Genomic DNA, 72,089 nt, shown 5'->3' with positions numbered 1-72,089 from the left:
CCTGTTTTCTCAGAGGCAACGCGATGACATGGCCCAGATAGCATCCTGTTTATAATATCAAACCCAGCTCAGGTCTGACCACACAGCATCTTAATGCACCTGTAAAATGTTTATTATGGTGCAAAGGTCATTTCACGATTGGCGGCTAGTGTGTCTCTTCAGTGATGCCGCAATAAAACACAGACAATACACTCACAATGTGCCTTTCCCAAAGACTGACCATTGTTTTATTGTTTTATTTTTTTATTTAACCTTTATTTATACAGGTGAATCACCTTGAGACCTGGACTTCATTTTCAAGTGCGACCTGTTCAAGCAGCATCCACATTGTTGGCGTGTGCGTGCGTGGAAGAGTATAATATGTTCTTCAATGTTTGGTTCACACATGACTTCACCTCGACTTTTGCCTACAAAACAGCAGTGTTGGGCAAGTTACTTTCAAAATGTAATATACTACATATTACTAGTTACTTTCATTTGAAAGTAATAAGTTACTTTACAATATTACTGTCTGTGTAGAGTAACTCATTACTTATTATACTACTTTTGCATTACTTTCACCAAAAACAACAGCAGCAGCAGAATGACATCGCCGCCCCGGAACCATCCCGAAAAATAATGTCAACCGCCTTGAAGTCAGTGTAAAGTCTAAATGCTATTCTTTTCTTTTGTTGTTGTCATCTATAGTGGTTATTTGCATAAAAACAGACCGTTTGATTAGGAAATAATTGTATCTTTATTTAAATATGTGCTTTGATTTGAAAAAATGTAACTCAATTTGTAACTTGAGTTACTTGACAAAGTAACTGGTATAATATTACTGAAATCCTATAAGTAATACGTTATATTACTGAGTTACTGCTGAAAGTAATGTATTACATGTAATATGTTACTTTTGTAATGAGTCACCCCCAACACTGCAAAACAGCCACCTCACCTGATGGGCCGACAGCAGCTGCACAAAGCCATGAGAGGTTTGGTAACTGTCATGGGGGAGGAAAACACGGCGTTCGTCTCCATGGAAGATCGTTTCTAAATCCTGTGATGTCAACATAATCCTGTTGCCGTGGCAACAGCATCCCTGGTTGTTGGGCAGCTGGGGCAGAGGCGTCTCCAGCTGAGGGGTCCTGCCAGGTGCTGATGCGAGACACATGCGTCATCGCACTATAAATAACCCAACCGCCATGTGGCAGCTGTGTGCGTCCGGCGAGCAAAACCGCCGTTTACCTGAATGTGAAACATTTGGGAAATGAGAGAACAATAAAAGGGAGATAAATGCCAGCCCCTCTTGAAGTCGGGTTTCCATCCACCTGTTTTGATGCGAAATTTCAATTTGCGCATAAAAAAAAAAAGAGTGGAAACGCTGCCTAATTCGCAAAAACCTCCAAATATCGCAAAAAAGGTTTTCACGCTTGAGGGAGGCGGAAAAGTCGGGTGTATCGATAAAAGGGAAATGCGAAACGTGCGGTGGAAACGGATGAAGCGATATTCCGTTGTCTCTCCGTTAAAAAACAACACAGTTTGCCTTGATCACTACAATACCCGCTGTGGTAAACAGAAGAGGACTGGGATATTAACTTTAAGGCGACTCACTAGAATTGAATGAAATTGTATTCATTTACTATCTGCTCCGTGGATTATAACGTTATGCTTGCCGAGTCGCACCTGGTAATCCAGAAATGGCGTTATGGTACCTTTGTCTACTTGTAGATCATCAAGAAACTTTAAATGAATAACGTTAGATGTGTTTAACAGAGCTGTATATCGGGTCTAGCAGCTGATCAGCAGCTCAGACAGCCTCAAACACCAGGTGATTGACAGCTCTATATAATTCGCAAAATAGCAGTGGATGGAAACGCGCATTGTTTCGCATTTTATTTTGCCGACTTTCTGAAAATTCGGTTAAAAGTTGCGATACATTTGGATGGAAACCCAGGTTCCCTCAAATCCCTGATGCTTGTGGGTCAGAGGATCAGATGAGTCTAGGGATGTCCGATATTATCGGCCTACCGATATTATCGGCCGATATTAGCATAAAAAATTGATATCGGAAAATATCGGTATCGGTTTTCATGACGATATTTTTTATTATTATTTTTTTTTTAATACACGGGGAGTCTCACTGAGAGCAATGCTCTCTTTTTCAGGAGCGCCCTGTTCACATTCACGCACACATTCATACCTGGAAGCTGACCAGTACAACCACAGTCTGATCTGTTGGCCACTGAGCAGCTCCACTGGAGCGGTTGGGGTTAATGGCCTTGCTCAAGGGCACCTCAATGGTGGTAATGAGGGAGGGGGCAAGCGCTGCCTTTTCACTTTCCCCACCCAGATTTATCCTGCCGGTCCCGGGGATTGAACCGCCGACCTTCTGGTCACAAGCTCGCTTCTCTAACCGTTGGGCCACCACTGCCCCAGTAACACTTACAACTTTAACACAACATGCATATTATATATTAAACTCTTCAGCTACATTAAAGGAACACTCCGCCCATTTTCAACCAGCTTTGTATCATTAGAACATCAGTAGTATATCAGAAAACTGTAAATTGTAAACTGTAAACTCTCAATAACTGTCAAACTAGATGAATGACTTCAAAACCATCATCTAGTTTGACAGTTATTGAGAGTTGATTTGAGTTAATGAGTTATTAATTTGAGTTAGTGTGGACCAGTGATGTCACTGGTCCACACTTTAACACTCAATAACTGTCAAATTAAATGACAGACTTCAAAACAGTTTACAGTTTTCTGATATACTACTGATGTTCTAATGATACAAAGCTGGTTGAAAATGGGCAGAGTGTTCCTTTAAGCTACATTATGTAACTTGTCACCTGAAAATTTGGTGGGAAAAAAAGCTCGCTTATATCGGCATCGGTTGATATCGGTATCGGAAATTAAGAGTTGGACATCATCGGATATCGGTAAAAAAGCCAATATCGAACATCCTTAGATGAGTCTATTCTCCAGACAATCAGTGGAAACAAGATAGAAAAGGCCCTGCTGAAATGCACGTATAGTATGAATACAGTAGCATCTTATATCATCTTGTATTACCTTCTCTTGTCTGATTAAGTCAACACTGTTCACCCTAAAGTCTACATCCTGCTGGAACCATGACAAATAACACACTGAAGAAGAGGCTTGTGAGTCTAGTAGGCGGGGTGAGATGGCCTTAAATCAATGATGTGTAAGACGCCTCTGCTCCTGCTCTATCCATGATCAAACACACACACAAAACTCAAAAGAAACTTAAGCTGTGTTCACACCGAGATATTTATTTTTCGCTCTGTCGCTCGATTCACCCCTTTGGAATCGCTCTGTCGCTGTGTTTAAATCGCTCGTCAACAGGCACACCAATTGACGGACATCTGGGGGCTATAACGTTACGCGATGTCATGATGTTTGTCCACTATGAGCCACCGTAGTTGTTTACAAGCTAAGCCTATCAGCGTGCTCCTAACGCGCTATACCGGTAGTATAGACTTCACTTCATGTCAGCTGTCAGCCTGTCAATCAGCTGTCAATGCGGTTTGTTGCCACACAATAATCCAGCGGTTTGTTCCAAGCCAGTGTGATCCTTGACTCGCTCTCACACGGCAGCCAATCACAGCGTTGAACAGCGAGCGACTGATGCCAGCGTAATTTCGCTCGAGTTGGGATATTTCATCTCGGGCGACGAGCGTATTTCCTCCCTATCGCTCCGTCTCTGTCGCTCGGACGCCCAGCGATTTTTCTCCCGGGCGAATATACGCTCAATCGCTCGTTTGCATTGACTTTGTATGTAAACTCGATGCCAGCGAAAAACTTTAATAGGTCGGTGTGAACGCAGCTTTAAAAGGCTGTGTAAAAAGGAATCATTCATATGAGGCCGCACTATGCAATCTGTTGTGATTTTATGCTCCAGTGTTACGGCAGAGGCAATAATTATTTTGGATATAATATCTGTCTACGTGCCTTTGCCTTATCAACAGCCAGAAGAAAAGGGAGCAAACCAGTGGAATAGCCTTTTTTCAAGGAGAGGGACGTCACATGTTACACACTGCCATGTGACATCACATGTGTCATACATGTTACACACTGTCATGTGACATCACATGTGACACACTGTCATGTGACATCGCTGGACGTCACATGTTATAAAAGCCTGCTGAAAATCAATGTTACTCAACAGTGAGCTGCCACCATACGTAATTAACCTCTTCCCCCCTAGCGGGCCCGCCGGCGGGCTGAGCCCTTGTCATCTCTCACAAATGACGCTCTACAGCAGCCTAGGAAGGACTCAGTGAGACATACAGCACACCAAAATGTCGGGAAGAAACGTGGCTACAAGACTCTGACAAGCATTTGTATTCAAACGAAAAATAATTCCAACCCCAAGCAACAATATCACCATGTAGTAAAAACAAGAAAACCGTGCATGCCTGCGTTTACGTGGTGATTTGTTTTTGCGAGTGAATCTTTTCTCTCCAAACGAGGCGGCTTTCGAAAGCTAACACTCTGCTCTTTCTAAAGAGGTATAGCTCGTCTCTGAGAGATGAAAACTCACTCAGTAGGCTGTCAAAGAACAGCAAAAAACTGTTTCACGTTTTACAGATAAAACTACAAGTTATGTCTTCCTTTGCTGTTTTCAAATCAAAAGTTGTGTTTGACTTCATAAAAACGCTACTAATTGCTACTCCTAATGCCTCTTCATCATCTTAAAGCATTGTTTTTTACAGTCATCGTGTTTACAAAGCCATATGGAGGATTTTACATGGAGTGGTCATCTTCACAGAATAGACGAGCTTTGGGTTCAGTCGACAGCATTTCCTGAAAAAACTGCCTGACGTAAATTATTTCAGTCCACGTCGATTCTATTGGCTCTGACGCTTCCAAAGAGGTGTCAATCATCGAAATCGGCCAATGGGGTCCCGAGATAGCCCTCTGCGTATCGCCCCAGGCTTTGCAGGCAAATTGAAGAAGCCCTTTTGATGCATTTCACAGAGTAAAAATACAGATATAAGGCTTGAGGGTTATCCAAACCATAACGCATATTAACTGAGTACCTATAGTGATATGTAAATAGGAGAAAAAAAAGGTATTTCAGTGTTCTACCATAGAAAAGTCAAATGGCACTCATGATACCCAAAATGTGCCCAGATCAGGTCCGCCTGGGCCTACATGTAGTAAATCATCTGTCAAATTGCTCTGGTTCACTTTCTAAGGATTTGCTTTGATACAAGCACTCATAAGACATTAGTCTACTGCTCCATAGAATAATTTGGCTACCAACCCATGATTTTCAGGTGCTTTTCATCCAAAATAGTGTTGTTTTTTTTGGGCGGAGCTTGAATTTTAATTTTTTTGCCATGTTCTAACTGATTTTACTCTGATACAGTACATTTGTAATTGATTCTGACACTTCTACAGCAATCTCACAGGTGTTGGCTAGCTTTTGAAAAAAATAATTTTCAGAAAATACCCTGTAGTTGTGGAGATATACTCAATTCAGTTCAGGCATGTCATTTTCGGCAGGTGAGCTGAAAAATAGGCTTAGGGGTTAACAGGTTAAGAGTCAGATAACGCATGCTCACCGTCACACTGGATGAGCTGTGAAACCCGTTTTAGTAGATTCTGCTGCCACGTTAAAGATCTATTTGGGCTCATATCGCACAGAATTATTTCCTCAAAGGACTTCCCTTGTTCGTCACTTAGGTCTATATTACACCATGCACAGTGTAATATAGACCATGAAGTGCATTTCCCTGCACTTACACTAGTTGGTAACTCTCTAAATAAGCCTCCCAGAGCTGTGAAACTGCAGGAAAATGCTTTTCAGGCCATTAGGAGCTAAAGTAATGTGGTCGTCTATGTGATTTTTGAATTGAAATCGACTTTCTTCTTTGTCATGATCTCAGCCAAAATGAGTGCAGCCTGGAATCAGCCCCGTCTTATCAGATGCTTGTTTGTGGGAGTAAAAGGTTTGGGACTACCATGGCAACTATCTGGCGGCTGGTAGTATTACCTGGCTTAAGCTGAGCAGTCGGGCCTAGACAGCGGGGGCGGGGCCTATATACCTGCGACAGAGAGAAAATGTGTGATAAGAGCTGCATTGACCTTCCTGGATTGCTGCAGACAACATATCTTATGGGAAAACAGGGTGACGCAAGCAGCAGCTGCTGACGTCAGTTTCCTCTCACTGGCCACTTGATTGATTACAGGCATGCTCTGCAGGACACATTTGTGTGCTGCTACTGCTGCTAAAAGTCAACATGCCAAAACACTGTTCAAAACCCTCTCATCTGTAGTATAGACGGTTTTCACCAGCTGCAACCCCACAGCATTTCCTTTTTCTCAGCTTCTTCTGTGTTTTATGGCGGTTGGCATCCTTAATATAAATGTTGCATTACCGCCACCTGAATTGTATCAGCTTCACAGTGCTAACTATTGACAGTGTCCACTTTCTCAGCTGTTCAGGGGAAAACACTGACATAGCCTACTTCTATTTCTATTTGTTATTCTTGCTATACGTTTAAATGTAAATATAGACCTATGCGTTCAATAATGCAGAGGTTCTCAAATGTTTTTCAGTCAAGGACCCCTTACAAGATAGAAAATATACCAGGGACCCCCCTCATTCTGATTTGTGATTTTGGGCTAAGCTTAATTGTTTCCACGGTAACGTGCTTGACTTTTAAATGGATAGGATTGTTAGAGTAGAATGTAATCCATGAACCATTTTAGATTTAAAGCATAACATATTTTCGTTGAACTCTGAAGCTTTTGCACACAAAAAAAGTTTTTATTTTTATTTTCCTGAAAACGTTTCGCGGACCCCCTTGCAAAATGCCACGGACCCCTGGGGGTCCCCGGACCCCCATTTGAGAACCACTGCAATAACGTACTGATAGTCAGCTTACTCTGTAACATGTAGCTTTTATTAGCCTCTCAGGCTAGCTCCGGACCAGACAATTCCTACTACCCAGCGTGTGCACGTCTTTCCGACAGGGGTGGTTGTTATGGCAACTATCAACAACAACTAGACTACTAACTACTACAAGACATAAAGACCGAAATAGGCTACCTTGTTAATGTGTCTGTCGGAGACACGGCCTAACGTTAACATTTAATATGAGCCGAATATCAGCCTGCGCTCAGCGATGTATACAGGAAGTAAACCGGATATCCAGGTGGGTTGTGACGGTTGTTATTGTTGTCAAGTTAAAACCGTCTATAGTGAGCTGGAGCTCACACACAAGAGCCTAAAGCATTATTGTTTGCACTTAATATCAGAGCATAATTGGTCATACTATTGCTACATTGAAATTAAAAACCGTAACGATCCTTTCTATTAAGCCTGAATGTATGTGCCTACTTTGTAATGATATGTTATGATGAGATGAAATGACTTTAAAGGTGTGATCAGATCAATATGTCGCCAATAAATAAATCCATTCCCGGGTTGATCTGAGCTGAGAGCCGAGGGAGCGATGCTGAGAAGTCATGCACAAGCATATTGTATGTGGACCTGGACATTAGCCAATCAGTGAAAGCTCTGGTGTCTGCGGTCCCTTATAGCCAGACTCCCAGCTAAGCACATGCATGCCTCAGCATGACATCCTGCTTAAAGGGGGGAGCTCATGGAGAAGAGAGGAATGCATGGCCCCTGGTAATAAAACACCCCTCCTCCTATGTCTGGTGGGACGTCCCAACATGGGCAGCCACCTTCATTGGAGCCTAACTCAGGTTATGCAATTTCTCAACACTCAATGGGACAGGAGAAGAAGACTATATAGCTAGGGATTATTGACCAAATGGGCCTTATTTTTTTAATATTGTTTTCCAGATTTTTTATCCCATTTTTATCACCCAGTAGTGCTAATTTAATTTATTTATCCTGGTTGCTACTCCACCCTCTGCCGATCTGGGGAGAGCCGAAACTGGCTCCATGCTTCCTCCCGAGACATGGGCAGTTAGCCAGCCGCTTCTTTTCACCTGACAGAGGAAGCTTCACCGGTAGGACATAGCACGTGGGAGGATCACGCTATTCCAACCAGTTCCCCCTCCTCCGAACAGGCGCCCCTATGACCAGAGGAGGAACCACATTAGCAACCAGGATATTGCATGTTTTGGTGATGGGTTCCTATATGAAGGAAACTCCCAGGGGGCATTGGGGTGAACATGCAAACTCCACACAGAAGGGCCCTTTTGACGACCCCACCCGGGGCGGTGGGCACTCGAGGACATGCGGACGGACACGCATTCCTTCAGCGCTCACAGCGTCCCAGGTGGGAATCGAACCCAGGACCTTCAAGCTGTGAGGCGACAGCTCTACCACTGAGCCACCATGCCCCCCCCCCAATAAGCCTTCTTGTCAAAGACTACAAAAAAAGAGAAGACAGGGGGTTAGTAATAATAGTGTTTTTTTGTTGTTTTCTCGAAAACTGTTGGCTCACTGCGATTCCCAATACTGCTGTTAAGTAGATGTTCCATGCATGACTCTTCACTGTGGTTTCCATCCTGGTATCATTCTCCACGGACCACAGGAAAACAACCGAAGCGAGTTGTCGAGGAGGTCTGCCTGTGCTGCGCAGATCCAGGTCCACATGAAAGTCTTAAAGAATACCGCTTCTGTCAGCAAATACAGCCATTGAAAGTCTTTTCAAATAAATACTCTGTAATTTTCTCATGTCACCTCATAACATGCGAATAACACATGTGCGTCTAGTGTGGCGATGGCATATTAAAAGCTACCAGGGGAGGAAGCGGCCCCTTCCATTCTCTGGATCATTTACCAGAAGTGAGGGGGGACCTACTTATTTAGCAGTAAGGTCCCATTTCAATTCCCAGAAATCACCCCTCGTCCCCGGGCGCAGTAGCCCAGAGAGAAAGTTCTCTTCGTCCTGGGGTAATAAAAGAGTCACCGCAGCACATTGGAAAACAATTGTGATGATAATCCACCAGAAGCTTCCTGGCAAGAGTATTACTGTGTTATTGGTGGGTGTGTGTGCCTGGTCTGATGTGTATTCTGTACATTCATAGACATATATGTATAAAAGTTATTATATGTGTAATGAAATATAGTGTTGTATGGTGTATGTTGTAATCAGTGTTGGGCAAATTACTTTCAAAATGTAATATACTACATATTACTAGTTACATTCCTTTGAAAGTAATAAGTTACATTACAATATTACTGTCTGTGTAGAGTAACTTGTTACTTATTACACTACTTTTGCATTACTTTCACAAAAACAACAGCAGCAGCAGAATGACATCCCCTCCCCGGAACCATCCCGAAAAATAATTTCAACCGCCTTGAAGTCAGTGTAAACCATCCAAAATTCAACATTTTATTCTTTTCCTTTGTTATTGTCATCAATAGTGGTTATTTGCATAAAACACACAGTTTGATTAGGAAATGATTGTATCTTTATTTAAATGCTTTGATTAAAAAAAAAGTAACTCAATTTGTAACTTGAGTTACTTGACAAAGTAACTGGTATAATATTACTGAAATCCTATAAGTAATAAGTTATATTACTGAGTTACTGCTAAAAGTAATATATTACATGTAATATGTTACTTTTGTAATGAGTTACCTCCAACACTGGTTGTAACATACATTATGTACATTATATAGTGTATAATATATGGTGTGCATGATGTATATTGTAATATACATTATGTATAGAATTGTTGTGTACATTGTATATATTCTTATATGCATTGGTACAACACAAGTTAATATCAAAGCATTGGGTTATGGGGGTAATATTGGAATGTATTATTAGGAATAAGTATTGATAGGGATATGTGGGTGGATTTATGATATTGTGTGTGTATGGGTAAGTTTGTATATGTATGTGTATATATACATATATATGTATGTATGTATGTATGTGTATACATGAGCGTTTGTGGAGGAGCGTGAGAGTTGGTATATGCATATATATGGATGTATGAATTTGTTTATGAATGATTTGGGGGCAGGACTCGTTAAGCCTAGGCTTCTTCCGGCCCCTTTTCAAACAGTTCGCCTTTTCTTTATGTTGGAGTTTATGTATTTTCCTTTTGCTGAAGTCTATTGGACTGTTATGTTTACTGGTTTTTTCACTTTATGTATTGTTTTAACTGTTTGAAATAAATCGTTTCAATCAATCAATCAATCAATCAATCAATCAATCAATCAAGCTTGTGAGACTCCGCACAGCAGAGATATGAAACAGGCTATGATCCATCCACAGCATCCATATCCGCGGTGGTTTGTAGCAGTTTGACCGTTATATTCTTTAGGGATGCCAGTCAGAGTCAAGTAGGAGAAAAATATTCTGAATATACAGGGTCAACCGGTGTTATAGTCTCGTGACATGACTTGGACTTGAGCACTGATAACTCAAAAGACTTGAAAGTTGGACTCGGACGGACTCGGACTTGTCAATTGATAAAGACTGCCCCCCCCCCCTTTTTTTGTAATAGGCCTTAATAATTTGGCATAAGATATTGATACTAATACATGACATTATTCAATTTCATGCCAGGGCAGGCACATGGGAGACTCAATTCGACTTGGACTCGAGATATAGCAGAGATGCTCACAAGTCATTTTGTGCAAGTCCAAGTCAAGTCTCATGTCTTTGGTCACAAGTCCATGGCAAGTCTCAAGTCTCGTCTGGATGAGCGTTCTATCATCTCGATTAAAACAAGAAAAAAAAAATTCAGAGGGAAGCCCGTCTTTATTGTCACACGAACACTACAACACATGCATGCGGCCACAAACACACACTCATGCTGACGGTGGCCGGTGAAATATGTCCTCTGCATTTGACCCATCCAGGCTTGTCCTTTCCTCCAGGGGGCAGGCCAGGAGCAGTGGTCGCTTTTTCTTTCCAGCGCCCGGGGACCAACTTCAGATGTTGTCGTCACTGGTCGGATGACGATCTTCTGCATGTTTTTAGTGGGGGGTTATGTACGGAGAAACCCCCTGGGGTTCCCCTGGGGGGGGCATCTGCTATGCCATCCGGTCTGCTTAGAACACTGCATAGCTAAAACGAAGGAATTCAAAGCATGTACTGTATTATCCTCACTCCTTTATCTATTAGCATACATTATCAGCATTGATTGGATGACATCAGTATAGATTTGTCAGTATAGAATTAGATTTATAGATGTTAATGCACCAAAAAAAAAAAAATTGTTCACAAAGTCCCAAAACTCAAGTCCAAGTCAAATCTCAAGTCTTTGAGGATGAGTCTCAAGTCAAGTCTCAAGTCACTGTGAGTGAGACTTAAAGGAACACTGCCCATTTTCAACCAGCTTTGTATCATTAGAACATCAGTAGTATATCAGAAAACTGTAAACTGTTTTGAAGTCTGTCATTTAATTTGACAGTTATTGAGTGTTAAAGACTCAAACTCAAATTAATAACTCATTAATTAATAACTCATTAACTCAAATCGACTCTCAATAACTGTCAAACTAGATGACGGTTTTGAAGTCATTCATCTAGTTTGACAGTTATTGAGAGTTGATTTGAGTTGATGAGTTATTAATTTGAGTTAGTGACAAATTAGTGATGTCACTGTTCCACACTTACTTTAACACTCAATAACTGTCAAATTAAATGACAGACTTCAAAACCGTTTACAGTTTTCTGATATACTACTGATGTTCTAATGATACAAAGCTGGTTGAAAATGGGCGGAGTGTTCCTTTAAGTGCGACTCAAGTCCAAGTCCCCATCTCTGAGATATAGTGACTCAACTGCAACATGGGGTCAACATGCCCGATGAGGTCTAGCACAGTTCAACACATGCAACCGATATACCGCACGTTTGATAGCAGGTGGGCTGCTTTTACCCCCTCGACCCTCAATCAAATTTAACCATCGTCTGAAAGCGATACTCAACAGATACTTGAACAAAAATGTGTCAGCTGCACGTTTCAAAATCCTTGAGGAGTGGATGTGCCTGTCCCATGATGTGCCTTCCCAGCATGCCGAGGGGCCAGATGGAAGAGGAAACACGCCTTGATGTTGCTCCAAGAGCGACATCAAAAGGAACGAGGTGCGCTTAGGAAACTAATTTACGGTCGATGATTGGCAATCGTTTCCAAATTCATTGCAGGTGCGACTTTGCCGTTTGTTAATAACGATAAGAAGTCTTTCGAGCAAAAACAAGCGTGGCTGTTTTTTGCCGTAGTTAAAAGGATTCATATGTGTGAGCGTTATGATTTATGCAGCACTATAACTGGAAGCAGGCTGGAGGCAGACGTTGCTGCACACATGGCTAAAGGCTGTTCAGAGTTTAGGCCTACATACTGTACAGCCGCTAGCAGCAGCTTGGCTGAGATGTTACTCCTTAACTGCAGACCAGTAGCTTGTTTTTGGTTGGTCATTCATGTAAATCAGATGCCCTCCTCTCTCACCACAAGAAGAGAGGCATCTTACCACAGAGTCATTACGCCAAAGAACTAGTTGCCATGCTGCCATGCCATTTCGTGCCATAGATCAGTGATACTCAACTTGCGGCCCGCGGGCGCCCCCTGTGTGGCCCGCGATGGAATTGCAAAAAAAAAAAAAAAAAAAATACAGTACACCTGAACGCAAAATGCAAGATACCCGCTGAACAATGATTTTGTATTTAAGTTGACAAAATCACAACCCAGTGTTGTTAGTGTCAACTTAAATAATATCAATGGCACAGACAAAATTAAACACTCTTCCTTGCGGGAACCTTCTACCACTGTCGCAACCACTGTTTCTCCAGCTAGCTCCCCCTGCAGGCGACCGTGCAGTAACTCAGGACTAGCCTAGGTAAACCCAGCCACCACGTGACCTGCTCTCTCAGTTCCCAGTCACTAGCGTCTAGACTCCGGGCCATTCAGATCGATTTCTGGGGCGATTGAAAGACCCGCGCAGACCCGCAGCCACCCCGCAGCCAATGAGTGACGGCGTGACTGCCAACATCAGTCCTGCCGTGATCGGCCAATCAGAGAGTGCGTCTTTGTCAATGACGTGTAACAGCTGCAGCGGCTTAGCACTACCTAGCCGTTAGCATTTGGCCTCTCTAAAGCATAGCTCCCGAGCTAGCTACTAGCTGGCTAGCTATATGGCTATGCAACTACGTGAGGAAATTCAAGTGAAAACAGCTGTTGAGGTTGAGGTCTGTTGATCAAAATAACACCTAGCGTTATCGAAATCGGATTTTAGCGGACCATACAAGCCAGGGCTTCAGAGCTGATCACCTGGACACATTTTATGGCGAAATTATCTGATAAACTTGTCTGTGCTGCTCTGTGGTGATCAGCTAATGTCTTCATAGCATTGTGATTATGATTTAATGCATTATGGAAGATAAACGCTGGTTTAACATAATTAAAATAATTCCCTACCAAACATGTAAAGTGACGCTTCTGGGCAGTAGACCATTTGGGCATAACATTATGTAATGTGACATGAGATCACCACATTTCAATAAATATAACGTTTTTGCACATTTGAATGCTGCTGGTCGTTTGTTTAATGCTGTATATATTGGATATTTAAAGCTGATACACTTTACACAATCAAATCTAACTTATTCACAGCAATACACAGTCCAGTAGTACAGTGGGCTAATTGTTTGAATTATATCGAAATATATTTGCATGGTGTAGCATGTAATGCAGATAATGTAGCTAGATACTCTGACACAGAAAGGCAGACAAGCTAGCAGCAGGGATCTTGTCACACTGATTCCAGATAAACTCCTCTGTCTAGCCAGCTATACAATATTGATCAAAATAACACCTATATCGAAATCGGATTTTAGCGGACCATACAAGCCGGGGCTTCAGAGCTGATCACCTGGACACATTTTACGGCGAAATTATCTGATAAACTTGTCTGTGCAGCTCTGTGGTGATCAGCTAATGTCTTCGCATTGTGATTATGATTTAATGCATTATGGAAGATAAACGCTGGAAGGCTGGGTAGCATTAGCTGACGTCATCCAGGCTACAGTAACATTAGGCTTTATAAGCATTCATTGATTGAAGCAGAGTGCTGGTCGGTTAAGTTTCTCTGTAGTCATGTCCTCCTCTGCTCCAATCTTCGTTCGTAGTTTCTTCTGTCTCTCGCAGCAGCTGCAGATGTCATCATTATCCACGTTATTGATTATTATTTATAAAAAAAATCTCGTGTAAATATTTTGTGAACGCACCAATAGTTAGAGAAGGAAACCTCTCTTTGCATTTTATTTTTTAATAAAAGTAGGCTACTTGTGATATCTCACGTGGTCGATCATCATTGCAAATTTATGTGGACAGCTAGGTTTAATGACAAATATGGAATATCACCCAAGGAAATACCACGGTTTAATGCCAACAGATAAACCATACAGATTTGTTGTAATTGTGAACACATAAGGGAGCAAAGACATGGTTTTCAAGCATAACACAATGTACAACTTTTATTCAAAGACAGGATTGAAAAATATAGGTCACTTGTATTCACTTCAGTAATGTCAGGTCTCAGTCGCATTCACGCTAACCTCTTAACTTCTAGCTAGGTCAAACACACCTTAACGTTATGAGTGTGGCCGTTTTGGATTAACATTAAGTCCACGATCAAGTCTAGCATTTCGGTATATTCCTACCTCTTAACATCTAGCTAGCTAGGTTGGATCTGGAATATGATATCGGCTTGATACATTTGATTGTAGCTACTCATACAGCCGTGTGGAGCTTATCTAGCTAGGTTGCATCTGGAATATGATATCAAGCCAGTAATGTAGCTAGCTAGCGTTAAATAGGTTTATCTGTAACCACGCTGAAATGTGAGGGCATTAACGTTAATATTTCTAGCTAGGTCAAACACACCTTAACGTTATGAGTGTGGCCGTTTTTGATTAACGTTAAGTCCACGATCAAGTCTAGCATTTCGGTATATTCCTACCTCTTAACATCTAGCTAGCTAGGTTGGATCTGGAATATGATATCAAGGCTTGATACATTTGATTGTAGCTACTCATACAGCAGTGTGGCGCTTATCTAGCTAGGTTGCATCTGGAATATGATATCAAGCCAGTAATGTCAGGTCTCAGTCGCATTCACGCTAACCTCTTAACGTCTAGCTATAGCTAGGTTACATCTGGATTATGTATAATATACAGTATAATACTACGCTCACTACGTCATGACATTCACATTAACGCCTCCAAAAATCTACTGTAGCTAGCTAGCGTTAAATAGGTTTATCTGTAACCACGCTGAAATGTGAGGGCATTAACGTTAATATTTCAATTAGGTCAAACACACCTTACCGTTATGACTGCGGCCGTTTTGGATTAACATTAGCGTTAAGTCCATGATCAAATCTAGCATTTCGGTATATTCAGTGTGTGTGTGTGAAAAGGATGTTAGCATGCTAGCATTATTAGCACAGAATGTATACAGTCCATGGTACAACGTTAGGCCTTCAAGTCCTGAGGCGAACAGCACTGGAGGATGAAGTCTGCAGACTGGCATTCAGTGTCCAGCATAACAAGCACGCCTGTTTCCTCATCAGGTTGGCAGCAGCTGTATAGATGATGACTGTTCTTCACAGCCACAAATATCTCTCCAGATCTGCGGCCGGGATCGAGGTTTGGGTCCGTGTAGACTAGGGCTGCCAACATTCCATCCCAGCAATACGGGACGGTCGGACCAACGGGGTGGGGGGGGGAGTTGTCCTGTTCCTCTTTCATTCCCTGACCACCGTCACGCGATGTTCTCTCTTCTTGTAGCTGGTTGTAACCATTTGCGTGCTAGCAGTACTGAAATGAAAAGTGTTAGCTCATGCGCTAACAACAAAGGTCGCAGAGTGATGACGCCATCTGCTGCACTGCGCATGTGCTCTGTGCACTAAACTGGTTGGATGATGGTTGCGTAATGGAGTGGTCTATCGGGGGGGGGGGGCAACAACCGCAGGAAATCGTTTAACAATGGTGGGAATCCAGACCATAGTGACTGAGAACAGGTCTGAGAGCAGGTCACGTGGGGGATGGGTTTACCCAGGCTAACTCAGGACCTCCACTAACAGAGAGGATAAATCCTAAAATAAATCCAGCAATTAAAAAAAAACGAAAGTGGAACTTTTTCCAAACTGTCAACCACTCCAAAGTAATCTGGTGCTCTCAAGCTAAACCAAAGGGACTCCTAGGTGGACATTTAAATATTCGCAGCATCAAATCCAAAGTTGATCAAATTCATCACCTTCTTAGAGACTCGAATTTGGATTTTCTATGTCTGACTGAAACTTGGCTTCACCAAAACTCGCCACCAGCAGCACTAATTATACCAGGCTACAAGTTCTTTAGAAGAGATAGGCTGAAAACAAAAGGAGGCGGGGTCCTGATCCACATTAAAGAGTCTATTCAATGCAACGAAATCAAATGGCCCGATGACAATGACTTGGAATGTATTGGTCTGAATGTAACACTATCACCAGAAATGTCCTTTGTGCTTATTGTACTATATCGCCCACCATCATCAAAAAATGATTTTTATGAGAAGTTTTGTGATATGTTAAAATTGTGCAATTTCAAGAAAGAGATTATTCTTATGGGAGATTTTAATATCAACTGGGAGGATAAACTGACGAGGAAAAACCTCAAACAGATCACAGACAGATTTGACCTGTCACAGCTAATCGAGGGTCCTACCAGAATCACAAACTCTACCAAAACCCAGATAGATTTGGTTTTCAGTAGCAGACCAGAACGAATAATGAAATCATTTAACATGATAACCGGACTATCCGATCACAATCTAACACTGGTAACCAGAAAACTAACTAGTAAACGTTTCAAGTCTCATGCTGCCAGAAGGCCTGTATCCAGTAAAATCCCCCAAAATGAGCTTCAAAACTTCAAAGATGCCATACTGGCATTAAAATGGAATGATCTGCTCTCAGGGGTAAACCTAGAAGAAGACAGTCAGGCTCTACTAGGCATAATTCAAAACACAATAAAACAACATACTAGAGACATCCAACATAAAGGAAGGGAGAAAAGTAGCCTACCATGGCTCAATGTGAACATACTAAAACTGATGAAAGAGCGAGATCTTGCCCTGAAATCAGCTCTCAAAACGAAACTACAAAATGACAAACTCAGATTTACTATGTTAAGGAACAAAGTAATACAGGGGCTAAGAAAGGCCAAAGCCAACTTTTTTATAAACATAATTAGTGAAGCAAGAGGTAATAGTAAACTAATATGGGAGCAAATCAAGAAACTGACAGGTCAACATCACAAAGTAGAAAGACAAATGGAACTTGAAATCAATGGTAACCTCTCAAAGGACCCAGTCGCAATTGCAAAGGTTTTTAACCACTATTTTATTGACTCAGTGGCCACTATCGCACAGAGCTTTGTAACTCAAACAAACACTAGGCCTGCTCCATTGCAGCCACTATCCCTCCCACTAGATGTCGCTGAGCCACTTTTTCACATAAGAAATATTCTTGAGACAGACGTGCTAAGAATAATCAACAAGCTTAAAACATCAAAAGCTAAGGACGTGCATGAGATGGACACTGCCATGCTTAAAGATCTAAGCACATCATTAGTCTTTCCACTCACAAACATACTAAACTTGTCCTTCTCTCAGGGAGTCTTCCCAAGTGCTTGGAAAACAGCCATTGTAACACCAATTTTTAAATCTGGCAATCCTCTCACCACCTGCAACTACAGGCCTATCAGTATCCTACCAGCAGTATCAAAGATAGCAGAGAAATGGGTTGCAGAGCAATTAACTTTCCATCTGAATAACAGCAAATTTTCTCTACATCCAATGCAATTTGGATTCAGAGCCAAACACTCTACAGAGACAGCAAACTGCTTCTTTATAGAAAAGGTCAAATCAATGTTGGATAAGGGAGGGGTTGTTGGGGCTGTGTTCTTAGATCTTAGGAAAGCTTTTGACACTGTAAACCACGCTGTCCTGCTCTCCAAGTTAGCCACCTTTAATTTCTCTCCAGACACCCTTAAGTGGGTAGACTCTTATCTTTCTGATCGATCCCAAACTGTCAGAATCTACAACCACCAGTCTACTGCTCTCAGTTCCTCCACTGGCGTCCCACAGGGATCCATATTGGGCCCTATTTTCTTTGGTCTATACATAAACGATCTGCCATCAGTATGCCATGGGATAGAAATCCAAATGTACGCTGATGACACTGTCATATTTGTTCACAGCAAAACAAAAGACCTAGCTGCCTCCATCTTATCTAATGCAATGACCCATGTCACTGAATGGTTAAACCACTGCTGTCTAAAATTAAATGTTTCAAAGACCACTAGCATGTACTTCACAAAGAAAACTAGCAATACCGTTGAGCCACACATACTTGTACTTGGACAAAAACTAGAAGTTGTAAAAGAATTTAAATATCTCGGGATTGTGATAGACTCCAATCTCTCCTTTAAAACTCAGGTCAAGAAGGTATGCAACAGAGTCAAGTACAGCCTAGCAAACTTTCGTTTCATAAGGAACTGCATGTCAACTGAGGCTGCTAGACTGTACATGAATGCCATGATCATATCGCACATAACCTACTGTCTAACAAGCTGGTCACAGGTAAGTAGTTCTACCTTGAGACCTGTAGAAACACTATACAAACAAACCATGAAAACCCTTGACAAGAAACCAACCCGCTTTCATCACTGCAGCATATTAGAGAAACACAACCTTTTGAGCTGGGAAAACCTGATCAAACATGCAAACATATGTCTCATTTACAAAATTATTCATGACATGGCTCCTCCCCCACTCAGTGTGTTTGTTAGCCAACGACCTAACACTAACCATATTACAAGAGGAGTCACTAAAGGAAACTGCATCATCCCCCTAAGAAAATCCGCCTTCAGTCAGTCAGCCTCCTCAACTATAGCCGCACATGAATGGAATGTTATACCAGTCCATATTAGAGAACTTACCACCTACAGGTCTTTTTCCAGAGCATTAAGGACATGGTTACTAAGTCACCAAATCTGCCCACATTAGTTTAGGAAACCATTCTGTGTGCCCCATTGTGTTGTGCTGCACATGTCTGCATGTCCTCATATGGTGCTGCTGTCTTCTGTCGCTACAGTAACTATGTCTGCGGTGCTGCTGTAACGTTGTCTTGCAGTTTGTACTGTATCTACCTTACTGCATGTCTATTATTATTATTATTGTAAACTTGTCTTTTGTTTTTAGGATGCCATCTTTACACCTGGCCAGGGACTACAGATGTAAACTAGCCCCCGGGCTAACTCTGGCATATTTATGGTGTTTGTTAACACACACTGTTTATTAATATGCACTGTCCCTGTGAAATAAATAAATAAATGAAATGAAATGAAAATGAATAAGTGTCCAAATGTTCATGTCATTCTGGCCAATACATTTCAGTCTGGAATATGGAATATCTTTCAATAATCTATGATTTAGGTGCTAAATTGTCAAATACCGACATCTGCTGGCTACCCATGCACTTATTTATGTACTTAACCTAACTAACTTAAACTAACTAACTATCCGTTGTGCACAACATTGTCAGACTAAACTCCGACTGACACCCCAAAAACCTACAATCCACTACAGAAAAATGTATATTGTTTGTTTATTAACTGGCCCCTGGCCTTCAATCATTTCACGAAAGTGGCCCCCGGGCAAAGCAAGTTGAGTATCCCTGCCATAGATCTAATCGCCATGCCATTTGTGAATAAAGCTTGCTTGTTAAATTCTACCCTCTGGTCTCTCACGATTGAAACTGACTATGGTGTCTTACCATAGAATAGAGTCTCTCTTTTGCTTTATACCCCTGTTTTGTGTTAGGCTACATCAACATGACAAGTGATATGGAGTGTTTAACCCATCTTGCCTTAGCTAAATTAAGCAGCTGGGTATTATGTCTGGCATCGTCCCTTCAATGACTCAGCAGTCAGTTATCTGTCAGTCAGCCACCATGTCCCGCCTCCTCTCCCCTCCATATGTGGTGGTGGGACAAAACCGGAGGCTTATCACTCACTTGATTGTTATTGCTTCATAAACCCGGGCCGTGACCGGGTGCCCGGAGTTCAGTGGCCTAATTATTGCGTAAACATGATGGTACATAAGCGAATCCTCTCTCTCGATGTATGTATTTGTACAGTATAGGTACCTCAGGGCTAATAAGGAATCATAAGAAACATTGTAATAATCACGGTGTAGAAGCCAGAATAGTGGTTTAACCATAGCCATATAATATCTACAGTATATGACATGTATTGTATAGATGCTATGCTATGTAAAGCCATTTGAGACATGCTTGTGATAAAGGGCTATATAATAATAATAATAATACTAATAATAATAATAATAATAATAATAATAATAATAATAATAATAATAATAATAATAATAATAATAATAATAATAATAATACAAATTTGATTGCATGATAAAAGCAATCAAGCAATCAAACGAGGAAAATAAAAAAATAATAATATAAAAACAGCTACTAAAAGAATAAAAAGATAAAACGATAAAAACATAACACGTGTAAAGAGAGAGGGAGGACCCTAGGGGAAAGCTAAAATAAATAAGTGGGTTTTAAGTTTTGATTTAAAAACGTCAAAATATATATATAGATAAACTAGCCTAGACTATCTTACAGTAGATCAAAAAAACATTTTTTTTTTAATTCATAAAATGAATGAAGATAGAAAAAGTCTGATTTTGTTTTGTGACTGGGCGACAGAGACCTTCTCAAACATATCGCATAAAGAACAGATATAGGATGTTTAGACTCTCATGGAGTACACCGTATAGTGCATGCAAACTGCTATCCTGAATAAAGACTATTATAGTCAAAACATATTGGTTTTCAATATTAAAACGTGTAGTGTTCTGTAGAGTATAGCCTAATTGAATGATTACATGTTTTAGTTGCGACAGATCTTTTTTCCCCCGTTTCCCCTGATTGATGCTCACTGGATAATGATAGGCTTTATGGTGATTGTAAAGTCCAGTACATTATGTGCACTGATATCCACTTTCTGTTTCAGCGGCCAACAAATTACCACTTTTGTTTCATCTTGCACAGTGTAAGTAAATAATATCTGGATATGGAAATCCATTGAGAGAAGATTTCTGTTTTCCAGCTGTTCAAAATCTGGCTTCAAAAACCCGGTGGCTGGAAGAAATAAGCAGTAAAGGGTTATTGGCAGGTCAGCCTTGTTAGGTTTAATACAGTTTGTCAGCAATAGGGCCGTTTTAGTAGCTTGATTGAGTGCATATAGTATCAGTCCATCAGTATAATCAGCACTCTTCTGATAAGGCCTTACCCACACTGGTACACTAATCCAGCTCCATGTCACATGCTCAAGTTTCCATGGGGACCTCTTTCCACACAACACGTGCAGCGATTCCCAACCTTTTTCTTATCAAGGAGCAGTGTTGGGCAAGTTACTTTCAAAATGTAATATACTACATATTAATAGTTACTTTTATTTGAAAAAAAATAAGTTACATTACTATATTATTTTCTGTGTAGAGTAACTTGTTACTTATTACACTACTTTTGCATTACTTTCACCAAAACAGCAGCAGCAGCAGAATGACATCGCTGCCCCGGAACAATCCCGAAAAATCATTTCAACCGCCTTGAAGTCAGTGTAAACAATCCAACATTCTAAATGTTATTCTTTTCCTTTGTTATTGTCATCTATAGTGGTTATTTGGATAAAAACACACAGTTTGATTAGGAAATGATTGCATCTTTTTTAAATGCAATTTGTAACTCAAACTCAATTTGTAACTTGAGTTACTTGACAAAGTAACTGGTATAATATTACTGAAATCCTATAATAAGTTATATTACTGAGTTACTGCTAAAAGTAATATATTACATGTAATATGTTACTTTTGTAATGAGTTACCCCCAACACTGTCAAGGACCGCTAACTTCGTCCACATTATGGCCACAGATCCTCCTTTGACAAGATTTTGTTTCTGAGATTTTTTTGAGATAAAGTACGATTTTGTCTAGAATTCCGTATCTGTCTTGCAGCTTGTTAGAGAGATAACAGAGAAACTATTATCAAAACAGTCATTCTTCAACATTCTCCAATTGCGCTCACTTCTTGCAAATGAAATAGTTTAACAATTCGTCAATTTGCTGGGGACCCCCTGGAACCGCCTCAAGGACCCCCTGATGGTGGTGCCTGGACCCCACGTTGAGAAACACTGAGTTAGTGAGATCATCACGACCGACCATAAGATCAACATCATCCGTTTAGAAGACGCCACCTTGAATAAATGCTGCTACCATGTGTGCAATACAGAAAGAGCTCAATCCAATGTCCAATGTCCAATTAAGAATCAATAATACTAACTTCCCTACAGCTGTGCTACAATCTCTGACACTGGGGGACAACTGTCGCCGAAAGACTCATCCTGAAGGAATGGAAGTCCTCCTCTTCACCTTCTTTTCAAGTATGGCCGATGGACATGGTTTCTGTTATACAGACGGAGAGACTCGGGTTCCTGAGAACCAACTCGCTTAGAAGGTTCTCCACTATTTGGGAGCCGTTTCTGGGCTACTTTGACGAGGTTAAAAATGACTAGTGAGCAGTGACTAAGGTTGGGGGTGATGGACAGCTTGCCCGGTTGGTTTCCCGTGGAGCCCTTGGGTGGGGTCCTATGCGTAATATCCCTCACAAGCACGTAAGCAGCTTTTGTGGCTGGTAGCACCACGTTAAAGGGATACACCACTTTTTTGTAATGATGATGAAATATTAATCCAATATTAATATTAATATTAATAACAATTAATATGAATATTAATCCAAAATGCACATAATTGGTCTTTTAGGAAGGAAAAGAGGTAGCCGGCACTACTTTCCAAACATGGCCGTCGACCTCTTTTCCTTCCAAAAAGACAGATTATGTGCATTTTGGATTAACATTTCATCGTGTGGCGAGTACCCGAAGCACAACATGTATTTTGGCGCCGTGAGATGTGTGTTTTGGCAGATTTTGAACAGCTGTACCATTAGCCTCCATTCTATGGCGATACTAACTAACTTCACGACTGTAGCTCACTGTGAACTGAGCGGACAGTGCCGGTAAGGCATGGTGTATCTTGGTTATGTAGGGGGGATGTGGTAAATGAGCTAAACTTCCAAAAAAGTGGTGTATCCCTTTAACAATGCCAAATGTCATTGATGTATGTATTTTTTTCTTCTTTTTTCTTTTCCTGTGTCTGAGCCTGTTTGTCTTGTTCGTTTATTGTTCTATTAAAAAATTTAAAAATTTAAAAAATTAAAAAAAGAATCAATAATACTGTAGGCTACATCTAGGATAATCTCATCAGCCATCACCCAAGATGACCAGTGCTACAGACAACAAAATTGGCCAGACAACCCGCCCACTGGCTGCTAAGCTTAGATGCTTATCCAGACTAATCCCTGGACTAATTTCTCCTGTCAACAAACCGAAGGCGGCACAAGTCTAAATAATACTCAAAATGATCCAGCAAGGCCTGCAAGCAACAACAGGCTTTTCCAGGCTTTTAAGGTGTTCACACACTGCATAAACATAAACACTCGACACACAGACAGGCTTTTACGGTGTTCACACACTGCATAAACATAAACACTCGACACACAGACAGGCTTTTAAGGTGTTCACACACTGCATAAACACTCGACACACACACACAGACAGGCTTTTAAGGTGTTCACAGTCACACACACTGCATAAACATAAACACTCGACACACAGACAGGCTTTTAAGGTGTTCACACACTGCATAAACACTCGACACACAGACAGGCTTTTAAGGTGTTCACAGTCACACACACTGCATAAACATAAACACTCGACACACAGACAGGCTTTTAAGGTGTTCACCCACTGCATAAACACTCGACACACACACACAGACAGGCTTTTAAGGTGTTCACAGTCACACACACTGCATAAACATAAACACTCGACACACAGACAGGCTTTTAAGGTGTTCACCCACTGCATAAACACTCGACACACACACACAGACAGGCTTTTAAGGTGTTCACACACTGCATAAACACTCAACACACACACACAGACAGGCTTTTAAGGTGTTCACACACTGCATAAACACTCGACACACAGACAGGCTTTTAAGGTGTTCACACACTGCATAAACACTCGACACACAGACAGGCTTTTAAGGTGTTCACACACTGCATAAACACTCGACACACAGACAGGCTTTTAAGGTGTTCACAGTCACACACACTGCATAAACATAAACACTCGACACACAGACAGGCTTTTAAGGTGTTCACACACTGCATAAACACTCGACACACAGACAGGCTTTTAAGGTGTTCACAGTCACACACACTGCATAAACACTCGACACACAGACAGGCTTTTAAGGTGTTCACAGTCACACACACTGCATAAACATAAACACTCGACACACAGACAGGCTTTTAAGGTGTTCACACACTGCATAAACACTCAACACACACACACAGACAGGCTTTTAAGGTGTTCACACACTGCATAAACACTCAACACACACACACAGACAGGCTTTTAAGGTGTTCACAGTCACACACACTGCATAAACACTCAACACACACACACAGACAGGCTTTTAAGGTGTTCACACACTGCATAAACACTCAACACACACACACATACAGGCTTTTAAGGTGTTCACAGTCACACACACTGCATAAACACTCAACACACACACACAGACAGGCTTTTAAGGTGTTCACACACTGCATAAACACTCGACACACAGACAGGCTTTTAAGGTGTTCACACACGGCACGCGGTGCCACCATGCACAAACACTCTGCACACAGATAACCAAATCCACCCGTGTCGCACCATGGAGACCTGGGAAAACAACACACACGCACGTGGCTTTGCAGTTAGTCCACACACACACACACACACACACACACACACACACACACACACACACACACACACACACACACACACACACACACACACACACACACACACACACACACACACACGAAATATGTATTTATGTCCACATAAATACAAGTATGCAAAGGACATATATATACAGTTATACTGTAATGCAAGATAGCGGTCGGTATCCACTTCATGGGTACAAAAAGCAGCACCTCCTCCATATTGAGCGGCTGCCGATAATAGTAGATATTGAACAGTATCTCGCCAACTGCTTGGCCCTTCTCTTTGGGAGACCAGCCATCTGAAGGCCTCTCACAACCAGCTTATGGACATGACCTAGGCTACCAAATATAACAACTAGAAGTTTACACCTGTAGCCCAGCTGTGAAATGGTCTGCTCCAGCTGTTGGTATTTCATCATCTTGGTTAGAAAGGCCTCCTCTAGGCTGTGGTCAAAGGTACAGCCAACCTCTAGAACAAACACCTCTACGATTTTCATTGACAACAACAACATGTGTTAGCTGGAATATTCACACATGCACACACACACACACTCACACACTCTTATTGGATTTTCTCCACTTCATGGTCTTCTATGAGGAAGAAAATGATAGTTTTTGTTAGTTGGTAATGCATCCCTAGTGGATGCACAGGCCGATAACTGATAACCGATATTAACATTGCTGTTATGGTCGATAGCCGATATTTGCCGTTACCGATGTCAATGTGATATGCAAAAAAGCAAGTTTCTATCAAATTTGATACCTACTGGAAAAACACATGTAAAACACTGTGAATTTGAAAAAGTAATGTTTTCCTTTATTTCCAAAACATTTGGAAAAGCCCATAAAGTTTAAAACCATAGATTTACCGCAGTTTCCTCTCACATTTTGGCAGATGCTGATAACTGATATATCATTGCTGTTATTTTGCTCATCGGAACGGACTGATACCGATATCTATCAAATTGAGTATCAGTGTTGGGCAAGTTACTTTCAAAATGTAATATACTACATATTACTAGTTACTTTAATTTGAAAGTAATAAGTTACATTACAATATTAGTTTCTGTGTAGAGTAACTTGTTACTACTTTTGCATTACTTTCACCAAAACAACAGCAGCAGCAGAATGCCGCCCCGACAGCATCCCGAAAAATAATTTCAACCGCCTTGAAGTCAGTGTAAACCACCCAAAATTCTAAATGTTATTCTTTTCCTTTGCTATTGTCATCTATAGTGGTTATTTGCATAAAAACACACAGTTTGATTAGGAAATGATTGCATCTTTTTTAAATATGTGCTTTGATTTAATAAAATGTAACTCAATTTGTAAGTTGAGTTACTTGACAAAGTAACTGGTATAATATTACTGAAATCCTATAAGTAATAAGTTATATTACTGAGTTACTGCTAAAAGTAATATATTACATGTAATTTGTTACTTTTGTAATGAGTTACCCCCAACACTGTTGAGTATGTGGGCGATATTTATTGTATGTTTCAATTGTGTGTCCGGCCACAGCTGCGACATTTCAAGTGCGGTCGGGCTGAAACCTTCAGCGGGTGTAAAGGGCACCAGGGTGGGTGACCTGACGGAGCCGGATTTTTAAATTAGGCTAATTAGCTAATGACGTGATGTCATCACTGATGATGTCAAAAGTGATGTCATAAGTGCGCGCACGCACACACACACACACACACACACACACACACACACACACACACACACACACACACACACACACACACAAGAAGGCATTGTGACAAGACTGATCAGTGATGATGGAGCCGAATCTTCGATGTGATGTCGTCATCAGTGACGATGTCATCGGTCATGAGTCATCAGTGATGTGATGTCATCAGTGATGATGTCATCAGTGATGAGTTGGCAAACTCTGCCTGTCCCACTGATGATGTCATAGACATTGTACAGTCTTATGACATAAGTGGTGACATCATCAGTGGTATCATTCAAGGCAACAGCCTGTGTTTCAAGGCTATGAGATCCTTACAAAGAAAAATGCAGACATCGCCAGAAACGCACACTTCCTAAGAAAGCAGAACAAAATCCAAATCAACATGGACTTCAAATTGTAAGGTGTTTATCAAAGTAAACGGGTCACCAGAGGAGGCTAAAGTACTGCTCATCAGAGAAAGTGAAGAACTGGCCAAGTACCAGGGACCCAAGGGAGAAGAACACCATATCAAAAATGACTGACCGTGGACCGGAATGATGGACGTCGTAATCTCAAAACACTCAAATTCACTTAGCCTAATATGCATACATTTGAACAAGATATTGACCCGGAGAACCATTTCTTTAACAATTTAAACAACAGTTGCAATTAACACCGATGAACAGTTGAACCTGAACATAAAGTCAGATCATGGGATTTCACTCGGGATGTCCGATATTATCGGCCGATATTAGCATAAGAATTTCATATCGGAAAATATCGGTATCGGTTTTCATGCCAATATATATATATTTTTTTTTATACAGGGGGAGTCTCACTGAGAGCAATGCTCTCTTTTTCAGGAGTGCCTTGTTCACATTCACACACACATTCATACCTGGAAGCTGACCAGTACCACAGTCTGATCTGCTGGCCACTGAGCAGCTCCACTGGAGCAGTTGGGGTTAAGGGCCTTGCTCAAGGGCACCTCAGTGGTGGTAATGAGGGAGGGGCAAGCGCTGCCTTTTCACTTTCCCCACCCAGATTTATCCTGCCGGTCCCGGGGATTGAACAGACAAGCTCGCTTCTCTAACCGTTGGGCCACCACTGCCCCAATAACACTTACAACTTTAACACAACATGCGCATATTATATATTAAACTCTTCAGCTACATTAAGCTACATTATGTAACTTGTTACCTGAAATTTTGGTGAGAAAAAAGCCCGCTTATATCGGTATCGGTTGATATCGGTACTGGAAATTAAGAGTTGGACATTATTGGATATCGGATATCGGTAAAAAAGCCAATATCGAACATCCCTAGATTTCACTTATTCATTTCAATAGCAGAAGCTTCTATGTATCCATTACAGTTCAACATTCACACCTTTAAGTATCATGTGTAACCTACAGCATCTTTGCACAGTCTAGACTCTGTTGCGTTATGTCTCTCTGGCCATTTCAACAAACTGTGCATATTGGCAGGTGCAGCCCGCTGGTTCGTTCTGCTGGAAAAGAGGACACCGTACCCAGACCCGAGCGTTGCGCTGCGGGTCTGGGGGATGGTTACGGATATACTCACAAGAGGGTGAGGTGATGCGTCAGGAGGGACGCACGCGTAAGGGGAGCTTACTTGAGCCGTACTCGTTTTAAGCAAGGTTTAGCGGAAAAAAAACGGCCTGTTTGTCGACGGGCAACAGATGACGCAAGGTACAAGCGGGGGTATGCTTGCCGTCCAAACTGCAGTATAGAGGAAAAGAGGACACCGTACCCAGACCTGAGTTTTATGTGTGTGTAGTCATGTTTATAGTCATGATGTCGGGGGACTCAATATAGATAAATTGATTTATTCTATTATGCAAACCCAATGAGTCCTCTATAAGTTTTTAGCTCTTTTTGCAACTGCTGCGCCTGTTGCTTAATGCTCTTTTTATACTCTTTTTTTTTTTAAAGTTTTGTTGTCATGCTTTTAAATGTCCATTTTATTCTCTTCTTTTATTCTTTTATTTTCCTGTCATCCATTTTATGTGAAGCACTTTGAGTTGCCTCCGTGTATGAAATGTGCTATACAAATAAACTTGACTTGCTCAGTACAGGGCCGGGGCTCATTTGGTCCAGCTTCACTGCCCAGTGCAGCCAGACCCACTTTAGCTCTTGAGATCATGATGACGAGGATCCTGCTGACGACAGCGCTGACTGTGAGTCACCTGTGTGTTCACTTCAGTGCTCCACCGCTCAGAGCAGCTTAGTGATGAGGAAACATACTGTGTGTGAGTGTGACACACTCCGACACACATGACGGCAGTGCCCAAAAGAGCCTCGCTGAAGAGGAACAAGCATGAATCACAGAACGGATGACATTGTGGTGGTGGTGACAGGTAGTTCCTTTCCTCACAGTTTGGTGGCTGCGTCTTCGTCCTCGTGGGTTCCAAGAAAAGAATGAGCCTCGCCTAAGTAAAAGTGTCACGTTAAGACACCCAGCTAACCAAGAAGCTCCTGTCGAGTCTGCTTCTCTTTAATGACCACATCCATTGCAAATAGGGAGAGGAACCGGCACCCGCTCAACTGCTCTGTGTCCAGTCCACCAGTGGCGCTGGAAGTACTTTTAGGTAGGGGGTGCTGTAAGGAAGGGACTCTCGATGCTAAGAAAAAGCCCATATCTTGCCACCAGGGGGTGCTGCAGCACCCTCAGCACCCGCCTTCCCGCTCCCTTGCGAGTCCACTGCTGTGTGAAGCTAATCTGAAACACAGCGCCGAAGAAGATTTGACGTTTTTTGGTCTTTTAGCCATATTTAGAGGAATATTTAATTTTAAATTAACATTAGGATTATACAGTTATATGTCATTATTCAGTATCTTCTGCTTTTCTCACTCACTTTCATGTAATCACCTGCTCTCCCTTTAGTCGTTTTACACTACAACAGACAGCAACACAGGCATAAACACTGAACATATTATTATTATTATTATGGAAAACCAGATGATGATGAAAATCAAACACTTTTGAAGAGAGAGCGTATGAAATAAGATTAGAGCTGGGAAGCACAAACTGTTTTTTTAATGCATTTTGTTGGTGGTATAAACACAAGACCGCCAAATCCAACAATTTCGAAAATCCCATCTCTTGCCACCAGGGGGTGGCTGCAGCACCCTCAGCACCCACCTTCCCGCTCCCTTGCGAGTCCACTGCTGTGTGAAGCTAATCTGAAACACATTACTGCCCCATGCTTGTAAATGCCATCTCCTCTTTCTCATCTTAACACGTTGAGTGCCAAGGACGAGATATCTCGGCTTACATAATCCAACCGTTGAGTGCCAAGGACGAGATATCTCGGCTTACATAAACATTTTTTTTTTTTGACGGTGGGACATCGATCAACCCCTTTTACGTCTCCTATACCAATATTGGAGGAAGAGAATGTGTATAATCTATTTTACCGACCAGCTGGTGGCGACAGTGCTCTCCAGACAGAGAGAAAGCCACAGCCGCGGGTCCGCGGGAGAAAGCCATTCTAATTTTCAAGGAAATAGCTGGGCGAAAACGCTTTCGATTTCACACACACACACACACACACATACACACACACACACACACACACACACACACACACGCGCGCGCGCGCGCGCACACACACACACTCGAGTACCTTTGAGCATAAATAAGACCAGAATCGCAAAAGCTTCTTCAAAGCTCTCAGCCGACACCTCAAGAAACGAACGAGCCCGTTTTACAGTAATCCAGACTGCCCGAGAGCGGCTGCGGAGCCAGCAGGAGCCAGCAGCAGCAGCACAGACGGAGGGAGGAGTTTGGAGACACACACACACACACACACACACACACACACACACACACACACACACACACACACACACACACACACACACACAATACAGTATACAGACTTGCCCAAGGGCACCCATAATCACAGGCACGTGAGGTGGTTCTAAAAATCCATTTATCTCAAAACTCTCTGAAAATCTCTGAAACCATGCTGTACTCAACGGCTAATATCTACATAACTACTAACTCTACAAACTAACTCTTTTAGACAGAGAAAGCACACATTCTATTAGTTCTTTTTAGATGATTGGTGTTCACGAAGTCTTAACAGAAAAGAATCCTCGGCTCTTGTAAAATGAGCCAGAATCCTCAAAAAAAAACCTGGCAGAACCTACCTACAGTATTGAAAAAAGGGCTGGCAGTCAATGTGTTAAAGGAATACTCCGCCCATTTTCAACCAGCTTTGTATCATTAGAACATCAGTAGTATATCAGAAAACTGTAAACTGTTTTGAAGTCTGTCATTTAATTTGACAGTTATTGAGTGTTAAAGTGTGGACCAGTGACATCACTGGTCCACACTAACTCAAATTAATAACTCATAACTCAAATCAACTCTCAATAACTGTCAAACTATTCATCATTCATCTAGTTTGACAGTTATTGAGAGTTGATTTGAGTTAATGAGTTATTCATTTGAGTGTGGACCAGTGATGTCAAGTATCTCATGCTATATTGCTTTTATAAAACAGGTTTCCAAGTATAATAATATAATAATAATAATAAGCGCTTGCTGAGAAGCTGAGTGCTTTCTGCAAAGCCCGACACCAACTAACGTTACGGGGTTAAATGCGGGGTTAAATGCGGGGTTAACAGCCTTTTTTTTGCAAAGAAGACATTAGCCCGCATTTATTCTTGTACAAAACATAATTTTCTGCAAAGTATTAGTAAAGTTATAAGCGAAGATCGATTCACAAGGATCTGACAGCTGTCTCCGCCATTTGTTTTTTTTGAGGTAACCAAAGGCTTTTAGTAAGAGAGTTGCCATGGCAACCAATAACCCATGGCCATGGGTTATTGGAGTGGGTTATTGGATTTATACAATGGCTGTGAACCAATCAGATTGCTTGATTTGAGAGAGCCGTTTTATAATGAGTGTTAAAGTGTGGACCAGTGACATCACTGGTCCACACTAACTCAAATTAATAACTCATAACTCAAATCAACTCTCAATAACTGTCAATATTCATCATTCATCTAGTTTGACAGTTATTGAGATTGAGAGTTGATTTGAGTTAATGAGTTATTCATTTGAGTTAGTGTGGACCAGTGATGTCACTGGTCCACACTTTAACACTCAATAACTGTCAAATTAAATGACAGACTTCAAAACAGTTTACAGTTTTCTGATATACTACTGATGTTCTAATGATACAAAGCTGGTTGAAAATGGGCAGAGTGTTCCTTTAACATTTTGACTGGACTAACACGGTGTCTGCTAAACTTGCATAACATACTTCACCCCCCTTCTCCAAAGCAGCAGCCGGACGGACACACAGTGGGTGGTCTGGTCTGGTCTGGTCTGGTCTCTCTGCCACACCACCAGTCTGAGGTTAACAAGCGTGATGAACTCCACCGAGCGAATAATCACCTTCACCCAGCCAGGAATCAAACAAGCCACATGTGAACTCACTAACCCATCCCAATAGTGAGGACTTCATGGGAGCTTCATGGGAGGCTGTGGTGGCCGAAATACACACAGATGCTGAGCAGTGTTGGGGGTAACTCATTACAAAACTAACATATTACATATTACATTACTTTTAGCAGTAACTCAGTAATATAACTTATTACCAATGGGATTTCAGTAATATTATACCAGTTACTTTGTCAAGTAACAAGTTACAAATTTAGTTACTTTATTTATTATCAACGCACATTTAAATAAAGATACAATCATTTCCTAATCAAATTGTGTATTTTTAAGCAAATAACCATTATAGATGACAGTAACAAAGGAAAAGGATAGCATTTAGAATTTCGGGCCGTTTACACTGGCTTCAAGACGGTTTAAATTATTTTTCGGGATGGTTGAGTGGCGGCGATGTCATTCTGATACTGCTGTTGTTTTGGTGAAAGTAATGCAAAAGTAGTGTAATAAGTAACGAGTTACTCTACACAGAAAGTAATATTGTAAAGTAACTTATCACTTTTAAATGAAAGTAACTAGTAATATGTAGTATATTACATTTTGAAAGTAACTTGCCCAACACTGATGCTGAGGCAGCGATGCTTTGGGCTTTTTCAGTTTTGCAAGACATATATCTAAACCATCTGGTTGTTTAAAACAATAATCCATGAAGGGTGTTATGATGTTTCACTCAAACTCAAATGAACTAATGAAGACTACAAAGAGGAACGCGTAGGAGTAAAGAACTCGAGGTTGAAATGACAATTAAACGGTATAATCACTGCCTCCCAAATTAAACCAATAAAAAAGCAAAACATGCCATGGAGTCAACTTGTCGTTGTATCTAACACACACATGGGCAAAATACGACGCCCCCTGTGCGGCCCGTGATAGAATTGCAAAAAAAATAAATATATATATATATATATTATTTTTTTTGCTATTCCATTGCATGCAAGATACCCCGCTGAATAAGTGTCCAAATGTTCATGTCATTCTGGCCAATACTCCACTTCTGTTATAACATTTCAGTCTGGAATATGGAATATCTTTCAATAATCTTTATGACTAAAAGGCTAAAAGTAATCTCATGTGTAAGAAATGACTGTTCTACAGTCATTTCTTGCAGCCCTGGGGCAAAATGCGGCCCCAGGGCTGGACTCAAAGAAAAACAAAACGACCCCCAAAAACTCAATAAAAGGCAGAATTATGTTAATAAATCTCATCTGCTACAGCCATTGGATTTGTATCACTATTATATGAGGAGATTAACAAGAAATTACCAATCACAACGGGAGAGAGGGTTAAAAATAGAGAGACTCCCACGAAAATCAGGAGTGTTGGCAGGTATAATCTCCAATGTGTGGCCCTTCGCTTACTTGATGTAAGTCAGTATGGCCCTCAGGGGGGAAAAATTGCCCATCCCTGATCGAACATATTACATAAAGGCTACATTATAATAACACCGCTCCAATAACAGTTCAAAGTTCAAACCCATCCTGTAGTAACTGTACAGGAAGCAACAGCTGTCACATGCAGGCAGAACGAAAAAAAGTTTTTATGACTGCCTTTCACTTCACTGGAATATAATACCATGATGACTTTTGAGCTCACAGTAATATCTAAGGCCATGTTCACATTACAGGCAAATCTGATTTCATTTCATTAATCATCATTTTCTTGATTGGTTTCACAAATCTGATTTGGGAGTGTGTCCACACTGCCACAAATCTGATTTTCAAGTCGGATCTGTGTGTCCAGACCTAAACAGCCTATCTGCATGGGTTGCTATGGTAACGGCGCGGGCGTCAGTAAATACGTACGTTGGTGACGTGGTTTTCCTGCGCAGAAGCATTTGACGACGAGTTGCGAGTGACGTTCAAATCAGATTTGGTGGATCTGCGCGTCCACACTCAAGTCACATCAGTCGAAAACAGATTGGAAACTACCTCCATATGTGGTTTGGGACAAGTGACACAAATCAGACTTGGAGCGTCCAGACTCATAAAACCAATCTGGATAAAGTCATTAATAGGTCACTAAAGTTCACAAATCAGATTTGGCCTCCTAGTCTGAACATGGCCTGAGAAGGGTCAATCTCCAACTTTAGCTACCATGCATGGTGAGCCACTGGTGATCACTGACTGGCCTTTTTCGCTATTTTCCCCTGGTTCTCAAGTTCAATAATTACAGGCAAAACAACGACTTTGAAAGTATAACCCTGCAGGGCACAGGATTAAACATGTCATCAGCAAAGCCAAGGAAACAATTTTACCACCAGTCTGGAGGATTATATTGCATTTTAAATGATTATTTGCAGCAAAAGCAAAATGTCTAAGTCACAGTCCACGTGATTTGATTTGTGTCTGTAGCATGCATCCCAAAGAAGATCAAGGGAGGAGGATATGGATAATAGTATTATCAAATGAATAGGCTATATCTCCTCTTTACCAACAGCGCTTTAACTTTGACCTTTCTAAGCAAGTAAAGTAACCAACTCAGGCCCGGTTTTACAGGGGTGCAAAAGCACGCATCGCACCCTTATTTTAATTGTCTGCATGCTCAGTTGAAAGAAAAGGTAAAAAAAAAAAAAAAAAAAAGTTTTTTTAATAAATGCTGCAGCTGCACACTTACTGTTTAAACTTGAATTATAATTGTTGTTTTTCTTTGTTCTTTGATGTGAATTTATGGCTTTTTGGCACCTATATTATGTAACCTTTTAAGGTTGAGATAATTGTATTATCATTATATGGTCCAAATATTTCAGTAAAGCACTTGAAACACTTGAAATATTCTTGCTTGGCTGGTATCATTCCACTTGAAATGATGGTAAAATGCGTTATTTTTTAGTAAAATAACATGTCAAATTTTTCCGGGTCGGCCCGTGCATGTGCACCCCTTCCTATCTAGGATGCATCCCAAGTCATCTTGTTCTGGAACCGGCCCTGAACCAACTGACATTGTGGTCCGTCAGTAACAGGACTTCTCTGTAACCATCTTCTCCTGACTGAGCTGATAAGAGTTTCTTTGCCCACAGTCGCGTAGATATTTTCAACTCTCCGTCGTGAGCTCAATGCTCAGGGTCGTCTGTGGTGCACACAGACACTGTAGATCTTAGCACACCTCATCGTCTGTGGTGCACAGACACTGTAGATCTTAGCACACCTCATCGTCTGTGGTGCACACAGACACTGTAGATCTTAGCACACCTCACACAAGACCTTTTCATTACTGGATGTTTGCCCTTGTGAGCACATGTGGTCAACATGCGTCTCTTCATTGTTTCCATAAGGGAGCTGTCAGTTACCACTCGTCGCACAGCGTTCATTCAGAAAGGGTGAACCTGACCGTCGTGGATGCATACTTTAACATGGGGCAGTGTGGGATCACTGGTGGTTTGTCCCAGACAGTTGAACATTGGGTAAAATCAAAATGCACAATGTCAGTGCCTATGTGCTTTTTGATTGTGGAAACTGGCCTCCAGTGAAAGGAAAAGTAACAAGAATAAACTACCTGCACAAGTCAAACAAAACTGATCATTTTTTATTGAGGAAGCGTATTTATATATATATATATCTATCAGTTTTGACAAAATACAAAAAGAAATGTGCTCATAAGAGCACTGCTTGCAATTGTCTCTACACATTTTAACAACCAAGTAACCTAAGAGTCTTGATGCAGATTGACAAACTGACAACCCCATTGACTATCACAATCTTCACAAACTCACAACCTATGCACACAGCGTATTTCAACATTCAATTTTTAAAAAAACACCAAAACGCCCCCCCCCCCCTTCTCAGTTTTCACATTACTAAAACGTAAGTGTGGCTAGACCTCATTTTAGTAAGAGCAGACGCTGCCCCCTAGTGACTCAACACATTACCTGCAGTTTACTCTCAAGAGAATGCACTGTACTTGCCCTCAGCGAGGATTGAGTTGCAGCTGCATGCCACAAGAACAGAAAAAGGTCACAGGCCAGGCAGGCAACTGACACCTTCCCAACTGACACCTCCCCTGGCTGTTAGGTGTCGTCTAACATTTTCTTGAACTTTACTCTGGCTTATTGAAGCACGGCGTTAACGGTCCACGTCACACCCAGCCTGTAAAACAGTCCGCATGTCACATCCAGCCTGTGCTCTGTCAACCGCCTAACTGCTGTGATGACAGGAAACACACAGGAGATGTGTATTGTGGGAAATGTAGATGCCAGAGTCAGTTACAGTATAAACATCGCAGTCCAAAACTCAATAGGCTGTGGTGGTGAATTTGGTTTTTGATTCAAATGAAATCCTTGGGTTCCAACAACCAAGACATAAGAAAAAGCAAATCAGATAAGTATGCACACAGTCAAACATGAACACCTGAACAAATTCACTGAAAAGTCCTACATTGTACAGGTAACATTCTCTTTGCGTCACAAGCTCATAAACAGTTTCCAGGCCCTAAATACCATCCAGTCAAAAGAAATTCATCAAGTAAGAGGCCATTTACACCTGGCGCGCTAACATGTGTTTTCTGTGATCAGATTGCAATCAGATTGTGTTTTAACACTTGAAATGCCAGGTGTAAACACCCCCAAAACGCATTGAAGAAGGATTGCAATCTGATCGGCCAAACCACCTCCGGAGGTGGTCGGCGATGCATTGTGTACACATTGAACACAAGTGTAAATGCAATGTGTCCTCTCAATCTGGATACAGCAACTTTATGCGGATTGAGAGGACAACCGTTTCTGCAATCAGATTGCAGAAAATGCATGTTAACGCCAGGTGTAAATGGCCTCTAAATGTCCCCATGATGTAGTCTTAAAAAACAGTCTCTAATGCACAAGACATGTACACATGATGACACAAATACAGCAGCGATCTTGACATGACACATACGTTCAAATCAAACTGGGCCTCCTCAAAACAACGACCCACTCAAAGGCCATGTTCACATTACAAGCAAATCTGATTTGCTGATAAAGTCATTAATCATCATTATCTTGATTAGTTTCCCAAATCTGATTTGTGAGTGTGTCCGCACTGCCACAAATCTGATTTTCAAGTCGGAGCTGTGTGTCCAGACCTAAACAGCCTATCTGCATGGGTTGCTATGGTAACGACGTGGGCGTCAGTAAATACGTACGTTGGTGACGTGGTTTTCCTGCGCAGAAGCATTTGATGACGAGTTGCGAGTGACGTTCAAATCAGATTTGGTGGATCTGCGCGTCCGCACTGAAGACACATCAGTCAAAAGCACATTTGAAGCAGATTGGAAACTACCTCCATATGTGGTTTGGGACAAGTGACACAAATCAGACTTGGAGCGTCCAGACTCATAAAACCAATCTGGATAAAGTCATTAATAGGTCACTAAAGTTCACAAATCAGATTTGGCCTCCTAGTCTGAACATGGCCAAAGAGCGATCACTGACAGTGCATGTGAACCAGGAGCCACAGGACAACACTGGGATGACAGCAAGATGAGAAGACGTGACGTAAAGCTAAGCTCTGCTCTGAAAACCCAGCATCCATCTTTGCATCCACACACATCAATATTCCCAGATTTGAAGACCTGTGAATTGTTTGCATAAGAGATTAGAATGAAAATAAATACTGTGTAAAAGGCTGCGAGTTAGGAAAGACGCATGGCTTGAGGCTCTGCATGTGGAGCGGGATGGAGGTATGTTTTGGATGTGTTTAAACAACAAGTATGGAGTAAAAAATATATTTTTCTTGTGCTTCTTCTCAATGTTACTAAGTTGAACATCCAACCTGAAGGGCCAACTAAGACATTGTTCATATAATTCGTAGGAACATAGGGGCTGCACGATTATGGTCAAAATGTTAACCACAATTATTTTCGATCAATACTGAGATGATCACAATTATTTAACACGATTACTCCTTGACCTTGGGAACATCATGCATTTATTGAACTTTAATAATAATAATAATAATAACAATAATAATAACAAAAGATAACAACGCTGGATTTCTTTGAACGGTCATCTTCTACCAAGGAAGGTTTCCACCTAAACGGAACAAACACGCCGGCTCTGTCGTCGACTGGAGTTGAAACTAACACACCGCAGGGTGTTTGGACTTTGGAGGCGAGCAGAGGGGAAATAAAGGGGTGCGCTGGATTTACGACACGAGACAAAACGAGAGCACCGTCTTGTGTCATCTTGATCACGATTAAATTGTACAGCCCTAATAGAACATAATGACGAACCTCCGATCGATACTCCCATCAGCTCATTATCACAATCACATCCTGAGATACAAACCGGCCAAAGGACAGCGTGAGGACCACGGTCGCCACGATGAAACCGTTTCTTTGTCCCTCTCCAGTGATACTAAACAGTGTGGGGGAGATCGAACGACATTTCACGGGCGGCCGTGGTCACCGGGGGCTCGCTCAGGGCGGCGGGACGAAGCCGACGTCGTCGGGCGCATCCTGTAGTAGGATCAGGGGGGCGTGGCTGAGGGCAGGGGAGGGAGAAGCCAGGCGGAAGGCGGGGTTGATGGAGTGCAGCGACGACGCCCTCTTGCTGCTTCTGACCAACGGCAGGCAAGGAGGGGGAGGAGCCCGCTGTGCCACCGCCGAGCAGCCTGTGGACGGAGGAGGAGCTGCTGCTGCTGTGTCGGACAACTCCTGGCCCGGGGGAGGAGAGGTCTTGGGAGCACCAGGAGGAGGGCACAGCAGGGGAGAGGTCTTGGGAGGAGTACCCGGAGGAGGGCACCACAGGGCGTGAAAGTCAGAGTAGCGGACCGCCCGCTCCAGCATGCCCTTGGTGCTCCGAGCGCACTGTGAAGTGAAGAGCGAGAGACAAGACAGGGTCAAGGAAGAGAGGACAGAGACAGACAGGGCCAACCTGATGACCATCACCACCTTTAGATGTTATGAAATGCAGCAGCAATGACACAACGAAACAGGAGGTTAATCAAAGAAATATGTAGGAAATTCTGCAATGGGATGAAGAGAGGATTAGTTTGGGGACGGCATCGAGCACAGTGAGAAAACCATGAGAGCTGATGCGAGTAGTCAATGGATTGGAGCATTGGATTAAAATGGCGTGGCGTGGAAGGAGTGAGTTCGAATAGAAGCAATGCAGTTGGAACAAGAGAAGAAGGAAGATCAAGTGAGATTTAGATTGATGTAGGGCAGCTGGCTCCTCCGGCTCTGATGAGTGTAGGAAGGAATGTGAGACAGAAGACCTGCAGGGCTTTTGGGTTCTGCTTGGGTCAGCATGCATGATGATGCACCATGAGGAACGCATCTCATCTAACTGCAGAAGGGAAAGATCAGATCAGCCTTCATCTAGCAGCTCCATCATCTAAGCACTGAGTGAGGAAACATCTAGCACTGAGTGAGGAAACATTCAGGAGTGGAAGAATGTGAAACGGTGGTGAATGGTAGTGAAGAGCATGCACATTGAAACGGAAGTCACACTTTTGCACACATCGATAGCGTGGCGGCTCGGTGCAAAACCAACCACCACATCTTCTCCAACTGCCTTTTTTTTGAGTCTTCAGTGTGACAATGATTATAGAGCCCGACCGATACTGGATTTTGGAGGCCGATGCCGATACCGATATTAGGGAGTAAAAAGATTCCGATATCGATATATCGCCCGATATTCTTATATTATATAATACACATTATAAAACGGCTCTCTCAAATCAAGCAATCTGATTGGTTCACAGCCATTGTATAATTCCAGTAACCGAGTTCAATAACCCATGGCCATGGGTTATTGGTTGCCATGGCAACTCTCTTACTAAAAGGCAGCGCTGCGCTCGAGCCAAACAGCTTTCTCCTGATCTGCTGTATGGAGGGTCACTAGTCCTTACAATGAGTCATTATGGACGCATGATGGCGCAACTCTCTTACTAAAAGGCTTTGGTTACCTCAAAAACAAAATGGCGGAGACAGCTTTCAGATCCTTGTGAATCGATCTTCGCTTATAACTTTACTAATACTTGGCAGAAAATGATGTTTTGTACAAGAATAGACGCGGGCTAATGTCTTAACCCCTCTCTCGCGCGCCCTCACTCTTAACCCCGCATTTCTAAATAAGACGTAACGTTACTTGGTGTCGGCATACGGCTCTGGTGTCGGGCTTTGCAAAAAGCTCTCAGCAAGCGCCAGGATTGGCCAATGTCGACTTCAGTCTCCAGAACGATCCAATCAAATCACCCGCACGTCTATCTTCTTGCTAGAGGTCCCGCCTTACAGTAGTGTTTCAACTGACTCTATCAGAATACCATGCCAGTCGGACTTATAGTATTATTATTATTATATTATTATACTTGGAAACCGTTTTATAAAAGCAATATAGCACTCGAGCTGCGTGGTGTTGTGGAATATATCCCGCTGATAAGCTGTTATCCCACGAGGCCGCAACAGCTTATCAGTGGGATATATTCCACAACACACTTGCTCTCATGCTATATTGCTTAATTATATTACACAATTATTTTTGCAATGATCCCTCAAATATCAAACACTTGACAAAGATATGACTTGATATATGTAATGTAGGGAGGATATTTTACAGCTTATCAATAAGCTTTATTGTCCAAAATGACATCAATGCAATGAAACGGTAAACTGAACTGGGAATTTAATAATTTTAAATAAGTAGAAATACAAAAACACAAATAGAACAAATATAAAATATAACTTGAGTTAAGAAAAAAGATCAAATCTACACAACATGCTGTCTATAACTTAAAAAATACAGAATAAAAAAATATCGGCATATCGGCCGATACATCGGTTATCGGCCGATAATATCGGTGGACCGATATATTGGTCGGGCTCTACAATGGATTACTAAAGAAACTCAATAAGCGCAGGATAACTGAGTCAATCCAAACAGATATCCATCATCTATAAATGAACTGAATGAACGGTATATTTATGCACGGGCAAGTTGGAGAGATGCTATGTTTGGTTTGACGTTCAAACCCTACTCTTACCATCAAACCGTCTACATGCAGCAGCGCCCCCTTCAGGCTGTGCAGGACAAAGAAGCAAAGTCCTGACAGTTCTCCTCCTAGCAGGGTGGGATGGATACAGCACAACACTGGGTGTTACATCTTAAAGCCAGCGATCAGGATATAGACGCTTTTAATTTGACAACATAACAACATTCAAAATTGCCCCTAGCTTACTTCCTGTTGCAATGTTTGCTAATACAACAGCTGACAGGAAATAAGATAGGGTTCAAACTGTTCCCATAGCAACCCAATTATGTGAAAACCGTCTATATGGATAAAGCACATGTTCATAGTGTGCGACCCCGTACATTCACTAACAGAGACACTGCGGAGCGCATCATTCAGAAACCACGCCCAAAACGGGGGGGAAACAAATACTGCCCCCCCCCCCCCCAATCCTGCCGTTCTCCTATAGACAGTCGGCATGTGTGGGAACGCCCACAAAATGTTATATGGCTGGCGCGCGAGTGGGGTAAAAACCTGCCCATATCTCATGGGCTGACTCACCAAAAGACGGTGCTGCGGCTCTAAACTACAGGTTTGGGGGTTCTAGAGCAGAACACAAGACGTTAGAGCTGCCGAAAATAATCGATTCAGAGATGCATCGCGATGCTTAATAGGACGATTCTGAATCGATTAACAAATATCAAAAATCGATTATTTAATTTTTTTTTTTATAATCAAATAAAATAGAATGTAAGTACATGCAGTTGTTTATTTTAATTATGGATCATAATACAATGCAATTCCAAATGCACTTTTATTTTAAAAGTAGCCACACAGTGAGAAAAAAGAAAGTGAGAAAAAATAAATCATGTATTGCGGAAAAAGTGATGCATCGATTTAAGATGCATCGTATAATCGAATCGAATCGAATCGTAGACTTGTATAATCGAATCGTATCGAATCGTGAGATCAGTGAAGATGCACAGCTCTACAAGACGTCTGCTCAGATGTGCGTTTACTGCGGTGGTTGAATGCCCGATCGTGTCTGCCTGGGCTGGGCTATCAGCTAAATTCTAACTTTGCTGAATGGATGGAAGAGCCGGCTAACCCATCGTCGATGACGAGACATCGCCTCAACCTATGTCACGTGTTGCACACAAAGATCATGGAAGATGAACACTCCAATTTCCTTCCTTGACAGCTAGATCCCCATTTTTCTTCTCGCCAATTCTCAATGGCTTCCTTGTTTTGCTCGGGAGTACAAAAAAAACGTTAATTGGCGATTTTTTACATTTGTTGTCTGCGCAGCCCCACCACACAACAGCTTTTAGCTATGTTTAATTCAAGGAAAATGACACTGGTGTGTGGGAGTGAATGGAGAGTTTTCCCCCCGTGTTGGGCGTGGCCTATTTCATGCAGCGTCTCTATGTAGACCTCGGAAGACACGACTTTGCCAAACATCTTAAAATCCACAGTAAGTATAAGAAGACATAAGACTCTTGAAGACATGAAGAGGGGAAGTAAACGTAAACTTAAACAGAGGCCAAATTCCAAAATACAAAAATCACGTTTATTTAACACATAAAATAACACTTATGTCTTTAAATGAAATAAAATAGGGAAAAGTATTGCCCCAGGGTTTCGGAAAATAAAAATGAATATACCACCTAGACATTTGAAATTCTGACAAATTTGGTATGAGTGACAAATACATTGAAAGAATGTGCGACACATGATCAGTGATAAAGTGCTAATAAATGTTAACACAAAATGTAATCAAATACCCACTGCTTGAAAGTATGCATGTGCTAAAATGTAGGTGCCAAAAAACCCAAAAAGAAAACGGTAACCAATTCCTTTGTGTGCATACTGTACAACTTCACCACAAATACCTGTACGAGCAAAATCAGTAGTACGTAATTAAGAGGTAGATCCAGAAAAATATGATTCCTAAAAGGTAAACAAACATGAATATAAGATATTAAAAAGGTGCAAAAAGGTCTGTCCCCAGTTGCACCTTAGGTTAAGATTTCCGTTAGGGTCCGAGTTAAGGTGTCCATCAAATAGAATCGACTGCACAAAACACCCTTAAATCTTCTCCACGAGGTTAAACATTTGAAGGAAAAGATAAGCACAAGATTTAAGGGTGTTTTGTGCCGCCGATTCTATTTGATGGACACCTTAACTCGGGACCCTAAGGGAAATGTTAACCTAAGGTGCTTTGTGCAACGGGGCCCTGGTTTTTACTGTCCCATAGCACAAAAAGACCAATATATGTTTGAGACACCATTGATCAGTATGAAGGTGTTCAGATTTCCGGCTTTCAAAATTCTTTCTTGTCCATACTTTGTTTTGGGACAAAAACCTCCCAGCCAACTTGCATTTTCAACTGGTCAACGATGGAGGGCGGTACAAATGACCTCTTCACTAAGACATTTCAGTTGGAACCTCTTTCTCTAATGAGCTAGTTTACTCATCTTTATTGTGAAAATAAATATGATTTGAAAATAAAGATGATTTGTGTCAATTTCAAGTCATCGTGAAGCTGTGTTCAAGAGACCTAAAGATGTCGTCGTACATTCTCGGTTGCCAACAGAGGTCAATAAAGGTCAGAGATCACTCAATGAGCCATTAATTGGGAAAGTATTCACGGTTTGCTCCGTCTTGGGCATGGGCAGTGTGTATAAAAATGTGCAACTTTGACCATAATAACATTGAACTCGAGGTGTGTCGCCAACTCTACTAGAGGGTGAAGCGGTGGACACTGAGTGGATGGAGAAGGCACACAGGGTGCAGCAGAGCTATGGGACACTAGGGGGCGCACAGGAGCTATGGGACACTAAGGGGCGTTGGAAGGGAGGAGCACTAGCTTTGCTCATCCTACCATGTGCGTGTCACTCTTGGCTGTGAAGTGCGGCAGCTCCGTCTCAGAGGCAGCGGAGGTCGCCTCGTCGGCGGCGGACAAGAAGCCTCTTCTGTCGATCAGACTGCAACACAGAGCAGAGGATGATGTTAGGAGGACATCTCGTGGATGTGTTGAAGGCAATGTCCTAGGGCTGTTCAATGTTGCGTAAAAATGAGCAGAACTATTTTTTTCATAGGTGACAATTTACGCTTTTACTCTGAAGGCAGAACAACCCAACTTCCTGTTTTAGCCTAACTTGCTATGCCTAACTTCCTGGCTGTTGCTTGCTAACCTGCAGTCACTTGACACTGGTGGATTTGCGCTTTTGGAGGTGAGTCCTAACGTTACTCGGTGGCCTCACGTGTTGTTATGTGAACTATAAAGGCAACATTTCAGCGTCCAGTGATAACGTCTTTGTTCGTGCGCACCGCGTGTTTGTGTTGTGGTAATCGTTATCTTGCACAGCCCGCCCCGCAGTGCAACACGCTGCTCAGTGCTCACACACACTGTGCTTTTTGGAGGGGTTGAAATAAGTTAATTGCTGCTGTCTTTAGTAGCCAGCAGTAGTCACAGCCTCCAGAGAGACTTTACAGCGGGGAGAAAAGACGAGTAGTGTCATGTACGCGTGCTGCTACAGCACGCGTACATGACAGAGAGCCGCCCCGCCGTAACGTAATAACCCTAGTTAAAAAAATCGATTTTACGATTTTCATTTTTTTTACATCGTCCTAACTAATTAATTCGATACGATTCAAAATCGATTTATCGAGCAGCCCTACAATGTCCCTGAAGCAATTTCACTGATATTGAACGGAAAAAAATGTCTCTAGACTTTGCTGTGAGTCACAGGGCGAGCCTCATATAAAATCACAGAAAGTGGTCTCTCTTCCTTGCTACGCTTGTTTTTTATATGCTTGGATTGTGGTTAGCTCTACCCAGAGCCGTGTAGATAGAAGAGTCCCGACATCTCCATTCACACCAATCAAGAGTTCCAGGAAGTAAGGTCCTGGATTAAGCAGCACTGTCGAGTTGCAGCAAAATAGACAAGTTTGTGTTGTACTCTGAAAGGGTTCCCCCCCCCCCTTGAATCAAATTGTACATTATCAGCTTTATTTTAGCATGCAAAAGTAGCGCAAGACCCATTCCTGGCTGTTCATTGGCTAATGAGTCTCGCATTTTGGTCCTCCGCTGATGCCACTCTCTCTCTAGAGGACACTAGCTATACATTCTTTGTAAAGCCCTCTGAGGTTTACAAATAAACTTGACGTGTGTGTGTGTGTGTGCGTGCGAGCGGTACAGAGCCTTAGCTCATAGGATGGAGGTTCCTCATGTCTCTACTGACCTTGGTGGCATGGGGCCACATAACGTCCCGCAGCAGTTGGTGATGATGCTGTTGTAACTGTAAGGATTCCCAGTGTCCTCTGCTCCCCTTTTACTTGACCAGGATCCCTTGATCTGCACATGGAACATAAGCTGTTAGTTCAATGGTCTGTCATGATCAATGTAACAGTTGATTTGAACCATCCGTACACAGGGAAGCACTTACATCTTCATTCGTTGTGAGGTTGGAGGCTATCAAGTACGTGTGGAAGCCGGAGAGGCCGAGGACAGACCAGATGGAGAAGAAGCAGATGACCACCTCCACCACGGTACACAAGAGCTCGTCAAGGCATGACAACATCAACATCAACATCAACGTCAACGTCATCATTATACATGATTACATGGCAATAATAAAAGGCTACATGATTCTAACTGATCACAAGCAGAGCGTGTGAACGGAGCGGAGCGTGGAGCGATTTTGGCTTGAGCGGCGAGCGGGGACCAGAGCGGCACCGATCGCCCCGCTCGGTTCCCGCTACCGGTTTCGATCGCAACATGTTCGGAAACCAGAATGCATCTGTGGCGTGGCCGTGTGCACGCCCACTATTTTCTTGCCAGCTGCTGCGAGACGAGAAGGAAGAGAAACGAACATGCAGTCGACTCGCAGCTGAGCTCATGTTATTTGTAGGGAGCAACGCCCGTTGCCCAGGCGTTTAAACGCAAATTAAAACACCCTGGCCTTTTTAATCTTTTTTGTTCTTTAGTGCGGAGCGGAGCGGTGAGTGCGAGCGGGTGAGATCTGTACCGAGCGGGGAGCGGTCTGGAGAGGAGCGGGTGGAAAGGGCCGCTCCGTGAGCGAGGAGCGGTAATTATCACCGCTCACATGCTCTGATCACAAGGCTGAATATGTAGAAGTGTTCCCCCCTCCACCATTACAAAGACATTGCCAACTGACCAATATGTCTAACCATCCACTCATCTGCTGAACATGTTACTACGTATCTGCACCACAGCAGTTTTGACAATAGACCTTATTCGATTGACGTCACTCACGTACGGGCACGCCCACTGCCGCCATGTTGTTGACATAGCGCAGCCGCTTTAAGTGACAGCCTATGTGAGAGCAGAGTTTATAGGAAGCTAGCCGCCGTTAGCGTTACCTGTATCGTTCCAATAGTGTTCGGATGGTGACCTGCGTTACACACGGCTGTCGTAATGACAGCAATAAAGTCCCCGTGGTTTGTTTCTATCTCTACCGTCCACAGAGGTGAAGGGAGCGAGACGGAGGATACGTCAGCAGCACAGGAGACGTGTGGATAGTTGGGAGAGAGAGGTGAAACTTTCTGACAGCTCCTCACAGCAAAGTCTGTTCACCTCGTTTTTTCTTTTGTTTATTTATTACAGGCATTAACGGCAGCATACAAACAACAACTCTGGGGTTTTTATTGCTGTCATCACTATCGCTATTTTGTAATGGAACAGAAACGACAATAAGGCCGTTACTATAGTTGTCAGCTGCAGGACGGTATGTCAACAATATGGCGCTGTCCGGGGTTAGCCAATAAGGTCTATAGAGTAATTAACGGCGCATCACTTATATAGTCATGTTGACTGAATTGATCTAGCCAATGACATAATCCCATAATGATATGAGGCAGCAAACCTGCCAGTACTGAAAAGCCATCTGCCTAAAAGCACTGATTTGCAGCATGTTAGATGCTAACTCTCTGATCCTATTAAGTGTGGGCTTAAGGCAGGGGAGCCTGAGGAAATGCTGTGTCAACAGTGTCAACATAAACAACTTCTTCAGGGCAATGACACTGCTGAAGTGACCTCATCTATTCACCTTATTCACCACGCCCACTTTTTCTCTCTTCCGCGTTCGACGCAACGTATTTGTTCTTCCGGTTCAGCGCTAGTTGGCGGCCATTTTCAACATAAAACGTCAGTATGAATGAAGTATGAATGAAGTTTGGCAACATTCAGAATGAAGCGACACTGGGGCCAACTTCAGTGACATGTTCATAACGTTACTGCTGCGAGGAGCCGATGGCTGTATCCGGTCGGCATTTAACGTTAGTTACAAAAGCACGTCGACAGTGTTTTCTCACTGCCAGTAGCCTACAGTAGGGTTTGACAGATCACAGCCAGCGCTCCCGGTCCTCGCTGCTCGTTAAAGATTTCCAATAGGCGTTATTCTGATAAACTGGTCACATATATGTTACGTTCTCACCCGACAAATATTAAAACTTTAAAACAGTTTGGGGTTTTTTTTTAAGAAAAAGAATAAGGTGAATAGCCCCTTCTAAACATGCAGTGGAATCCGGATTATGACCAGCTGCTAGCCGGTCGGCCTGCATGTTTAGAAACAAGTATTATGAGTGCGGATCATGACCATCTGAGCCCCTAGTACAGGATCCGAATCATTGGCAAAACGGCTGTTGTTTAACACAGGCAGCTCATGTTCCGGATCATGTATGTTACTTTACAAACCATTAATGTCCCTGTGCTGTTTTTTTATTTAATAATTTCATGAATGGACGTAGTTACGTGCCTGGATTATTTGGAAGACAGCCAAATTAGGTGAGTAAACAAGTAAAAGTTGAATCGTCCCCCTTGAATGGTTTCCTTTCCTCCCGACCTGTCAGTGTTGCATCAGCCTATATCGAGACATATAGCCTAACTTTTGTGGGGAGAAATAAATTGAAAACTAGTCAGATATGACTTGAATGCCACTTGTAAACTCATCCAGTGTAACGTTAGTGCGACCACTATTTTGACTGGCGGCTTTTGGGCGTTGTAACAAAGGCGTGCGCTCACTTTTTCTGGCACATTGCCACCCCACGTTATCGCCTGAATGCGTCGGAACGCATCCTCCGTTAAGACTGCATGTTTTTGAATGGAGTTTGGTTACGGATTCGCTAAAGCCGTTTACATTGCATTTATGGCATTTCTTTTTATCGATACACCCTACCACACCCCACTCCTCCACTCCCCCCGCCCACTCTACTCGCCAGAGAAAACGGACCATTTCCAGCTGTTTCTAAACAAAGACCCCTCATGTCTAGAAAGGTAAAAACTAGGGATGCACCGATCGATCGGCACGTGACCGGAAATGGCCGATTTCCACGTGATCGGCCTCGATCGGTGATCTGCGCCGGTCACTCTAAAATGCCGATTCTGTGAGCCGATTTTCAAGTGACGTGCGCGCACCCAAAAGCAGCGAGACCGAGACGGATGAGTTGCTGCTAAAACGAAAGCTGCCACTACACACATGCCACAGCATGTCTTCGTCAGTGTGGAGTCGCGGACTGGAGGGGCCGGGTAGGTTGTTTGGAGTCCACTGCAGTCTGAGTGGCTCGCTTCACCTCACCCCTCTTCCGCGACCAGCTGCACTCCACATCACCGCTGCCTGCTGCTGCTGCTGCTATCTGCCAGTCACGTTGTAACGTGGATACAGGAGAGGACTTTTGTTTCGTATTGTGAATAGAACGACGAACATAATAATAAAACGCATCGGACCAGTGTGCAAGGTTTACTGTGCGAGATGATTTTTTTTCGAATGGCGGATTAAAAAAAACGGACTGTGTGTAAACTACGATATTCAAACTGAGTCAACTCAAACTCATTTCCTCATCTAGGCTACTCAATAACAGCCAAATCCACAACTGTAGAGTGGGCATGGCTTCGAAGGTCTCTGGGCTCCACATAGGCTATAAACTCCTTGTCCATGGATAACATTTTGACGTTTATTTATTTTATTTTATTAGTTTATTTGGCAGGGACATATACAAAAAAAACATTAAACCCCATAGGGGAAGATATGCTTTGTAACAGATTTAGCCATAGGCTACTTTTCATCTGAAGCCCCTGTTCTGTTGCACGTTTTTTCTTTTGGAAAAGTAAATGCATGTTAGCTGTGGGATATACTGGAATTAATTGTTTTATATTCATTGTATTTACACAAAAAAGAACAGCTCTGTCCAGTAACCTGGAACACTTTTATTTTGAGATGTTTTTGAGTGAGATCGTCCTACCTCATGCAAATGATAAGAAATGTGACATGAATGTTAATTTTCTATTAAAGCAAAGTAAAAAAAAAAAAAAAAACGTCAAAAAATAACCCGTCAATTATTGTTCTTAGAAAGAAAATCGGAATCGGCAAAAATCGGTATCGGCAAGTCAGACTATTCAAAAATCGGAAATCGGAATCGGCCAACAAAATCGCAATCGGTGCATCACTAGTAAAAACCAGAGAATACCCTGCTCTGGCTAGCCGGACATGATCCAGACTTGATGTTTAGAAGTGGCTTATGGACTGAGAATAGGAATGTGGCGTAGAGAAAGGATATCTGGCGGGGCTCTCCTGAATGGCTTGGACGAGGCCTTTACCTGCTTGAGATCCTGGAGGGAAGAGAGACAAATCAGAAACCAAGCAATCTTAAATTATGGTCTTTTGATCAAAAACATGACAGGTACACAAAACAAAACACAGTACTGGAGCGCCCCCTAGTGACGTGTGTTTCTGTGCAGGACGAATACTTACGAAGAGTGAGATGTGTGATGACACAGCCAAAGATGAATGATGTGAGAAAAGAGAGGGAGATGATGAAGCTGTAGAAAAAGCGGTAATTGCGCTTTCCCACACAGTTCCCCACCCACGGGCAGTGGTGATCAAATCGTTCTGAGGGCAAAAACAAAGTATATGTAGCAGATATTAGAAGAAAAGCTTATAGCGGTACATAACGTGTTGGGATAATACACTTACCCCGCTAGCCCGGGCGCTTCTCGCTCATACTGAGCATTAGCGCCCGGCGAACGTCAACGCATTTCCCATCAAACAATATCAAACAATCGTGCCGCTCTCACGTCTAGGTATAAACTAGAATGACCGCAACGCGGACTTATGCCTCCGCCATTAGTTCATTCTGGAGTCCAAATCGCCATTTGAGGCAAATTGGAAGAGATTCCGTCAAGGCGCTCCTGTGATGTTGCGTTACAGAGCTTGGAAATTGGGTGTGTGAGAGGTCACAGTGACCTTGAACTTTGACCACCAAAATGTAATCAGTTCATCCTTGAGTCCAAGTCGATGTTTGAGACAAGTTTGATTAAATTCCGTCAAGGCATTCCTGAGATATCGCGTTAACAAGCTTGAAAATGGCGTTCGAGAGCTCACCTTGACCTTTGACCACCAAAATCTAATCAGATCATCCTCGAGTCTAAGGCGATGTTTGAGGCAAATTTGATGAAATTCCGTCAAGGCATTCGTGAGATATCGCGTTAACAAGCTGGAAAATGGCGTTTGAGAGGTCACAGTGACCTTGACCTTTGACCTTTGACCAGCAAAATGTAATCAGTTCATCCTTGAGTCCAAGTCGATGTTTGAGACAAGTTTGATTAAATTCCGTCAAGGCGATCCTCAGATATCGCGTTAACAAGCTTGAAAATGGCGTTCGAGAGGTCAGTGACCTTGACCTTTGACCTTTGACCACCAAAATCTAATCAGATCATCCTTGAGTCTAAGTCGATGTTTGAGGCAAATTTGATGAAATTCCGTCCAGGCGTTCCTCAGATATCGCGTTAACAAACATCGTACGGACGGACGGACGTACGTACGTACGGACAACCCGGATCCATAATGCCTCCGGCCTGGCTATCGCCGGCGGAGGCATAAAAACAACCCTTACCTGAGCCAAACACGTGAAGTGAAGACGCTATCCGATGCGCAACATCCTCTTCTTTTAAATAGGTGCCTCTTCCAAATTGTTGCATAAAATCCACTTTTCTGTCTTTGAAAAAGCGAAAATCATTCATCTGGAGCAACCCTGAACGACGACTCAGTTTACTCACTAATGCCCCCTACACTTCCGCAATGGTATTGCACCTACATTTTTGGGTTTTTCAAAGACAGAAAAGTGGATTTTATGCAACAATTTGGAAGCGGCACCTATATGTATTTAAAAGGAGAGGATGTTGTGCATCGGATAGCATCTTCACTTCACGTTTTTGGCTCAGGTAAGGGTTGGTTTTTATACCTAGACGTGAGAGCGGCACGATTGTTTGATGGGAAATGCGTCGACGTTCGCCAGGCGCTAATGCTCAGTATGAGCGAGAAGCGCCCGGCTAGCGGGGTAAGGATAATACCAAACATGTATATTGATTATATCTATTTTTAAGCGACCCGTTTCTGTCACTTAAAATAATTGTGTGTATACCAGGTATTCAAGGTCTATTTTTTCCTCCTTACCAACACAGTTGTCACAGAGGCTGCAGTGGGACGTCCGAGGAGGGCGGAACATTTTACAGGTGAAGCAGTATTTGAGCTTCACCACCTGCTGGTTGATGAGGATCTCCTTGGTCCGTGGAGGGGGGCGGTACGTGGAGGATCCTGAGATATCTTTTAAAACAGAGAAGAACCGAGGGAGAGACTCGGTCACACGTTCTCTTCAAAGTCATGAACAGGTGAATCAGTCAGAATGATATCATTTCAGACGAAACCATAGAAAGAGAACACTGTATGGTAGGATGTCCTCATTTCAGAGAAGCGGTAGAGCCACTGGTATAGCGGGGAGGAGGAGGAGGAGGGGAGGATAAGCAGAAGTCACTTGTGTTGTGAAAATGTTAAGACAAAGAGGAAACTTCACGTTCTTTCCTGTTTTCAGCCCCATGTTGAGTAATGTCACAAGTGTTTCCATGAAGTCGCTTCATTACATAGGCTGCTGCTGCTGCTGTGTTTCTCTCTTAACTCATTGAGTGCCAGCCACTTTTGGAAAACGGATGCTCCCAGTGCCAGAGTTTCAGAGCGTTTTCAGTGATTTCTCGAGGCCCACAGAATATTGTGTGATATTACTATGTAAACACCGAACACGCCCAAAGAACGATGAGACTCTCTTCTATCATCAGCAAAAAAAAGTTTATTGATATCATTTTCCGTTCTTTAGTTATCAGCCGGAGAAGATAGGTTGTTTTCAGCAAAAACAGACGTTTCCATCTAGAAGCTGAGATAATCAGCCTTTTGTGAAATGAAGCATTTCAAGCACATCACTGACTCTGAAGCTAATATTTTCTGACCTGAAACATCTGAACAGTAATTTCCTTCAATAAAATAGCACCCCCACCCCCCTCAACTCCAAACTCCTCCTCCGTGGGAGTGTCTCTGGTGGCTCTGCTCGCTCGCTCTGCTGCGTGTGTCAGGCGAGTCTCTGCTGCCTGCTATGGCAGGCTCTGCTGCCTGCGGATCCACGTTCGGATGGCGGCCGCTCGTCGGGGGAGTCTGGATCGGGCTCGCTGAGTTCGTCTGCGTTTCTGGGGTTTCGGTTGTGAGCTGGGATGAAGCTGCGTCCGATTCTAGGCTTTCTGCTGCGCGTTTCAAAGTGCGCTGCATCCCAGAGTCTATTTTCGGAGCGCTCCGCCTTGTGCGCCGGCTCCCAGCGTGACACCGAAAAGCCAAACCATTCTCATGAGAATGGTTTGGCTTTGGTTTTCTTTTCTGGCGGCTAATCGTGTGGAGAAACTATGCAGCAGAGACAGAGGGGCTCAGTTGTGGCAGCAGATTGGCTGCTGTTCACAGGCACAGCTAACGTTATGCTTCATGTATATCGATGCATACCGATGCGGTTTCCGTTTCCCCATGACTTCTTCTCGTGTTTTTTCCTCACCTTTCTCTAATCTGGAGAGCACTGTCGCCACCTAATGGGTCCGTAAAATAGCATATACCGGTACACATTCGACATCTCCCATATTTTTACAGGAGATGCATGAGGCTTTGATCCACGTCCCACCGTCAAAAAACATTTGACGACGATCGACGTCATTGGCACTCTATGTTACTATTTGCTTTGACGCCGATCGACGTCATTCGCACTCAATGAGTTAATGTGATGTTAGGTTCAAAACTGAGCCCACATGAATCTAACGTTTTCCTCCAGTAATTCTGCCCGTTTTCGGCCAGCTAGTTAAGTTCAACACACACACATCGTTGGTCAGGACCTGTAACGTTATTTGGACCTTTCAATATTCTCTGTTTCAGTCGCCTGGCTCTGTGCTCTAGTTAGTAGCCTATCCAAGCCCGCTGGCCTCTCATGACATGTAGAGCTCAGTCCCAGCGTCTGCCTTACTTACCTATCTGCTTCTCTATATCTGCCTTACTTACCTATCTGCTTCTCTATATCTGCCTTACTTACCTATCTGCTTCTCTATATCTGCCTTACTTACCTATCTGCTTCTCTATATCTGCCTTACTTACCTATCTGCTTCTCTATATCTGCGGCTTCATCCGGCGTCGCTCTCGGCAGAATGCCTGGATCTGTAAAGCTGGTTTGCAGGAGGGAGATGACGACGAACACAAAAAGCACGCCCCCAATGACAGGTATGAAGACGGTCAGATGCTCCACCAGGAAGGGGCAACTGCAGGTGGAGGGAGACATGACAGAACATGAGTTTGTCTCAGTCTGCCCTTTTTGCGAATCCAGACTTAAAGTTGCAACATACAGTAATACAATGCAAGATTCCTTCCTACACATTTTCAATTAATTATTATTTTTTCCCCAGGCCTTGATTTGTTTTGAAGATTTTGTGTGGCGTTCAATATGATTTATGCAAATACTGTGGACTCAATGCGTCTACAACACAAAAGCTATAATTATGTGTGTGACCTGTACCACAACATTTCCCATACTTTCAGAATCAGAATCACTTTTATTGCCACAGTATGCAAGTTACATACGAGGAATTTGTCTTAGTGTCTGTATGCAGCGTAGCGGTCACATCAATATACAGAGATCAGAAGTAGGAAGATAACTAAAGACAATCGCAAAGTTGCAAGTGCAATCAAATCGAGTCAATATATACAATATGTACATGAGTGGTGAAGTGTTCTGTGGATGATAAATATGAATTTACGTTGGATTTACATGAGATTTACAGACTGAGTTAAATAGACGTTAAATAGGCAGTGGATTTACATGAATTTACAGTCGGAGTTAAATAAGAGTTTACATTGAATGTACATGAAATGTACAGGCTAAGTTAAATAGGCATTAAATGTGCAGGGAATTTACATGAATTTACAGTCCCAGTTAGACAGGCATTAAATTAGATGAGTTCCAACTTCAGTTGAGTTTAGGAGGAGGTAGTGAGTTTGTGTGTGTGTGTGTGTGAGTTTTTGTGTGTGTGTGTGTGTGTGTGTGTGTGTGTGTGTGCGTGTGTGTACTTTCCTAGACGTCTTTTCAAATTCCCAAATATTCAGGAGATGGAAATTATTATTATTATTTTTTATCTCAATGACTTTCTAGACCTGAAACCCTGCTGGAGGAGGATACAATACTCACTCGAAAGCAAAGAAGAGGCCACAAGTGACAACAATAAGGCCCAGTGTCAGAGGAAGGACGCCGCTCTGTCTGGCGAGGATCACCCGTCCATCGCAATAGAAGCGGTTCTTCCCTGGAAACACCTCCCATTTCCTCCGCGGCTGCCTGTGCACCGTCTTCCCCGCGCAGGGTCGACCTGACGAGGGGGACACAGACAGTGAAGCCCGTGGGTCGATCTGCTGGTACTCGCAATTCTTCATCGTGTAAACACACTATCCGCCACAGTTGAGGTAGCTAAAAGGCACACAGGAGCTGCTCTTTTCTCTCCACGGTTTCGACACACGCTAGTTAGCTAGCTACTTCAACATTCATTCAGGGAGTCTTGCGTCGAGGCTAGTATTATAACGTTAACATTAGAGACAGTAGCTACTGGTTAGCCCATCCAGACAGCTAACGTTAGCTAGCGGACCAGCAACGGCATTCTTCTCCGTGGTCCAGGTTCACGAGCCGAATCAGTTCCCGAGTTGAATCACCGTTAACTACCACGACCATATTTGTTAGTTCAACGGAAACGACCCATGAAGTCGATTTAACTTTAACTCGCTCTTTTGTCAAAAAAGAAAACACGGAACACGGCTGCTAGCTCACTTTTACCGTCAGCCAACACACGTCACGGTGTGGATGTTGACGTAGCCACCCGGAAGTTGATTTGGCTGATTTTTTCTTCTTCTTCTTTGCGTTTTTTGGCAGATTGCAATCCAATTGTAAAGGAGCATACCGCCACCTACTGTACCGGAGTATGCAATACAGGATCCAATTTTTCCTACCTCAGTCGGTAACACTTTACAATACTGTAACACAAAAAATGGGTAGTTATTGAGGAACTAGTCAGGAACTAATCATTAGTTCATGAATAGTTCATGATTAGTTCATGAATAGTTAATAGGTAGTTCCTTAATGGTAGTTACTTAAGAACTGACCATTAGTTACCATGTTAACGAACCAGTAAGTAATGATTACTTCCTTAAAAATATCTGTATCTTTTATTTTTTATTTCTACATCAACGTAGCCCTACTGTGCGTAGGCAGCAGTTTTGTTGTGTTCTCACCAGGTTCTCACTGCGCCCCTCCCCCATCACCTCCCTCCCCCCGACCCCGCTCGCATTTCATACCGCAAGGCATTCTGGGTATTGGGTTGAAGCGCGCATCCTGCAAACGTTCTTGTAACAACAAAGACGTTAGCACTTACTAGCAGTAGCATACTAGCCTATTTCCCGTTTATAATACTTTAAGAAGTTTAATTTACAAACAGAAGACTCGTATGTGCGGACGATATTATCACAAATAGGGCCTATATGAAGTGGAACCAGGGCTCCGTTGATCAGAGGAAGAAGACTCACTGGACTCAGATGAATGGTTTAGCTGTGAAGCTAACGTTAGCTGTGAAGCTATTGGAGCTTTGAAGGAAGTTTGTCAGTAAAGTTCAGGAGGAAAAGTTCCTGTCACTGTGTGAAAATTAAAATGTCTAAAGTCCAAAAGCTGAGAGCTGTGGTGAAGCAGCACCTAACTGCGGGTGATGAAGATAAACTGCTGGACGCTGTGCGGTTACACAGAGAAGCCTTGCCTCCAGACCTCCAGCAGCTGTTAGTTCCCGCTGAGCAGCAGGAGTGGAGCCCCAGTCTCGACCAGGAGGACCCAGAGCCCCCACACATTAAAGAGGAACCCCGGACCAGTCAGGAGGGAGAGCAGCTTCAGGAGGGACCAGAGCCCCCAGACATTAAAGAGGAACAGGAGGAACTCTGGATCAGGAGGGAGGGAGAGCAGCTTCAGGAGGGACCAGAGCCCCCAGACATTAAAGAGGAACAGGAGGAACTCTGTATAAGGAGGGAGGGAGAGCAGCTTCAGGAGGGACCAGAGCCCCCAGACATTAAAGAGGAACAGGAGGAACTCTGGATCAGGAGGGAGGGAGAGCGGCTTCAGGAGGACCCAGAGCCCCCAGACATTAAAGAGGAACATGATGAACTCTGGATCAGTCAGGAGGGAGAGCAGCTTCAGGAGGGACCAGAGCCCCAAGACATCAAAGAGGAACAGGAGGAACTCTGGATCAGGAGGGAGGGAGAGCAGCTTCAGGAGGGACCAGAGCCCCCAGACATTAAAGAGGAACAGGAGGAACTCTGGATCAGGAGGGAGGGAGAGCGGCTTCAGGAGGGACCAGAGCCCCCAGACATTAAAGAGGAACAGGAGGAACTCTGGATCAGGAGGGAGGGAGAGCAGCTTCAGGAGGGACCAGAGTCCCCAGACATTAAAGAGGAACAGGAGGAACTCTGGATCAGGAGGGAGGGAGAGCAGCTTCAGGAGGGACCAGAGCCCCCAGACATTAAAGAGGAACAGGAGGAACTCTGGATCAGAAGGGAGGGAGAGCACCTTCAGGAGGGACCAGAGCCCACAGACATTAAAGAGGAACAGGAGGAACTCTGGATCAGGAGGGAGGGAAAGCAGCTTCAACGGCTGGAGGAGGCTGATATCACCATGTTCCCATTCTCTGTTGTCCCTGTGAAGAGTGAAGAGGAGGAAGAGAAACCTCAGTCCTCACAGCTTCATCAAAGCCAAACTGAAGAGAACAGAGAGGCAGAGCCTGTAGCCACCTGCTCAACTGAACAGATGAAAACAGAAGCTGATGAAGAGGACTGTGGAGTATCAGAACCAGCCAGGAACTTTATATACTTACATCTAGCTAGTAATTCACAACCAACTAGTGATGACAAGACTTCAGACTCTTCTGAGACTGAAGACAATGATGATGAATGGGTGGAAACTAGTGAACTTCAGTCAGGTTTAGGCTCACAGAAAAACAGTGACGTTCCAAGGAAGAAACACTGCTCAGTTTGTGGTAAAATATTTGCTAATGAAGCACACTTGAAGAGACACATGATAGTCCACACAGAAGATAAACAATTTAATTGCTCAGTCTGTGGTAAAGGTTTTGGTCGTAAAGGAGACTTGAAGACACACATGATAGTCCACACAGGTGACAAACAATGTATTTGCTCAGTCTGTGGTAAAGGTTTTGGTCGTAAAGGAGACTTGAAGAAACACATGATAGTCCACACAGGAGATAAACAATTTAATTGCTCAGTCTGTGGTAAAGGTTTTGGTCGTGAAGGTCACTTGAAGAGACACATGATAGTCCACACAGGAGATAAACAATTTAATTGCTCACTCTGTGGTAAAAGTTTTGCTCGTAAAGAACACTTGAAGACACACATGGTAGTCCACACAGGAGATAAACAATTTATTTGCTCAGTCTGTGGTAAAGGTTTTGGTCGTGAAGGTCACTTGAAGACACACATGGTAGTCCACACAGGAGATAAACAATGTATTTGCTCAGTCTGTGGTAAAGGTGTTGGTCGTAAAGGAGACTTGAAGAAACACATGATAGTCCACACAGGAGATAAACAATTTAATTGCTCACTCTGTGGTAAAGGTTTTGGTCAGAAAGCATACTTGAAGACACACATGGTAGTCCACACAGGAGATAAACAATTTATTTGCTCAGTCTGTGGTAAAGGTTTTGGTCATAAAGGAAACTTGAAGACACACATGGTAGTCCACACAGGAGATAAACAATTTAATTGCTCAGTCTGTGGTAAAGGTTTTAGTCAGAAAGGATACTTGAAGACACACATGGTAGTCCACACAGGAGATAAACAATTGAATTGCTCAGTCTGTGGTAAAAGTTTTGGTCATAAAGCAAACTTGAAGACACACATGGTAGTCCACACAGGAGATAAACAATTCATTTGCTCAGTCTGTGGTAAAGGTTTTGGTCAAGAAGGTCACTTAAAGACACACATGGTAGTCCACACAGGAGATAAACAATTTAATTGCTCAGTCTGTGGTAAAGGTTTTGGTCAGAAAGGAAACTTGAAGTTACACATGGTAGTCCACACAGGAGATAAACAATTTAATTGCTCAGTCTGTGGTAAAAGTTTTGGTCGTAAAGGATCCTTGAAGAGACACATGATAGTCCACACAGGAGAGTAAACAATTTAATTGCTCACTCTGTGGTAAAGGTTTTGGTTGTAAAGGAGACTTGAAGAGAGAAACATTTAACTCAGGGTTCCCACGGCCATGGAAAACCTGGAAAAGTCATGGGATTTCAAAATCTTGTTTTCCAGGCCTGTAAAACTCATGGAATTGTTCAAATCCTTGAAAGTTTATGAAAAGTTGTGACATTTTGTTGTGTGTAATTAAATTGTTCCAGTAATCTTCCCGTGTATAACCTGCCATGTAATGTAACATAACGGTAATGGTAAATTTATTCTCTGTAGCTGTTGACGTAATGTAGCTCTAACTTGTTTGTCGATTTTAGTGCTTCTTGTATTTTATATTAATATTTTTGTGGAAAATTCCTGTTTTAGTTCAATAGCTTCCATGATGCAGTAAACACACTAAAAACCAATATAAGGAGAAGCTGTGTCTATTTGTCTATAATAATAATTTCTGGTATTTAAAAACAGTACAAAAGTGTAGGCTACTGCTGTATTATTGACTGAATAAATATGGGGGGGGGGGGGGGGGGGGGGCAATGTTTATGTTGAAATAAACAAAAGTGTATGTTCAAATAAATATACCAAGTAGTTATATAAGCTCTCTGGTTGTATTGCTTTGCCACGCATGCAATTTTTATTTATTTTACTATTTTAATATATTCAAACGAATATGTTTTGTTTAGAGGGAATATTGGAATATGATTTTGGGGCTATTTTGACAGCCCTACATCCCACGCTCCAGAATCTCATCTAGCCTGATACGGGCTCTGCTGGGGAGTGCACTAATGCAGACAGGTGGAGCAGAGGAAAGGGGGGGAGGGGGGATCCTTTAGGTCCTAACTAAAAGTGAAGAGTTACTACCATCCTGGTTGTGTTGTACTTGCTTCATACAGCCTGTAGTCGGGTTCAGGAGCACTGATGAGGCTGATTTTTGGACAAAATAAATTAAATCTACTTTTTTCCCTACCAACTCCTCCTTTGTTACAGCAGTCTACCACAGTAACATAGCCTAACCAAAACCACCAAGAACAACCATTACCAAACCATTTGATTGTATTAATGCTCTATTGGCTCACATCTCTTGCAACCTTGATTAGACACATTAAAATGGTAAAATAAGCTTAGATTCTCATACAGATAATTTAAATAAATACCATAATTATCATCAACAAATGTGATAACCAGTATCATTGAACAAAGGCCTACAGGCTTCTTGACTCTTTCTGGAGCATTTTACCCCCCCCCCCCCATCCTTTTCACGGGAGGCCATGTTTAAATATGCATCAATAAGTAAACAGTTAACAGCTGATTCTTTTCTTTTGGCATCATCACAGTCATTTGTGAAAACTAAATGTTTATTATACAATCATTTCTGCAAAGTGCTTTGTTGACAATATGCCTCACAAATAGGTTGTAATGTATTTTTATAGTCTTTCTTCAATAAAAGAAAAACAACTTTTTCAGGTGGTCGCACAGCACATGATTTGGTCACTCATTCACAACACACACACAGATGATGTCATCGGTGATATCATAATTGGACACACACACACACACACACAGTTACTGTGATGCACATGTTTTAGAAAGGAGGTGTGCACAGTCATGGAAGTGAAAACTGTGATAACTAGAAAAGTGCAGATCTCCGCCAGGCCGGCGCTGTCCCCCAAGCTTAGAGCATGTGTGTGACAAGACATGGCCGGAATGTAATGTGTTAGTGACTGTTCTCATACTGTCGCTTTCACACATAAGCTGGTGGACTCGATGAGATTCAGGGGGGTGAAGTTGCAACATTGTTGCAATTTGCATTTCGTCTGGTTGACTTTCACACAATTTGTGAAGCGCACAAAACTTTCCGAACAAAGTCACGTGGTGGAAACAGTCACTCTTCTATTGGACAGAATAGAGAAGGGAAATGTCTCCTCTCTTCAGCAGGCTTCTTGCCTGGCTGAGGGCTGACTGAACAACACAAGTGAATCCACAAAACACAAACCATGGAGCAACACCACCTGTGATATTGGGATTTCTGATTGTACTTTGGTGTTACTATCAAATAATTATTCAACAAGAATGTGGCCAATATGAGCAGCAAGCTGTTGAACATTTCATTCTGCATATGAGAGTAGCCTACATAGAAAAAGTCAGAGAAATCCATTTCACGACTGGAATCACAGATGAAAATACACTGCCCGACTGTGCGCCCACCAAACCCACGTGTTGTTTGAAAGCTGTTGGTTTGTATTGCTCTACATTCAGGTGCATTGATCACCGATACTCACACCTTCCTTGCATGGAGAGGTTCCGCCAAGCTCAGTGAAAAATCTGGCTGTTTGTGTCATAGTTGATTATTGATAAACATACTTTATCATAGAACACTTAAGATGTAGCACAATCTGCTGGGGTCTTCTGGTAAATTGTGCATATAGTCTATATGCCGAATTTACCAGGATTCCACCAAGCAGCAGTTGAACACAAAAGTTAAACTTTTCACTGTTTTCTACGGTACAGTACAGGCCACCGGTGAGGAGGAACATTGTTAAAGTTTGAAATCCATGCTGCATGGTGTAGGCTATGTATTGTAATGATTACAGACATCACCACATTTTAATACATATAAGGAGTCTGGAGATTTGAAGGCTGTTGGCATGGTATTTTTCTTCTATTCTTCTTCTGGTGCAGGGTTGGTTGATTTCACATTCACTCAACATCAACATATTAATTTACAAACATCGTATCATTTTGATCCAAGTGTGCCTATCACCAGACAATGGAGAATTAGCTGGTCTGCATGCAATAGCCTACATGATTCAGATGTAACATGACATGATTTCGCACATTATATCCTCCTCCAACAAGAGCAACATCACCACAATCTTTGGAGGCAATCTCTGTCTATTATGATGCAAGAAATGAAAGCAATCAAATAATATTCTCCGGTCATGAAAATGTACTGTAGAAAATGGTCCATAATGGCCCACCATCAGGCCTCTTCTTGGGACAATTGACGCCCACGAACCAATGCGCCAACGACGTAATGATGATGACACCGCCGTGACATCATGGATGATGATGTCAGAGTTCACCTGTGAGGTCATCAGCGATGTCAGACGGTCTAGACGTGACTTTATGAGGTCACTGATGCTGTCATACCTCCCCGGATGTTGTGACATCACCAACGATGTCATACATCGAATGTGGGGGGGGTATAAAAGGTGTTGTTCTGCTATATGTATCGGTCCTATTCCCCTTTCTGCAATCTGTAAGCTCTGTACGCGGCTTCTGCCTTGCTCCTATCTGCCTGATATTTCAATAAATTCACCTGAAAGACATCTCTGTGGTTCTAACCGATCACTGCCCGTGAGCTCTTACCTAAGATCCAGCACACTTCACACTTCACCCAAGGCAAGCACATAAACTTCCTAACATGTACCATTGCACTGACAGATAAATGTTCCCCAGCATAATAAATCATCTAAAATCTAGCAGTATTTTGAGTGGTTATTTGTAAAGCTCCCAGATTAACGACTAAACTCATGAGCAATATGTCCTTAACATTAAATGTGAAGAGAGCATAATGAGTAACAAATTATGATGAGCCATGCACACGCAGATTAACGTTACACACTTTAAACGTAATTTTCACAAAGCTTTTCATGATTGCATCAGTGTGCCTGTAGGTCTGCAACGTTAGCTTCCATCCATGGTGCTCGCCGCTTGGTCGGGTTCAGCAGATCAGTCGGGTGTCATGTCATCAGTCCAGTTCCTTGAGGAAACGAATAGCGGTACTAAAAAAACGGACCATGTCCAGCTGTTTCTAAACAAAGACCCCTCATGTCTAGAAAAGTCAAACCGGAAAATATCCTGCTCTGGCTAGCCGGACATGGTCCAGACTTGATGTTTAGAAGTGGCTTATGGACTGAGAAGAGGAATGTAGCGTAGAGAAAGGATATCTGGCGGGGCTCTCCTGAATGGCTTGGACGAGGCCTTTACCTGCTTGAGATCCTGGAGGGAAGAGAGACAAATCAGAAACCAATAGGGGTGTTGGAAAAAAATCGACTCACCTAAGTATCGCGATTTTTAATGTCACGATTTTTTTTAATCGATCTTTTATTCCAGAATCGATAATCGCAAAAAAAAAAAAAAAAAAAATTGGGTGCCCGCAGTCAGGCCACTCACTGAACAGCAGGCCAGGCACCGCCTACTGGTTTACTAGTGGTTTTATTAGTTAGTCTGAAGTAGTAATTACACTTCAGGGTTCATTGTAAAATTGGACTTCAAACGGCCCAAATCTGGCTTCAAACGGCCCAAATTGGGCTTCAAACGGCCCAAATTGGGCTTCAAACGGCCCAAATCTGCCCCTGTTTTTAACTATATCGCCCAGCCCTACTCATGATATAATATACAGTCTCTAGTGTATGATTCAACTTTTCCCATGTTCTAATCTAGTGTAAAAAAGCAAACAAACTGAAAAAATAAAAGAAAAAAATAAACAAAAATCGCAATAAATCGTAATATCGAATCGCAATAATCGTAGAATCGCAATACTTAAGAATCGCAATATAAATCGAATCGGCACCCAAGAATCGTGATAGTATCGAATCGGGAGATAAGTGAATCGCCACAGCCCTAGAAACCAAGCAATCTTAAATTATGGTCTTTGATCAAAAACATGACAGGTACACAAAACAAAACACAGTACTGGAGCGCCCCCTAGTGACGTGTGTTTCTGTGCAGGACGAATACTTACGCAGAGTGAGATGTGTGACGACACAGCCAAAGATGAATGATGTGAGAAAAGAGAGGGAGATGATGAAGCTGTAGAAAAAGCGGTAATTGCGCTTTCCCACACAGTTCCCCACCCACGGGCAGTGGTGATCAAATCGTTCTGAGGGCAAAAACAAAGAATATGTAGCAGATATTAGAAGAAAAGCTTATAGCAGTACATAACGTGTTGGGATAATACACTTACCCCGCTAGGTTCTCGCTCATACTGAGCATTAGCGCCGGGCGAACGTCAACGCATTTCCCATCAAACAATATCAAACAATCGTGCCGCTCTCACGTCTAAGTATAAAAACCAACCCTTACCTGAGCCAAACACGTGAAGTGAAGACGCTATCCGATGCCCAACATCCTCTTCTTTTAAATAGGTGCCTCTTCCAAATTGTTGCATAAAATCCACTTTTCTGTCTTTGAAAAAGCGAAAATAATTCATCTGGAGCAACCCGGAACGACGACTCACTGTTTACTCACTAATGCCCCCTACACTTCCGGAATGGTATTGCACCTACATTTTTGGGTTTTTCAAAGACAGAAAAGTGGATTTTATGCAACAATTTGGAAGCGGCACCTATATGTATTTAAAATAAGAGGATGTTTGGCATCGGATAGCGTCTTCACTTCACGTTTTTGGCTCAGGTAAGGGTTGGTTTTTATACCTAGACGTGAGAGCGGCACGATTGTTTGATGGGAAATGCATTGACGTTCACTTCTTGCTCATACTGAGCATTAGCGCCCGGCTAGCAGGATAAGGATAATACCAAACATGTATATTGATGATATATATTTTTAAGCGACCCGTTTCTGTCTCTTAAAATAATTGTGTGTATACCAGGTATTCAAGGTCTATTTTTTCCTCCTTACCCACACAGTTGTCACAAAGGCTGCAGTGGGACGTCCGAGGAGGCCGGAACATCTTACAGGTGAAGCAGTATTTGAGCTTCACCACCTGCTGGTTGATGAGGATCTCCTTGGTCCGTGGAGGGGGCGGTACGTGGAGGATCCTGAGATATCTTTTAAAACAGAGAAGAACCGAGGTGAGACACTCGGTCACACGTTCTCTTCAAAGTAATGAACAGGTGAATCAGTCAGAATGAGATCATTTCAGACCAAAACCATAGAAAGAGAGCACTGTGTGGTAGGATGGACGATGGCATCGACCGTCGTCGATGGGGCTCGCCCCATCGACCTCTGAGTCTTCTACATCGGCACCATCGTGATTAATTATCTGTTCCAATAGACCTTATTCGATTGACGTCACTCACGTACGGGCACGCCCACCGCCGCCATGTTCTCGACATAACGCAGCAGCTCTTAAGTGACAGCCTATGTGAGAGCAGCGTTTATAGGAAGCTAGCCGCCGTTAGCGTTACCTGTATCATTCCTGTTGTGTTCGGATGGTGACCTGCGTTAGGCATGGCTGTAGTAATGACAGCAATAAAGTCCCCGTGGTTTGTTTCTATCTCTACCGTCCACAGATGTGAAGGGAGCGAGACGGAGGATACGTCAGCAGCACAGGAGATGTGTGGATAGTTGGGAGAGACAGGTGAAACTTTCTGACAGCTCCTCACAGCAAAGTCTGTTCACCTCGTTCTTTTGTTTATTATTACAGGCATTAACGGCAGCATACAAACAACAACTCTGGGGTTTGTATTGCTGTCATCACTATCGCTATTTTGTAATGGAACAGAAACGACAATAAGGCCGTTACTATAGTTGTCAGCTGCAGGACGGTATGTCAACAATATGGCGCTGTCCAGGGTTAGCGAATAAGGTCTATTAAAATTCTGCAGGTGTAATAATAAAAAAGGCCAACTCCATTCAACCCTGATGCGTGAGGGACATGCGGGTGGCATAAGCGTAACCCTGTCCTCATTTCAGAGAAGCGGTAGAGCCACTGGTAGAGCGGAGAGGAGGAGGAGGAGGGGAGGATAAGCAGAAGTCGCTTGTGTTGTGAAAATGTTAAGACAAAGAAGAAAATTCACGTTCTTTCCCGTTTTCAGCCCCATGTTGAGTAATGTCACAAGTGTTTCCATGAAGTCGCTTCATTACATAGGCTGCTGCTGCTGCTGCTGCGTTTCTCTCTTAATGTGATGTTAGGTTCAAAACTGAGCCCGCATGAATCGAACGTTTTCCTCCAGTAATTCTGCCAGTTTTCTGCCAGCTAGTTAAGTTCAACACACACAAGTCGTTGGTCTGGACCTGTAACGTTATTTGGACCTTTCAATATAGCCTACTCTGTTTCAGTCACCTGGCTCTGTGCTCTAGTTAGTAGCCTATCCAAGCCCGCTGGCCTCTCATGACATGTAGAGCTCAGCTGTCCTGTTGTAAACGTCGATGTGCGGCACAGCCAAACGGCATCGTAACGACTTAATGAATCATTAATTAATCCCCCCCGTTAACGATGACGCCATCGTCCATCACGATGTTTCACTGTGGAACCATCGGCCATTGGGTTGACATGGCACAACCCTACTGTATGGCCTTTGTGCTTTTCGACAGTGACAGAGAGTAATCTGCAGGTCGGCCAACTGCTCTGTGGTTCTATGTGAAGCAGCTCCCTCCATGATCCCCCATATGGCAAAGCTCTCTGACCCCATCTGTCCCACCAGTGTGCAAGTCCCAGGGTCTGCCTTACTTACCTATCTGCTTCTCTATATCTGCCTTACTTACCTATCTGCTTCTCTATATCTGCCTTACTTACCTATCTGCTTCTCTATATCTGCCTTACTTACCTATCTGCTTCTCTATATCTGCCTTACTTACCTATCTGCTTCTCTATATCTGCCTTACTTACCTATCTGCTTCTCTATATCTGCCTTACTTACCTATCTGCTTCTCTATATCTGCCTTACTTACCTATCTGCTTCTCTATATCTGCCTTACTTACCTATCTGCTTCTCTATATCTGCCTTACTTACCTATCTGCTTCTCTATATCTGCCTTACTTACCTATCTGCTTCTCTATATCTGCCTTACTTACCTATCTGCTTCTCTATATCTGCCTTACTTACCTATCTGCTTCTCTATATCTGCCTTACTTACCTATCTGCTTCTCTATATCTGCCTTACTTACCTATCTGCTTCTCTATATCTGCCTTACTTACCTATCTGCTTCTCTATATCTGCCTTACTTACCTATCTGCTTCTCTATATCTGCCTTACTTACCTATCTGCTTCTCTATATCTGCCTTACTTACCCATCTGCTTCTTTATATCTGCCTTACTTACCTATCTGCTTCTCTATATCTGCCTTACTTACCTATCTGCTTCTCTATATCTGCCTTACTTACCTATCTGCTTCTCTATATCTGCCTTACTTACCTATCTGCTTCTCTATATCTGCCTTACTTACCTATCTGCTTCTCTATATCTGCCTTACTTACCTATCTGCTTCTCTATATCTGCCTTACTTGCCTATCTGCTTCTCTATATCTGCCTTACTTACCTATCTGCTTCTCTATATCTGCCTTACTTACCTATCTGCTTCTCTATATCTGCCTTACTTACCCATCTGCTTCTTTATATCTGCCTTACTTACCTATCTGCTTCTCTATATCTGCCTTACTTACCTATCTGCTTCTCTATATCTGCCTTACTTACCTATCTGCTTCTCTATATCTGCCTTACTTACCTATCTGCTTCTCTATATCTGCCTTACTTACCTATCTGCTTCTCTATATCTGCCTTACTTACCTATCTGCTTCTCTATATCTGCCTTACTTACCTATCTGCTTCTCTATATCTGTGCCTTACTTACCTATCTGCTTCTCTATATCTGCCTTACTTACCTATCTGCTTCTCTATATCTGCCTTACTTACCTATCTGCTTCTCTATATCTGCCTTACTTACCTATCTGCTTCTCTATATCTACCTTACTTACCTACCTGCTTCTCTATATCTGCCTTACTTACCTATCTGCTTCTCTATATCTGCCTTACTTACCTATCTGCTTCTCTATATCTGCCTTACTTACCTATCTGCTTCTCTATATCTGTGTCTTACTTACCTATCTGCTTCTCTATATCTGCCTTACTTACCTATCTGCTTCTCTATATCTGCCTTACTTACCTATCTGCTTCTCTATATCTGCCTTACTTACCTATCTGCTTCTCCATATCTGCCTTACTTACCTATCTGCTTCTCTATATCTGCCTTACTTACCTATCTGCTTCTCTATATCTGCCTTACTTACCTATCTGCTTCTCCATATCTGCCTTACTTACCTATCTGCTTCTCTATATCTGCCTTACTTACCTATCTGCTTCTCTATATCTGCCTTACTTACCTATCTGCTTCTCTATATCTGCCTTACTTACCTATCTGCTTCTCTATATCTGCCTTACTTACCTATCTGCTTCTCTATATCTGCCTTACTTACCTATCTGCTTCTCTATATCTGCCTTACTTACCTATCTGCTTCTCTATATCTGCCTTACTTACCTATCTGCTTCTCTATATCTGCGGCTTCATCTGGCGTCGCTCTCGGCAGAATGCCTGGATCTGTAAAGCTGGTTTGCAGGAGGGAGATGATGACGAACACAAAAAGCACGCCACCAATGACAGGTATGAAGACGGTCAGATGCTCCACCAGGAAGGGGCAACTGCAGGTGGAGGGAGACATGACAGAACATGAATTTGTCTCAGTCTGCCCTTTGCGAATCCAGACTTCAAGTTGCAACATACAGTAGTAATACAATGCAAGATTCCTTCCTACACATTTTCAATAAAAAAATTAAAAAAATTCAGGCCTTGATTTGTTTTGAAGATTTTATGCAAATACTGTGGACTCAATGCGTCTACAACAACACAAAAGCTATAATTATGTGTGTGACCTGTACCACAACATTTCCCATACTTTCAGAATCAGAATCACTTTTATTGCCACAGTATGCAAGTTACATACGAGGAATTTGTCTTAGTGTCTGTATGCAGCGTAGCGGTCACATCAATATCCAGAGATAAGAAGTAGGAAGATAACTAAAGACAATCACAAAGTTGCAAGTGCAATCAAATCGAGTAAATATATATACAGTATGTACTACATGAGTGGTGAAGTGTTCTGTGGATGATAAATATGAATTTACGTTGGATTTACATGAGATTTACAGACTGAGTTAAATAGGAATTAATGTGCAGGGAATTTACATGAATTTACAGTCCCAGTTAGACAGGCATAATATGAGTTCCAGTTTTATGGGGGGGGGGAGTTGAGTTTAGGAGGTAGTGAGTGTGTGTGTGTGTGAGTTTTTGTGTGTGTGTGTGTGTGTGTGTGTGAGTTTTTGTGTGTGTGTGTGTGTGTACTTTCCTAGACGTCTTTTCAAATTCCCAAATATTCAGGAGATGGAAATTATTATTATTATTTTTTATCTCAATGACTTTCTAGACCTGAAACCCTGCTGGAGGAGGATACAATACTCACTCGAAAGCAAAGAAGAGGCCACAAGTGACAACAATAAGGCCCAGTGTCAGAGGAAGGACGCCGCTCTGTCTGGCGAGGATCACCCGTCCATCGCAATAGAAGCGGTTCTTCCCTGGAAACACCTCCCATTTCCTCCGCGGCTGCCTGTGCACCGTCTTCCCGGCGCAGGGTCGACCTGACGAGGGGGACACAGACAGTGAAGCCCGTGGGTCGATCTGCTGGTACTCGCAATTCTTCATCGTGTAAACACACTATCCGCCACAGTTGAGGTAGCTAAAAGGCACACAGAGCTAGCTGTCTTTTCTCTCCACGGTTTCGACACACGCTAGTTAGTTAGCTACTTCAACATTCATTCAGGGAGTCTTGCGTCGAGGCTAGTATTATAACGTTAACATTAGAGACAGTAGCTACTGGTTAGCCCATCCAGACAGCTACCGTTAGCTAGCGGACCAGCAACGGCTGCATTCTTCTCCGTGGTCCAGGTTCACGAGCCGAATCAGTTCCCGAGTTGAATCAACGTTAACTACCACTACCATATTTGTTAGTTGAACGGAAACGACCCATGAAGTCGATTTAACTCGCTCTTTTGTCAAAAAAGAAAACATGAACGGACGGCTGCTAGTTCACTTTTACCGTCAGCCAATAAACGTCACGGTGTGTGGATGTTGACGTAGCCACCCGGAAGTTGATTGGGCTAATTTCTTCTTCTTCACGTTTTTTGGCAGATTGCAATCCAATTGTAAACGAGCATACCGCCACCTACTGTACCGGAGTATGCAATACAGGATCACATTTTTCCTACATCAGTCGGTAACACTTTACAATAGACCAAATCACCGTGACGTCACCATGTAAACAAATGTACTTCCGGGTACCACTTGGGGAAGGCGGCAGGTTTAAATGTGCGTGTTGTCAAATAAATGCTGTCAAACCCTCTCGTTGTTTTCGGCAGACTACTTTCAATTTAAATGGTTAAACGGTTGGTAAACATGCTTGTCCGACGTATCTAGCCTTTCTTCTGTGTTTGTTTTATGTAGTGTTAGCTAGCTAATAACGTTTGTTTGTCTGTCAAACTCGCTGTTTTTTTGCAGAGTCTTAACGTTACAGACAGAGTAACCTCGCGTCACCAGGCTCTTCTCGGCGAGAAAGAGCCTGGTACAGACAGAGCTTGACGCCACGTCAATTTAATTTAGCTTCAAGTCTACTCTAGTCTGGTCCAACAGGTAAATTAGCTAGTCTGGTCTCCACTAACGTTAGTGAAAGTGTTGTTATGAATGATATTAAACAACAACACAACACGGACAAACCATTTTTGTCTTCTTTGTCTGTTTTTGTCTTCAACACGTCAGTTTGTGCCGTCCACCGCCATTATAATGTGTGGACCTCAGGGGTACCCGGAAGTAAATGTAAACATCCCGCTGATTTGGTCTATACTGTAACACAAAAAATGGGTAGTTATTGAGGAACTAATCATTAGTTCATGATTAGTTAATGAATAGTTAATAGGTAGTTCCTTAATGGTAGTTTTAAGAACTGACCATTACAATGTTAACGAACCAGTAAGTAATGATTACTTCCTTAAAAATATATATATTTTTATTTTTTCTACACCAACGTAGCCCTACTGTGCGTAGGCAGCAGTTTTGTTGTGTTCTCAGCAGGTTCTCACTGCGCCCCTCCCCCATCACCTCCCTACGCCCCCCGACCCCGCTCGCATTTCTTACCGCAAGGCATTCTGGGTATTGGGTTGAAGCGCGCATCCTGCAAACGTTCTTGTAACAACAAAGACGTTAGCACTTACTAGCAGTAGCATACCGTTTATAATACTTTAAGAAGATTAATTTACAAACAGAAGACTCGTATGTGCGGACGATATTATCACGAATATATGAAGTGGAACCAGGGCTCCGTTGATCAGAGTAAGAAGACTCACTGGACTCAGATGAATGGTTTAGCTAGCTGTTAAGCTAACGTTAGCTGTGAAGCTATTGGAGCTTTGAAGGAGGTTTGTCAGTAAAGTTCAGGAGGAAAAGTTCCTGTCATTGTGTGAAAATTAAAATGTCTAAAGTCCAGAAGCTGAGAGCTGTGGTGAAGCAGCACCTAACTGCGGGTGATGAAGATAAACTGCTGGACGCTGTGCGGTTACACAGAGAAGCCTTGCCTCCCGACCTCCAGCAGCTGTTTGTTCCCGCTGAGCAGCAGGAGTGGAGACCCAGTCTCGACCAGGAGGACCCAGAGCCCCCAGACATTAAAGAGGAACCCCGGACCAGTCAGGAGGGAGAGCAGCTTCAGGAGGACCCAGAGCCCCCAGACATTAAAGAGGAACAGGAGGAACTCTGGATCAGGAGGGAGGGAGAGCAGCTTCAGGAGGACCCAGAGCCCCCAGACATTAAAGAGGAACAGGAGGAACTCTGGATCAGGAGGGAGGGAGAGCAGCTTCAGGAGGACCCAGAGCCCCCAGACATTAAAGAGGAACAGGAGGAACTCTGGATCAGGAGGGAGGGAGAGCAGCTTCAGGAGGACCCAGAGCCCCCAGACATTAAAGAGGAACAGGAGGAACTCTGGATCAGGAGGGAGGGAGAGCAGCTTCAGGAAGGACCAGAGCCCCCACACATTAAAGAGGAACAGGAGGAACTCTGGATCAGGAGGGAGGGAGAGCAGCTTCAGGAGGGACCAGAGCCCCCAGACATTAAAGAGGAGCAGGAGGAACTCTGGATCAGGAGGGAGGGAGAGCAGCTTCAGGAGGGACCAGAGCCCCCAGACATTAAAGAGGAGCAGGAGGAACTCTGGATCAGGAGGGAGGGAGGGCAGCTTCAAGAGGGACCAGAGCCCCCAGACATTAAAGAGGAACAGGAGGAACTCTGGATCAGGAGGGAGGGAGAGCAGCTTCAACGGCTGGAGGAGGCTGATATCACCATGTTCCCATTCTCTGTTGTCCCTGTGAAGAGTGAAGAGGAGGAAGAGAAACCTCAGTCCTCACAGCTTCATCAAAGCCAAACTGAAGAGAACAGAGAGGCAGAGCCTGTAGCCACCTGCTCAACTGAACAGATGAAAACAGAAGCTGATGAAGAGGACTGTGGAGTATCAGAACCAGCCAGGAACTTTATATACTTACATCTAGCTAGTAATTCACAACCAACTAGTGATGACAAGACTTCAGACTCTTCTGAGACTGAAGACAATGATGGTGAATGGGTGGAAACTAGTGAACTTCAGTCAGGTTTAGGCTCACAGAAAAACAGTGACGTTCCGAGGAAGAAACACTTCAGCTGCTCAGTTTGTGGT

At 42.8% G+C, this 72,089-nt stretch overlaps 2 protein-coding genes across 2 annotated transcripts; both read right to left on the bottom strand.

The window, feature by feature from the left end:
* Nucleotides 1-36,836: 36,836 nt before the first annotated feature.
* Nucleotides 36,837-55,142, bottom strand: LOC310800143 (palmitoyltransferase ZDHHC18-B-like). Its single transcript, XM_083662724.1, has 9 exons — nucleotides 54,572-55,142; nucleotides 53,488-53,648; nucleotides 51,490-51,639; nucleotides 49,789-49,926; nucleotides 49,595-49,646; nucleotides 45,466-45,568; nucleotides 45,262-45,374; nucleotides 43,899-44,001; nucleotides 36,837-38,870 (listed from the first exon to the last, which is right to left on the bottom strand). Exons 1-9 carry the CDS (start codon nucleotides 54,808-54,810, stop codon nucleotides 38,481-38,483), a joined length of 1,449 nt encoding a protein of 482 aa, XP_083518850.1. The 5' UTR covers nucleotides 54,811-55,142; the 3' UTR covers nucleotides 36,837-38,480.
* Nucleotides 55,143-61,962: 6,820 nt separating this feature from the next.
* Nucleotides 61,963-69,399, bottom strand: LOC310800181 (palmitoyltransferase ZDHHC18-A-like). Its single transcript, XM_083662770.1, is given in 6 exon segments — nucleotides 61,963-62,604; nucleotides 63,350-63,487; nucleotides 64,246-64,371; nucleotides 64,374-64,394; nucleotides 67,826-67,986; nucleotides 68,805-69,399. Coding segments are annotated over 6 exon segments (789 nt in total). The 5' UTR covers nucleotides 69,044-69,399; the 3' UTR covers nucleotides 61,963-62,500.
* Between the last annotated feature and the right edge of the window lie 2,690 nt (nucleotides 69,400-72,089).

This window comes from Poromitra crassiceps, assembly GCF_964638095.1.
Source record: "Poromitra crassiceps genome assembly, chromosome: 29".
Lineage (NCBI taxonomy): Eukaryota > Metazoa > Chordata > Actinopteri > Beryciformes > Melamphaidae > Poromitra > Poromitra crassiceps.
The sequence above is the reverse complement of the archived record's forward strand: the minus strand, read 5'-3'. Positions and strand labels throughout refer to the sequence as shown.

What these genes read in the sequence shown, in the direction of transcription:
- LOC310800143 (XM_083662724.1), bottom strand. Translation starts at nt 54,810, where the DNA reads ATGAAGAATTGCGAGTACCAGCAGATCGACCCACGGGCTTCACTGTCT. An exon ending in CCTCTGTGACAACTGTGTTG is followed by an intron (nt 49,927 to 51,489) that starts GTAAGGAGGAAA and finishes TTTTGCCCTCAG; the next exon opens with AACGATTTGATCACCACTGC. An exon ending in CCAAGAGTGACACGCACATG is followed by an intron (nt 38,871 to 43,898) that starts GTAGGATGAGCA and finishes TTCACTTCACAG; the next exon opens with TGCGCTCGGAGCACCAAGGG.